Source organism: Musa acuminata, chromosome BXJ1-3, assembly GCF_036884655.1.
Source record: "Musa acuminata AAA Group cultivar baxijiao chromosome BXJ1-3, Cavendish_Baxijiao_AAA, whole genome shotgun sequence".
Taxonomy (NCBI): Eukaryota; Viridiplantae; Streptophyta; class Magnoliopsida; order Zingiberales; family Musaceae; genus Musa; species Musa acuminata.
The window spans coordinates 28,674,295-28,746,383 of NC_088329.1; the positions used below are offsets into that span (position 1 = coordinate 28,674,295).

Sequence of the window (72,089 nt, forward strand, 5' to 3'; positions counted from 1 at the left end):
ATGCCATCTCTCTTGGGTTTTAATCCAACTGAGAGTGAACCTTGCTCTGATACCAATTGCTAGGATCAAGAGCGCACTAAGAGGGGAGGGGGGTGAATTAGTGCAGCAGAAAACTTTCACGATTTCAATAACCTTGTTTCGATTAAAGCCGATTCAACTCAATTCATTTCGAAAGGAATTTGAGCTTGAAGTCTAAAGTAAAAATGTAAGAGATGACTAAGGTGATTTGCAACAGTGTAAATCACAAAAACATAGATTTCGTAAAGTCTTTGTAGAAAGTCGATCTTGGAAGATGCTTTACGTCAAAGCGAATGTAGACGTATTTAAAGCACACTAAGGAGGAGAGGCAGTTTGCTATAAAGGAAAGATACTCAAAGTAAATGCAAACCGAGATTTTAGAGTGGTTCGGTCAACGTGACCTACATCCACTATCGGCTTCCTCCTCCGACGAGATCACCGGCATCCACTAGAGGCCTTCCTTCAATAGGCGAAGGATAACCACCCTTTTACAGCTTTTCTCCTTTTGATGGGCTTAGAAGACAACCCTTACAAGTTTCACTCCTCTCTTGAATGATCTCAACACTTAGAAGAAAGAAGAAGGAGAACTCTAGCTTTTACAACACTTTAAGGCCTCAAGACTCAAGAGTATTTCAAGAATTTCGTTGCCCTTTCATGCAGGAAAGTGTGGGGTTTTTATAGGCCCCAATTAGTTCAAAAATGGAGCCTAAAAGTATCCATTCCCAGATTTTCGAGGTTCTAGCGGTACCACCGCCATTACTGGGCAGTTCTACCGCTTGTCATCGAGCACTGGGTGGTATGACCGCTCAGTCTGGGTAGTACTTGTTGAATCTCGTATTTTGATGATGAAACTACTTGACATATGTTTATGATTTAATCTGCGTTTTGTGTGACGCAGGATGCTTTGATCAGGATGAGACAATTAAAGCAGGAAAATCATATTGTGCCGGAGGAACATGTCAGAAGATTGGACGTCGGGCCGGTAGATCGGTCGACGTATCGACAGAAGGCTTCGGGCAGTGGACTCGGGCATCGGGCCAAGAAGAGCGGTTATTGTGCCAAGGATATCGGAGTTGCGGAGTCAACTGGCCGATTGGGCAATAGGTCACAGGAGAGGACGATGCGCCGAAGAATCAGACGAAGCGTCGAGGGACCAATGACATGCCGGACAACTTGGTTAATTGCTTAGGATTAATTGTCTCGATCGAAGTTTTGTTTTAATTGTGCAGGATTAACTATGATAACGATGAAGACATAAAGCAAAACAAAGTGTCGGAGTCAAGCGCGAAGGATTTGTTGCAAGTTCGAGAGTTCGACGGAAGTCCGAAGGTTCATCGGGAATGCTACCGGAACTAACCGAGAATGAGTTGGGAGCTTGCCGAAGGATTTTCGGAAGCTCGCCGGAAGGTTCGTTGGAAGTTTGCGGAGCTCGCCGAGAAAGATCGGAGCTTGCCGAAGAAGCTTGTTGGAACTCGCTAAGAACAAATCGTGAAGTCTAGGAGCTTGCCGGGAGTCCGCAGAATGGTTTCCGAGAGTTCATCGGAAGACCGCCGGAAGTTTGCCGGAAGCTCGCCAGAAGAAGTCTTGACTTGCGGACTTTGTAATAGCTTAGAAAATGTCTTTAAAATCATAGTTAGCACATTAATTAGGGTTAGGATTAGGTGTTAATCCTATGACCCAAGTAGGGGCCAATTAGGCCCAAGTTCGGACTGGTTTGGGCCAAGTTTGGAGCCAAACCAAGTGAGCTGAAATAGTGAAAGAGGTGGCACCGCCCCAGCCAGGAGGTGGCACCGCCTGGGCTAAGCCTCCCAGCGAGACTGGGCGGTGCAACCTCCCCAGCCAGGAGGTGGCACCGCTTGAGCTCAATCTTCGAGCAAGACTGGGCGGTGCAACCTCCTTGACAGAGTGGTGGCACTGCCTGAGCTCGGTCTTCGAGCTCTGGCAGAGAGGTGCAACCGCCTCAATCAAGAGGTGGCACCGCCTGGGCTCAGTCTTCGAGCTCTGCCAGGCGATGCAACCTCTCCAATCAAGAGGTGCAACCGCCTGATCCCGGAATTCCGGGATTTGATCGTTTTGAGCTCCAAATTTGAATTGGGTTGGGGCCTATAAATACCCCACCCATTCAGCACCAAAAAAAAAAAGAACTTACCCGAAATCTTGATCTTTTCAGTGGTTCTTAGAGCTCAAAACTGCTAGTTTTCCTCCTCCTTTTGTTCTTCAAGTTTGAGTTGTAAAGAGAGGAGAGAAAACATCTGTAAGGGTTGTCTCCTAAGCCCGTCAAAAGGAGTGAATCTGTAAGAGGGTAGTTGGCCTTCGCCTATTGAAGGAAGGCCTCTAGTTGACGTCGGTAACCTCATCGGTGGAGGAAGCCAAAAGTGGAGTAGGTCAAGACTGACCGAACCACTCTAAATCTCTAGTTTGCGTTTATTTTGAGCACTTTATCATTACTGCAAACCTCCTACATAGCTACTGCTCTCTGCGCTTTTACGAACGAGTTCTGTGCAGTTTACGTTCACGTCTTAATTCCATTTACAAACTGCAAACTGCAAACTGCTCTCTGCGCTTTTACGAACGAATTCTGTGCAGTTTACGTTTACGTCTTGATTCCATCTACAAACTGCAAACTATCTCTCTGCGCTTTTACGAATGAGTTCTGTGCAGTTTACGTTTACGTCTTGATTTCACTTACAACTGCAAACTGTCTTCTGCGCTTTTTTACGAACAAGGTTCTGTGCAGTTTACGTTTACGTCTTGATTTCATTTACAACTGCAAACTGTCTTCTGCGCTTTTACGAACAAGGTTCTGTGCAGTTTACGTTTACGTCTTGATTTCATTTAGAACTGCAAACTGTCATCTGCGTTTAGACGCAAACTACGTTTAGACGCAAACTGCGTTTAGACGTAAACTGCGCTTAGATGCAAACTGCGCTTATACGCAAACTGCGTTTAGACGCAAACTGCGTTTAGACGTAAATTGCGTTTAGACGTAAACTGCGCTTAGACGCAAACTGTGTTTAGACGCAAACTGCGCTTAGACGCAAACTGTGTTTAGACGCAAACTGTGTTTAGACGCAAACTGCGCTTAGACGCAATCTGCGCTTAGACGCAAACTGCACTTAGATACAAACTGTGAATCAGCTTTTGCATCATAATAGTTTCTATCGAACGAACGCAGCTTTCGGTTTTAATCGCTGTAAAATTTCCGCTGCACTAATTCACCCCCCCTCTTAGTGCTCTCGATCCTAACAATTGTTATCAGAGCGGGGTATTTCTCATTTCGGATTTACACCAGAGAGAAATGGCTCTTCAAGAGGGCTTTTCGGTCTTTCGTCCACCGTTCTTTAACGAATTGGACTACACTTATTGGAAAACTCGAATGAGAGTTTTCTTGATTTCTCTAAATCTGGATTTATGGAATATCGTTGAAAACGGTTTTCAACTTCCCTCTAAACCGATGAACGAATGGTCGGATTTAGAGAAGAAGTATTTTTCTTTAAACGTAAAGGCTATGAATGCCTTATTTTGCGCTTTGGACAAAAATGAGTTCAATCGGGTTTCTTTGTGCGAAACGGCTTTCGATATTTGGCGCGCTCTTGAAATCACGCACGAGGGAACTAGTAGAGTCAAAGACTCGAAAGTTAATGTTTTACTGCATGATTTCGAGCTTTTTCATATGAAACCAAGCGAAACCGTTGTTGACATGTACACCCATTTTACGGATGTCGTCAATGGTTTAAAATCACTTGGTAAAAGCTTTTCGGATTTTGAACTCGTTAACAAAGTTTTGCGCTCACTTTCTAAAACTTGGGATTCAAAAGTAACTGCTATTCAAGAAGCTAAAAACCTAAACAACTTACCACTTGAAGAACTAATTGGTTCATTGATGACATATGAAATGGTGCACAATGCACATGATGAACATGTTGAACACAATCACCTTCCAAAGAACAGGAAGGATTTGGAACTCTGGACAAATGAATGCCACTTGAGCGATGACTCAAGTGATGAGGACAATGATGAACAAAACAACCTTCCAAAGAAAAGGAAGGATTTGGGACATAGAACATTTGAAGACCACTCGAGCATAAGCTCAAGTGATGGTGAACTTAAACTACAAATGAAACGAAAATTAAAAAGCAAAAAGAATCGAACTACTTGCTTTAAACGCAAGAACAAAAATTGGGATGAATCGAGCTCCTCCGAAGAAGAAAAAGTCAACAAAAGCAAGGCGACAAACTACGCCTTAACAGCCTACAATGATGAGGTAATCGAAATCCCCCTAATTTATTTTGAAATTACTTGATGCTTTCATAATGTATTAGTTTAGAATTAATTTTCTTAAAAATTACATGTTAAAATATATATATATATATATATATATATATATATATATATATATATATATATGATCATGCTTGTAATTTTGAAAATGAAAATGAAAATTGCATGTCTTATGTTAATGCAAGATAGAAATCTAATGATTGTACACCTAGTGAGATTAAATCTTATTTATGTGCTTGAGAAGCAAAATGTATATTTTGATGATTTTCATATTGCTTTTCAGTGACGATACATGGCTTTTGTCTAGAAGGCTTGATATTTTTTATTGTCTTTATTTGTTAAATATGATGTATGATTTTGACATAAGAATAAAGATTTGAGCATTCTATTATAAAGTCAATCATATAAATTAAAACTAAAGAAGTTTTAGGCATTTTTAAGAATCATTCAAAATGATGTTCAATGAAACCTTGCTTAATGTTGCAATGAAAATATTAAAGTTTTGATACTATGATTTGACGATTTTATGCATGAGATTTTAAAGTTATACATGATGATTTTTGTGATTGATGGTTTTATGATCCTAAACGTTGATGCATGTTTTCATTTGACATAAATGAAAAGGCATGCTAACATGAAATCGATCACTTAAGATGAAACACTTAAAAAAAAAGGGGAGAAATATATGAATTGATGCTATAAACACTATGCTATGATTATCCCATGCTTGTATCACCAAGAAATATATGATTGCTATCATTGTTATATGCCCTGTATCAAGATATCAAACAAAAATTTACATCATACGAGCTGATATCTTACCATGTGATGCAATGCTACACTTGCTAAAATATTCGAAATGTGTACATCATGCCCTGTATCAAGATATCAAACAAAATCTTGCTTCACAATTTTACGCATTGATATCTTACCATATGATGAAATGCTACAATTGATGAACACTTGAAATGTAATCCTCTATCTTATTGATTTTTCAATAAATCTATGCTTGTCATACATGAATTTATTGAATGTAATTTTGAGGATGATTTCAGATTTGACAAATGCTTGATTCGTATTTACGACATAAGATACACTTTAAATATGAATCATGCATCAATCATGTTAAATGCTTCGATCATTTTCTATCTCTAGAGTTCTCGATTTTGATGAAATACAAGTGATAAATTCATTTATGATATCTTGTAAATCACTTGAATTATGAATGAGTTTTTTATGATGTGCTAAAAGAATCACTTAAAAAGAAAATGCTTTTCCCATCTTATCGAGATTAATGATTTCATGATATTGTGTGAATCTCGAAATTGATTTTGATGAAATAGTAATAACGTTATTCATGTTATGAATCTTAAAAATGATAATATGCTTCATGTGATAATATGAATACATGAAACACTTATGATATTCCGTGTATTCATAAAATATTTATCTCATCATCCAATAACTCTTCTTGATATTGCTTATGAGATGAAATGAAATAATGCATGAAATACAAATGAGGAGTCAATGATCATGCATAATAGGATGTAATGAATTCTGACATTTAGATACCATCGTTTGAATATCCATGATTATGTTGCCAAAATGATATATCATGAATGCTTGAATATCATGTTTGATATGCTCATGATGATGATTGATTTTTCGGTATCGTGCATAAAAAAAATGAAATGTAATGTTAATGAATTTGTGCATTGAAACTATAATGATGCACAAATAAGAATGATTACTTACCTTTGTCATAATTTAGAAATTGATGTAAAGGGTTTTTCCCTTCTTTTTGACAATGACAAAGGGGGAGATAGATTGCTAGCACAATTCAAGAAAAAGGCAAAAATTACAAAAAAGAAGAAATTGCTATCTTGAACATCACCGATAATTGCTAGCTTGAAATGTCAAGAAAATACAAAAACTTGTTTATTTTCTTGCACATCTAAAGAGAAGATGCAAATGTAACACTTGCCAAATTGTTTGCTTGCCTCATGTAAAACATTATCTCTTGCTAGTTTGGCATTTTGCTAGCTTGCACTTTGCAACGAAAGCAAAAATGACACTTCTCAAAAGAGAAGAAAGAGCTTGTTATCTTGAACATCACAAGCTTGCCAAACAAAAATTGCAAAAGTGCTATCTTGCCTATCTCAAGAAGCAAAACTTGCATATCGTAAAAATTTGCTAGCTTGCATGTTATAAAAGTGCTATCTTGTATGCTGTAAAACTTGCATATCTAAAACTTGATAGCTTGAATGTTTTAAGCATGATGTAACATTTGCTAAATTTTTCGGCTTCAAAACTGCATGATGATAAAACTTGATATTATGTTTTTCATGCAATAAGTTGAACCAATATCACAAACACTTGATTGTGGTACTTCTCCTTTTTGTTGATGACAAAGGGGGAGAAGTATTTGATGACATGACATGCATAAGTTTATGCATAAGATCATGATATCGTGTTGCAAGTATTCATGATGAATATTGCAATGACTTGAATTCAGTTTGAATTCAAGGTTCTATCAATATGGCATATTGATAGGGGGAGTTTGTTTAAACTCTGGGAGTTAAGGTTAACTCCGTTTATGATGACATGTTGCTTAGATTTTTGAATCTAAGAGTTTCTATCAATATGGCATATTGATAGGGGGAGTTTGTTTAAACTCCGGGAGTTAAGTTTAACTCCGTCATCAAGTGGTTGTCATCATCAAAAAGGGGGAGATTGTTGAATCTCGTATTTTGATGATGAAACTACTTGACATATGTTTATGATTTAATCTGTGTTTTGAGTGACGCAGGATGCTTTGATCAGGATGAGACAATTAAAGCAGGAAAATCATGTTGTGCCGGAGGAACATGTCAGAAGATTGGACGTCGGGCCGGTAGATCGGTCGACGTATCGACAGAAGGCTTCGGGCAGTGGACTCGGGCATCGGGCCAAGAAGAGCGGTTATTGTGCCAAGGATATCGGAGTTGCGGAGTCAACTGGCCGATTGGGCAATAGGTCGCAGGAGAGGACGATGCGCCGAAGAATCAGACGAAGCGTCGAGGGACCAATGACATGCCGGACAACTTGGTTAATTGCTTAGGATTAATTGTCTCGATCGAAGTTTTGTTTTAATTGTGCAGGATTAACTATGATAACGATGAAGACATAAAGCAAAACAAAGTGTCAGAGTCAAGCGCGAAGGATTTGTTGCAAGTTCGAGAGTTCGACGGAAGTCCAAAGGTTCATCGGGAATGCTACCGGAACTAGCCGAGAATGAGTTGGGAGCTTGCCGAAGGATTTTCGGAAGCTCGCCGGAAGGTTCGTTGGAAGTTCGCGGAGCTCGCCGAGAAAGATCGGAGCTTGCCGAAGAAGCTTGTTGGAACTCGCTAAGAACAAATCGTGAAGTCTAGGAGCTTGCCGGGAGTCCGCAGAATGGTTTCCAAGAGTTCATCGGAAGACTACCGGAAGTTTGCCGGAAGCTCGCCAGAAGAAGTCTTGACTTGCGGACTTTGTAATAGCTTAGAAAATGTCTTTAAAATCATAGTTAGCACATTAATTAGGGTTAGGATTAGGTGTTAATCCTATGACCCAAGTAGGGGCCAATTAGGCCCAAGTTCTGACTGGTTTGGGCCAAGTTTGGAGCCAAACCAAGTGAGCTGAAATAGTGAAAGAGGTGGCACCGCCCCAGCCAGGAGGTGGCACCGCCTGGGCTAAGCCTCCCAGCGAGACTGGGCGGTGCAACCTCCCCAGCCAGGAGGTGGCACTGCCTGAGCTCAGTCTTCGAGCAAGACTGGGCGGTGCAACCTCCCTGACAGAGAGGTGGCACCGCCTGAGCTCGGTCTTCGAGCTCTGGCAGAGAGGTGCAACCGCCTCAATCAAGAGGTGACACCGCCTGGGCTCAGTCTTCGAGCTCTGCTAGGCGGTGCAACCTCTCCAATCAAGAGGTGCAACCGCCTGATCCCGGAATTCCGGGATTTGATCGTTTTGAGCTCCAAATTTGAATTGGGTTGGAGCCTATAAATACCCCACGCATTCAGCACCAAAAAAAAAAAGAACTTACCCGAAATCTTGATCTTTTCAGTGGTTCTTAGAGCTCAAAACTGCTAGTTTTCCTCCTCCTTCTGTTCTTCAAGTTTGAGTTGTAAAGAGAGGAGAGAAAACATCTGTAAGGGTTGTCTCCTAAGCCCGTCAAAATGAGTGAATATGTAAGAGGGTAGTTGGCCTTCGCCTATTGAAGGAAGGCCTCTAGTTGACGTCGGTAACCTCATCGGTGGAGGAAGCCAAAAGTGGAGTAGGTCAAGACTGACCGAACCACTCTAAATCTCTGGTTTGCGTTTATTTTGAGCACTTTATCATTACTGCAAACCTCCTACATAGCTACTGCTCTCTGCGCTTTTACGAACGAGTTCTGTGCAGTTTACATTCACGTCTTAATTCCATTTACAAACTGCAAACTGCTCTCTGCGCTTTTACGAACGAATTCTGTGCAGTTTACGTTTACGTCTTGATTCCATCTACAAACTGCAAACTATCTCTCTGCGCTTTTACGAATGAGTTCTGTGCAGTTTACGTTTACGTCTTGATTTCACTTACAACTGCAAACTGTCTTCTGCGCTTTTTTACGAACAAGGTTCTGTGCAGTTTACGTTTACGTCTTGATTTCATTTACAACTGCAAACTATCTTCTGCGCTTTTACGAATAAGGTTCTGTGCAGTTTACGTTTACGTCTTGATTTCATTTAGAACTGCAAACTGTCATCTGCGTTTAGACGCAAACTACGTTTAGACGCAAACTGCGTTTAGACGCAAACTACGTTTAGACGCAAACTGCGTTTAGACGTAAACTGCGTTTAGACGTAAACTGCGCTTAGACGCAAACTGTGTTTAGACGCAAACTGCGCTTAGACGCAAACTGTGTTTAGACGCAAACTGTGTTTAGACGCAAACTGCGCTTAGATGCAATCTGCGCTTAGACGCAAACTGCACTTAGATACAAACTGTGAATCAGCTTTTGCATCATAATAGTTTCTATCGAACGAACGCAGCTTTCGGTTTTAATCGCTGTAAAATTTCCGCTGCACTAATTCACCCCCCCTCTTAGTGCTCTCGATCCTAACAGTACTACCGCCTAACAGTGCTCAAAGACCGAGCTTAGGTAGTACCACCACCTAATAGGGGCGATACCACTGCCCAGAAATCCTGGGAGACCGAGTCTCCCGGTGGTGCCACCGTCGGCCCTAGCGGTGCCACCACCGGCCAAGATTTCAAGGGCCGAATGAGCTGTTCCATTCGGCCCAATTTGGGTCTGTTAAGGGCCCAGTTGGCTCCTGATTAAGTTAGTGGGATCACCTCCCAATCCTAACTTAATCTATACTCTAACTATGACAATTAAGACATCATTACTACAATTTGTGTTCCGGTGCGTCAATCGTTTCTTCCGGCGAGCTTCCGGCGAACTTCCGACAAACATCCGATGAACCCTCGGCAATGCTCCGATGGACTCTCGGCAAGCTCCTGGACTTTGCAATGATCTTCTTGGCAAGTTCCGACGAGCTTCTATGGCAAGCTCCTGGACTTCTCGGTCGGTTCCCGCAGAATTCCGATGAACGTTCGGACTTCCGACGAACTCTCGAACTCCCAATGTGATTTTGGTCTTGACTCCAACATAACACCTGCGGCATGTCTTATTGCCATTGTAGTTAATCCTGCACACTTTTCTCAACATATAGATTAGATCAACAAATGACAATTAACTTCATCATCAAAATCCGAGATTCAACAGGAGTGCCCACAAAAATAGGCACTCAATGCTTTAACAACTTCCATCAATCCCCCCAAATCGGACAAGGGCAAGGCTGTCACTCTTAGTTTGAGTAGTTCTGAATCCAGTAGTGATGATGAGTAGTCGCAAGGACCCCAGATGGAAGTAATGTGTTTGTTGAACACTATAAAAATCAGGAAGTGGCGAGCTGATGTACGTAGACATTAAGCTCAATGGCCAAACAACCCATGCAATGGTGGACACAAGCGCTATCCACAATTTTATTACCGATCGAAAAGCAAAGCGACTTGGGCTGATCTTGGAGAAGAGCCCGAGTCGAATGAAGGCGGTGAACTTGGAGGCTAGGCGAATCTCTGGGTTGGCAAAGGGAGTTCCCATCAAGATCGGAACATGGAGCAGGAGCACAAACATGATAGTGGTGCCACTAGATGACTTCCAAGTGATTCTTGGAATGGAATTTATGCATGCGACGAAGTTAGTGTCAATATCGTTCCTTAACTCCCTATGTGTGATGGGAGGTGATGACCCCTCTGTGGTTCTTGTCTCTCGGAGGGGAACCAAGGAACCCCAACATATATCGGCATTACAACTGAAGAAAGGGGTACGAAAAGGTGAACTGACATTCGTGGCTGCTATGAAGCTAGAGCCACTCGACAAGAAGGTCACTCATGAACCTACTATGGTGACGAGTGTCCTAAAAGAGTTCAATGGCGTCATGAACCTACTGTGGTGACGAGTGTCCTAGAAGACTCTTCCGCCATGCAGAGGCGTGGATCACAACATCGAGCTGGAGCCAAGAGTGAAGCCTCCAGTGAGACCACCCTACTATAAGCCCCTACTAGAGTTGGCAGAACTCAAAAAGCAGTTAGGTGAACTACTAAGCAGTGGTCTCATTCGCAGCTCTAAAGCACCATTCGGAGCTCCAGTTCTCTTCCAGAAGAAACAAGATGGGAGCCTCCGACTATGCATTGATTACCGAGCCCTCAACAAAATAACGACAAAGAACAAGTATCCCATCCCACTCATTGCGGACTTGTTCGACCAGTTGGGCAAAGCCAAGTATTTCTTAAAACTCGACCTTCGATCAGGATATTGGCAGGTGCGCATTGCTGAAGGCGACGAAGCGAAGACTACCTGTGTGACCAGGTATGGAGCATTTGAGTTCTTAGTGATGCCTTTCGACTTAACCAATGCTCTAGCCATGTTCTGTACTCTCACAAACCAGCTATTCAAGGAGTATTTCGATAAGTTTGTGGTCGTCTACTTAAACGATATCATCGTCTACAGTCAAACGCTCGAGGAGCATGTCAAGAACCTTCGAACAATCTTCAAGGTTCTCAGGGAGAACACTTTGTTCATGAAATGGGAGAAATGCTACTTTGCTCAAACGAAGATCTTATTCTTGGGGCATCGAATCGGTAATGGCTCCATTCAGATGGACAAATCGAAGGTTCAAGCGGTTGCGGAATGGCGAACTCCAAAGAAGGTGCCAGAGTTGAGATCCTTCCTTGGCTTCGTCAACTACTATCGATGCTTCATAGCGGGGTATTCGAAGCGTGCAACTCCACTGACGGAGTTGCTGAAGAAGGAGCATCCTTAGAGGTGGTCTAATAAATGTGAAATTACATTCCAAGATCTGAAGGCTGTTGTGTTGGAAGTGTTGGGAAATCTGGGGGCGACATCACATGCGTAGAGGAAGTACAAGAAAACAAAATCTTCTATTCCCAAAGAGATGTTCATCGTCGTGCAAAGATTGGTGCGCAAAATCCGTGAAACTTAAAACTGCGTATAGAGTAGATTGTGTTACCTAGGGAGATCGTATATCCTTATTTCCTTACAGATCTTTAGGAGAGGGTGAAGGAGGTTAAGCATCCTCCTCTCTAGCGGTGATCTACACAGTAGGGCTGCGATGACGCTCCTCAAAACTCTAGGCCTGCTCTGAGGTGGAGAGGGGGAGAAGAATAGGAGAGGCAAGCAAAGGCTCTAGCCTATGAGGCTCTGAATCCCTCCTATATATAGAGGCCCCCTGTCAAAACCTAATGGATCCTCCCCTAGTGGGTATTGGATCTGCATCTAATTACCCAAGCCTTTTAGATTAGTGGATCTCTATTTAATAATCTCTCATGGGCTCTTATTGGATCTCATTCATGGGATCCAATAATTCATGAGTTTTTTGGATATCCAATAAGATAGGAGCTCCGGCGGATATCTCATATCCGAACCTCTACTCATCGCAATGCCTACCATATGTGTGTGACCCTCTAGGCCCAATATCGAGCTGACCGTGAGTCATACCTGTCAGAACTCTTTCTAATTTAGTGAATTATTATCTCTATAACAATTCACTCGACTCATCAACTACGGACGTACTAGGCCACTACGCCGTAGTCCCCAAACGAAATAGGAGAATCCAATCCATTATCCAATCCATTAGATATGTCTGTCCTCAGTTACCGTATACCTATAGTCCCTCATCCATTTAATATCCTAGAGATCGTATGTAGAGCATGATGCTGTCAGACCCATATGGTTTCTACTCGAGTCTCGCTCTAATCGGATTCTCTCGGAGAACTCTTTCTCTCTTAACTCGAATGACCCTGGCTAGGGATTTGTTTGAGTAAGAACACATGGGATATTACTTTTATGATGCCAAGAGTGGATGATCCTCTATCGACACTCAATAGCCCTCGTAAGGTCGACTGCCACTCATAATGACCAGCTATACTAGATCTGGGATAGCCAAACCTATAAGTCTGGTATCAAAGAGTGGAGCACTCATACAGGACATCCTTGGTGTCTAAAGTCTAAGGACCAAATACACCACTAGGACTACGAAATTGTTGTCTAACAATAAGGCATCATCAACCATCCAGCATCTCGTAAGTGGATCAATCAGTGAACTCATTCTTCAATGAGCACATGTACTGTATCCCTAGTGTCCCCACACGAGCAGTTATGAGACCAGCTGCATCCATCGTATGGACGGGTATACAGCACACTAGTATGTCCGGTTATCACGATGTCCTTCTCGAGTAACCTATGACCGGAATTATTTATGATCTGTGTTTAAAGGTGAATCGATCTCATTATCGTGATCTCATCACGATCCAAGGACATCACAATATATACATGCATATATGCAATAGTTAATATAAAGTGATAAATACCAAAATATAATAAGCAAAAAAAGATTATGTGTCAAGTCACATATGTCATCACTCACGTGATTGGCTTATTGGGCACCTATGACTAGTAATCTCCCACTTGACCTAAAGTCAATCACCTGTGTGTCTGATCCCCATCAGACCCTTATGATACTCAAAGACAATCTAAGACAATGGCTTTGTTAGTGGATATGCAATGTTATCTTCGGATGGAACTCTTTCCACTGCTACATCTCCTCGGGTTATGATCTCTCTGATAAGGTGAAACCTCCTCAGAACATGCTTAGATTTCTGATGAGACCTAGGTTCCTTCGCTTGAGTAATCGCCTCGTTGTTGTTGCAATATAAGGAGATCGGCTCCTCGCTACCCGGCACGACTCTCAAATCTGTGATGAACTTCTTCAACTAGACTCCCTCCTTTGCTGCATCTGATGCAGAAATGTACTCCGCCACTATGGTCAAGTCAATAGTATTATCTTGTTTGGAACTCTTCCAGCACATTGCTCCTCCATTCAAGGTATACACGTACCCCGAATTCGACTTGCTATCATCGACATCGGATTGAAAACTTAAGTCTGTGTAGCCTTCAACCTTAAGGCTACTATCTCCATATACTAGTAAAAAATTCTTAGTCCTTCTCAAGTACTTAAGGATACACTTTACTACTTTCCAGTGCTCCAAGCCTGGATCCACCTGATACATGCTCGTGACACTCAGAGCATGCGCTATATCAGGCCTAGTACATAGCATGACATACATGATAGACCCTATTACTGAGGCATAAGGTATCATATCCATGTTTGCCCTTACTTCTAGAGTCTTTGGGGACATACTTGTAGAAAGCGATATCCCATGTCTCATCGGTATGAGACCTCTCTTAGAATTTTCCATACCAAACCTTTTGACAATGGTTTCTATGTACCTAGATTGGGACAAGCCAAGCATTCTCTTGGATCTATCTCTATAGATTCTAATCCCCAAGATATAGGATACTTCCCCTAAGTCCTTCATGGAGAAGTGTCTAGATAACCAAGCCTTTACTGTGGATAGCATTCCTACGTCATTCCCAATGATCAGGATGTCATCCACATATAACACCAAAAAGGTGATAGCGCTCCCACCTTCTTGTATACACAATGCTCATCTTCGTTCTTAATGAAGTCATAAGATCTAATTGCCTCATCAAATCTTATATTCAACTTCGGGAAGCTTGCTTTAGTCTATAATGGATCTAAATAACCTGCACACCTTATCTGGGCAGTTCCTAGACACGAATCCCTCAAGTTGTATCATATACACCTCCTCCTTGAGGTTCCCATTGAGGAATACAGTTTTCACATCCATCTGCCAGATCTTATAATCATAGTACGCTACAATAGCTAATAGAATTCAAATGGATTTTAGCATTGCTACGGGTGAGAAGGTTTTGTCATAGTCAACACCTTGCCTTTCACGATACCCCTTAGCCTCTAGCCTTGCTTTATAGGTCTCTATCTTTCCATCTACTCCGATTTTTTTCTTAAAGATCCACTTATAACCGATGGGTACAATACCCTCGGGCGCATCAACTAGGTTTCAAACCTTGTTGAAGTATATGGAATCTATCTCAGAATTCATGGCTTCTTGCCATTTCCCGGAGTCTATACTCATAATAGCCTCCTCGTAGGTTTGAGGATCAATATCCTCAACATCCTCTCCTCTAATATATCCCACATATCTCTCAGGAGGATGGGATACTCTGCCAGACCTATGTAAAGTTGAAACTTGTGTATTAGGTACCTAAACAGACTCGGGCTGTAGAGTGGTGCTTGAGCTTGGTTCTCCAACCTCGCTCAACTCTATCATGCTCCCACTATCTCCGTCAAGAATGTGTTCCTTCTCAAGGAACACTACTCTCCTGGCTATAAAGACCTTTTGGTCCTCGAGATGATAGAAATAATACCCACAAGTTTCCTTGGGGTATCCCACAAATTTGCATCGCTCTGTCTTCGATTATAACTTATCGGGGTTGTGTCTTTTAACATGGGCAGGGTAGCCCCAAATCTTAACAACCTTAAGATTGGGCTTCTTCCCTTTCCATATCTCATATGGTGTAGACACTACCGACTTAGCTGGAACTCTATTCAGAAGGTAAGCTGCGGTCTCTAGGACATATCTCTAGAATGAGATAGGTAGGTCAACGAAACTCATCATGGACCGAACCATATCTAATAGCGTACGATTTCTCCTTTCAAAGACACTATTGAGCTGAGGTGTATAAAGAGGTGTCCATTGGGATAATATCCCATGGTCCTTGAGGAACTAAGTAAACTCTGTACTTAAGTACTCACCTCCTCGATCTGATCGAAGAGTCTTAATACTCTTTCCAGTCTGGTTCTCCACCTCATTCTTATACTCTCTGAATTTCTCAAAGGCCTCGGACTTGTACTTCATTAAGTACATATATCCAGGCCTCGGACTTATACTTAATGAAATAGGAGTAACCCCCAATGGCATGAGTTGACATGGGTCCACATACATCACTATGTATGAGTTCCAACAGCTCAGTGGCTCTCTCTCCAGTTCCACTAAATGGAGAGTTGGTCAGTTTTCCACGAAGGCAAGGCTCACAGTTGCATATGACTCATAGTCGAATGGATCTAGATATCCATCATTTAGCAATTTTTGAATCGTTTCTTCATGGATGTGACCTATAGCCTACAATGCCACAAGTATGCACTGTTCATCTCATCTCGTTTCCTCTTGGACACACTTACATTCATGATATGTGGAGTAGTGTCTAGTATAAATAAATCATTATGCAATATTCCTTTCGTGATGATCTCATCATCTAATAATATCGAACAACCATTGTTCTCAAAAACTAATTTATATCCACTAACTATCAAACATGAAATGGAGATAATATTTTTGATAATAGAAGGAACAAAATAACATGCATCTAATGTAATAAAAGCTCCACCAAGCAGATGTAGGGCGACCTCGCCAACAGCTACTACAGTAACTTTTGCTCCATTGCCTATCTTGAGGTCCATCTCGCCTCTCTCTATCTCCTAGGCCTTGCTAGAACCTACAACGAATTGCATATATGATAAGCACTACCGGTATCCAATACCCATGTGTTATCATAAGATTCTGACAAATGGAGACTGATCATAAATGTACCTAAAGCTTCACCAAACTTTTGTTTCACCCTTTCTACAAGGTACTCTTTGCAATTCCTCTTCTAGTGCCCATCTTTGCCACAATGGAAGCATTGGCCTTTGTCCTTTGTTGGGTCTTTCTTAGCAACCTTTGCTTTACCTGGTCTGCCCTTGTCCTTTCCCTTCTTAAGGGACTTTTCTGCTTTCCTTTTCTTTCTGGTCTCACTAGTGTAGAGAACTGGCTTCTCTTTCTTAATAGTACTCTCTGCCTCCCTCAACATATTGAGGACCTCTAAGAGAGTCGCCTCAAGCTTGTTCATATTAAAATTCATTAGGAACTGTGAAAAAGAATCTGGTAGGGATTGAAGCATAATATCCACACACAAGTTATCCTCTAGGACCATTCCTAGAATTGTGAGTTTCTTTATCCACTTAATCATTTTTAGGACATGGTTCTGAACTAGTGTCCCCTCAGTCAGCCTAGCGCAGAAGAGGCTCTTGGATATCTCATATCGTTGAGTCCTTCCCTGTTCCTCAAACAATTTGCGGACATGTAAGAGAATGGATTTGGCATCAATCTTTTCATGTTGTCTCTGTAACTCAGGAGTCATAGAGCCCAACATATAGCACTGAGCAAGAGTGGAGTCATCAATGTACTTCACGTAACGAGCAATCTCATTCTCCTTACCCCTTTCTTGGGCGTAGGCATCACTGTATCAAGGACGTACACGATTTTCTCCATCGTGAGAACAATTCTCAAGTTGTGGAGCCAATCCATATAATTTGGACCAGTGAGGCGGTTGACATCAAGTATGCCACGTAAGGGATTTAAAAGCGATATTTTCTAAAAATAAAGATGTAGCAAAAATGAATAACATATAGTTTTTACAAGAAATAAACTATCAAGATATGGACTTCTATCTTAATATGCTCCCACTATTTTACTAGCGAGTCACGCGACACCCTCAGCACATGAAACAGAAGTCTCCAGCAGACTTCTAGTGGGGATCAGGATCCAATCAGCGTCTTAGTGTAACCTCGAGGGACTCGACCAATCACACTAAGCCCAAAAGGTAAGCAACTCTTGCCGATCACAACTCCTTGTGATTCCCGTCTTGTTCGACCTCCGAATCATCATAGTCTCGAGGGACTCGACTAACCATGATGCTCAGTTAAGTCAACACCTTCGTTACAAAATGAGTATGATTTGATGATATACCCTCGAGGGACTTGACCAAGCATACCATGTCCTCAGGTCACCGGTGACATCTCTATGTCGTAAGCAAGATAGCGAGTCGCGATATAGGTGAGCCTCGAGGGACTCGACCAACTCAACCTACACCGAAAATCGGTTCCTACCTATAACGATGGAAGGCCATGTGGGTCAATCTAATTATCTCACGTTTACCGACATAATATTATCGAGAGAGATGTTTGTATGATTTGGTCCCCTAATATGACATGTCACACATATATATATTTAATATATATCTACATTGCATGTAAATATATATACATTTCTAGTATGTGTATAAGCAATCACACAAGATGATCATGGACCACAACCTAATGTGATCAAACCCGAGCCAGTAGGCCTGATCACTCACATCAAGATCTATATGCGCAACGATGCATCTTTATGTCCTGTGATCGTCCATCTCATCCTCGTCGATTCCGTCGACATCTCGATGCATCTTCATGCATCGCAATCGCCCGTCTCGTGGGTCCCGCTATCGCATCCACGCTCCCGCTGTGCCTTCTCATATGATTACAACTTAATCATAGGCACGTAGGCCCGACAATAAATGAGAAATATAATGGAGGCTCGCAGACCCCAATAATAATAATCACAAGTACACACATCACACGGTCCATGATCATCCGTCCACACATCATACATCACATGTATAAATAATCATAATCATGTAGGACTACTAGATAATGATAAAAATAATAATCAACTAAACTTTTTAATTAATTAATATTTTCTAAAATCAGGGACATATAGGGAATTTTTGAATTCCTAAGGGTATTTTCATAATTTGGACAAAAGATAGAAACTGGATTTTCTCAAATTCACAGGGGTAAAACTATCTTTTTGCCCAAAACCATAAGCCCCTTTCTCCTTTTCCCTTGTTGCTGTTGCCGCCGCCGTCGCCACCCTACTGGCCGTAGGCTATGCGGCGGAGGGCGGGGCGCTGCCCTCGCCTACGGGTGGCACGCCCGCTAGCGGCGCTACCCCTACAGGTGGGCGCCCCCGCAAGCACCGCCGCCTCTGCGGGCGATTCGGCCCGCGGGGCAGCACCTGCAAGCGGTGCTATCCAGTCGGGCGGCCACCCCTAGGGGGAGTTTCGCCCTCGGGAGCAACGACGGCAAGCGCCGCTGCCCTATGGCGCCTCACCCCGCGGGAGAAGCAACCGCAGGCACAGCATGCTGGAAGCAGGCCGCCGGCCGACTGCTGCAGGCACAGCGCTTGCGCATGCGTCGGCACTATGCTGTCTAGCTACGGCTGCCGTTGTAGGTGGCTGTAGGCATGTAGATCGAGGGGAGCAATTGTTGATGCCCTTCCTTATTTTTGTGTCAATGATTTTTGACATCAAAATTCTTCCTAAACATAACACACGCAGTTTAAAACCAATATTTCGCACGAATAATCTAGCTCTGATACCATTGTTGGGAAATCTGGGGGCGACATCATATGCGCAGCAGAAGTACAAGAAAACAAAATCTCCTATTCTCAAAGAGATGTTTGTTGTCGTGCAAAGATTGGTGCGCAAAATCCGCAAAACTTAAAACTGCGTATAGAGTAGATTGTGTTACCTAGGGAGATTGTATATCCTTGTTTCCTTATAGATCTTTAGGAGAGGGTGAAGGAGATCAAGCGTCCTCCTCTCTAGTGGTGATCCATACATCAGGGCTGCGACGATGCTCCTCCAAACTCCAGGCCTACTGTGAGGTGGAGAGGGGGAGGAGAATAGGAGAGGCAAACAAAATGTCTAGCCTATGAGGCTCTGAATCCCTCCTATTTATAGAGGTCCCTTGTCAAAACCTAATGGATCCTCCCCTAGTAGGTATTGAATATGCATCCAATTACTCAAGCCTTTTAGATTGGTGGATCTCTATCCAATAATCTTTCATGGGATCTTATTAGATCTCGTCCATGGGATCCAATACTTCAAGGGCTTATTGGATATCTAATAAGATAGGGGCTCCGACGGATATCTCATATCCGAACCTCTACTCATCGCAATGCTTACCATATGTGTGTGACCCTCTAGGCCCAATATCGAGCTGTCCATGAGTCATACCTGTTAGAACTCCTTCTAACTTAGTGAATTATTATCTCTATAATAATTCACTCGACTCATCAACTGCGGACGTACTAGGCCACTACGCCATAGTCCCCAAACGATATAGGGGAATCCAATCCATTGGATCTGTTTGTCCTCAGTTACCGTATACCTATAGTCCCTCATCCATTTAATATCCCAGAGACCGTATATTGAGCATGGTGGTGCCAGACCCATACGGTTTCTACTCGAGTCTCGCTCTAATCGAATTCTCCCGAAAAACTCTTTCTCTCTCAACCTGAATGACCCTGGCCAGGGATTTGTCTAAGCAAGAACACATGGGATATTCCTCTTATGATGCCAAGAGTAGATGATCCTCTATCGATACTCAATAGCCCTCGTAAGGTCGACTGTTACTCCCAATGACCAGTTGTACTAGATTTGGGACAGCCAAACCTATAAGTCTGGTATCAAAGAGTGAAGCACTCATATAGAACATCCTTGGTGTCTCAAGTCTAAGGACCAGATACACCACCAGGACTACGGAATTGCTGTCTAACAATAAGGCATCATCAACCATCCAGCATTCCGTAAGCGGATTAATCAGTGAACTCATTCTCAATGAGCACCTGTATTGTATCCCTAGTGTCCCTACACGAGCAGCTATGAGACCAGCTACATCCATCATATGGACGGGTATATAGCACACCAGTCTGTCCGGTTATCACAATGTCCCTCTCGAGTAACCTATGACCGGGATTATTTATGATCTATGTTTAAAGGTGAATCGATCTCATTATCGTGATCTCATCACGATCCAATTCCTATTGCACAGATCCAAGGACATCATAATGTATACATGCATAAATGCAATAGTTAATATAAAGTGATAAATGCCAAAATATAATAAGCAAAAAAAGATTTTGTGTCAAGTCACACGTGCCATCACTCACGTGATTGGCTTGCTGGGCACCTATGACTAGTAGGAAGAACCAGTGCTCAAATTGTCAAACTATGGGGAGCCCTACGAAGTCTATACAGATGCTTCAGACTTCGTTATTAGGGGAATACTCATGTAGGAGGGTCATGAAAATGAGATGACTACGGTGATCCACTATCTACGAGTTTGGCGACACTACCTTCTTAGATCGTGATTTGTACTAAGGACAAATAACATCGCTTTGAGTTATTTCCAAACTCAGAAGAAACTCTCCCCAAAGCAGGCACGATGGCAGGACTTCCTAGCAGAGTTTGATATGGTAATGGAGTATAAGCCCGGAAAGGCGATTGTCGTGGCCGATGCATTGAGTCGGAAAGTGGAGCGCATGAATGTCGTATAATTGGAGGGCAAAGGCCAAGCAAGTCAGTTGCACTCCAACTTCCTTTCCAAGATCAGGGATGGACTATACAGCGATCCCCAAGCAGAAGCCCTGATACAGCTCATTAAAGAAGGCAAGACACGATGGTTTTGGGTCCAAGAGGGACTCGTTTACACCAAAGGGAATAGGGTCTATGTTCCTCGAGTGGACAATCTGAGACGTGAACTCTTAAGAGAGTGTCACGATTCCCTTTCGGCTGAACATCCAGGCATTCATAGAACCTTGGCTCTCGTGGAGAAGGCCTTATATTGACCGAAGATGGGGATTGATGTGGAGGAACATGTTCGAACATGTCTCACTTGCCAACAAGACAAGGTAGAGCAACGAAAGTCGGTGGGACTTTTGAAGTCATTGCCCGTACCAAAAAGGCCGTGGGAGAGTATTTCCTTGGACTTCATATAAAGCTTGCCCGTAGTAGGGAGACTCGGATCGATACTCGTGGTGGTCGATCGATTTTCTAAGTATGCAACTTTCATTGCTGCTCCCCTACACTGTTCAGCAGAAGAGGCGACCAAGCTGATGATGAAGGATGTGGTGAAGTATTGGGGAGTCCCGCACAATATCATCAGTGATCGAGACGCTCGATTCTTGGGACGATTTTGGATCGAGCTATTCAAATTATTGGGGTCGAAGTTATACTTCTCCATAAGTCTCCGCCCCTAGACGAATGACCAAACTGAAGGGATAAACTCGCTCCTAGAGTAATATCTTCGGCACTACGAGAGTGCCAAACAACGAGATTGAGTGAAGTTGTTGGACATTGCCCAATTCTCCTATAACTTGCAGCGGAGCTCTGCGTCCAACAAGAGCCCCTTCGAGATCATTACAGGGCAACAACCGTCAACTCCTCACACCATGGTAATTGGGTATACTAGGAGTAGTCCATCAGCCTACCACTTCGCAAGGGAGTGGCACCAAAATACAGATATTGCGCGGGCTTCCTTGGAGAAGGCGGCAAAAAGAATGAAGAAGTGGGCCGACTTGGGAAGGCGACCGCAAGAGTTCAAGATCGACGATTTGGTGTTGGTCAAGCTCCAACCAGCATCACTCCAATTCGTTAGGAATAAAGTACATAAAGGATTGGTGCGCAAGTATGAAGGGTCCTTCCCAATTATCAGTAGGGTGAGTAATGTCTCCTATAAGTTGCAGCTGCCGGCGTGGTTCAAAATTCATAATGTTCTTCACGCTAGCAACTTGAAAGCCTACCACTCGGATCCGCAAGATGCTTCCCGAAGTGTTTCAACTTTGTTACCCCTCACCACAGCCTCCTACGAGAAGCGAGTTGAAACCATTCTAGCAGACCGCAAGATAAAGCTACCCACTGGAGCTGAGCAAACCGAGTACTTGGTGAAGTGGCGAAAGCTTCCCCAAACTGAAGTCAGTTGGGAGCCTGAAGATGACCTACGACATGAAGAAGCAATCATCAACAACTATCAACAAGCGTCGATGAGGGCGTCGACATTTGATTAGTCCGTCACTCATTTTTCGAACTAATCAACTTTCTCTTTACAGGTCCTTCAGGACCTGCGAGAGGTTGCAAGTGGGCTAATCTTTGCGGATGCAAATCGCAAGGGGGAAGCGCGACTTAGGCAACGTAAGCTAAGTTCGCATCTTTGCTGCACGGGTGCCTCGCGACTTAGGCAATGCAAGCTAAGTTTGTGTCTTGGCCGCAAGGGTGTCTCACGCCTTAGGCAATTCTAGCTAAGGCCATGATAGACTGGGAAGCAGCGACGGCGGTGGAGAAGGAGGTAGTGAGGGTCGCGACAAGGATCGACAGGGGGCTAAGCCAACAAAGGGAGCTATGTTTCTGTCGCATCATAGAAGGAAAGGTTGTTGCAGGGGTTGAGAGGCGATAGTGGTGGTGCGATTGGGAGCAAGGTTATCGAGGGCGAGGAGCAGCAAAGGGGCGCTGTCAGGGGGTGGTCCACTGGCCGAAAATAGCGACGACGACCCTTTCTCGGTTGCCCTATTTTGGTCGCCACAAGGAGGGGAGGTCAAGCGGCTACGGCTGCGACCTAAGGGGAGGTGGGCGATGGTGGAGGAGGCAGCAGTGGTGGCGCGGTTAGGAGCAGTGTCACCAATAATCACCGAGGAGGGGAGGTCGAGCAATTGTGGCTGCGACCCAAGGGGAGGCGAGCAACGGTGGTGGCGCGATTAAGAGTAGCGTCACCAACGATCGCCGAGGAGGGGAGGTCGAGCGACTGCGACCCAAGGGGAGGCGGGCGACGATAGAGAAGGAGATAGTGGTGGTGGCTCGGGTGGGAGGCGACAGGCGGTAGTGGACTCTAGCTGGGAAGCGAGGCAGAGTCGGTCGTTGGCCGAAGAGCAACGGCGGCGAGTGGGCTGGCCGAAAGCAGGGGAAGCAGGGGTGTGTGACTACGACTTCTTCTTCCTCTCTTCGTTTTTTCTTCTTTTTTTTTTCTTTGATGATCACCGCTGCCTCCTTGATCACTTCGAGGGGATCGACCTCCTTGATTACTTCGAGGGGATCGACCTCCTTGATCACTTCGAGGGAATCGACCTCCTAGGGTTTTTTCAAAAGACTAAATAATATTTCCTTCATTGTTTGCCAAGAGAAACGGTTACATCACTATTTATAGAGTTTCACCCAAAGTCTACCAAGATTTGGACTCTAATAAAAATAAATATTAAATAAACCTCTACCTGACTCTAACTGAACTAAACAAACTCAATAAACAACTGAACTAAACAGACAATAAACATTATTCAAAAGCTCAAAAAAATGATCCTAACATGTACCTTCACCAAACAGACAATTTCTCATATATCCATCACGCTTCAACAATGGAACAGACTAAAAAATAAAAGGTCCTTATCGGAAAAAGATCTTACAGCTGGTCATATTACTATTAGGATCAAGAGCACTAAGAGGGGTGGGGGGTGAATTAGTGCAGCGAAAATCTTTCGACGATAAAAAAAAACGTTCGAACAATAAAAACGATTTAGGTGTGAAAGCCGATTCTAAGATTACTTTAACTTAAGATCAAGCGAGATGACGTTAAAGTCAATCTATGAAGGCAGTTTGCAGTTATGATGCAAACCAGAATATAAGCGCAAACTGAAATACAACGTTCGTACGAAGAAACTGATTTACATCTAAATGCTGATTCGTAAAACACTTTGATTAGGCGAGATGCAGCTTAGGCAAGGATATAAAGGCAGTTTGTAGTTAAGATAGAAATCAAAACGTAAACGCAAATTGAAATATGATGATCATATAAAAAAACAGATTTACGTCTAAACGCTGATTCGGAAAGTGCAAAGCTTGAAACCGGATCGTATATGCGCAGAAAGTAGTAAGCTTTAGAGGAGGTTTGAAGTAAAGATAATATGCTCAAAGTAAATGCAAACCGAGATTTAGAGTGGTTCGGTCAATCTTGACCTACTCCACTTTTGGCTTCCTCCACCGACAAGGTCACCGACGTCAACTAGAGGCCTTCCTTCAATAGGCGAAGGCCAACCACCCTTTTACAGTTTCACTCCTTTTGACGGGCTTAGGAGACAACCCTTACAGAATTTTCTCTCCTCTCTTTACAACTCAGAACTTGGAAGAACAGAGGGAGAAGAACTTTTGGCCTTTACAACAATTTTGAGCTCTAAGAATCACAGAAAAAGATCAAGATTTCGGTGTAAGTTCTTGTGCTTTCAATGCTGAATGGGTGGGGTATTTATAGGCCCCAACCCAGTTCAAATTTGGAGCTCAAAACTGTCAATTCCCGGAATTCCAGGATCAGGCGGTTGCACCTCCTGACTGGAGCGGTTGCACCGCCTAGCAGAGCTCAAAGACTGAGCCTCTGGGCGGTGCTACCTCCTGTCAAGGGCGGTTGCACCTCCTGACAGAGCTCGAAGACCGAGCTCAGGCGATTGCACCTCCTGACTGAGGCGGTTGCACCGCTTGGCAGAGCTCGAAGACTGAGCTCAAGCGGTGCCACCTATTGTCAGGGGAGGTTGCACCGCCCAGTCTCGCTCGGAGACTGAGCCCCAAGCGGTGCCACCGCCTGGCTGGAGCGGTTGCACCTCTCAGTCTCGCTCGGAGACTGAGTCCAGGCGGTGCAACCTCCTGCCTTGGGCGGTTCAACCGCTTGGCAAAAATCAGGATCCGAATGGGTTGATCCATTCGACCCAATTTGGGTTTTTCAGGGGCCCAATTGCCCCAAGATTAAGTTAATGGGATCACCTCCCATTTCCAACTTAATCAATGTGCTAACTACGATTTTTCTAAGACATTTACTGCAACTTGCTCCGGTGCGTCAATCGCTTCTTCCGGCGAGCTTCCGGCGAACTTCCGTCGATCATTCGATGAACCCTCGGTGATGCTCCTACGGACTTCCGGCAAACTCCTAGACTTGCGACGATTCACTTGGCGAGTTCCGACGAGCTTCTTTGGCAAGCTTATGGACTTCTTGGATTTGTTCCCGCAGAACTTCCGACGATTGTCCGAACTTCCGTCGAACTCTCGAACTCCCAACGTGATCATTGTCTTGACTCCGGCGCAACTCCTGTTGCATGTCTCACTTTCATCGCAGTTAATCCTGTACACTTATCTCAACATATAGATTAGATAACAAATGACAATTGACTTCATCATCAAAATCCGAGATTCAACAATTACAAGACTACAAAGGCAGCACAAGTGGTGATCACCAATCTATGAAGTGAAGGATGTAGTTAGAAAAACGTTGACGATCGAGTTGCAGACTTTAATTTTCTTTTCTAGGATTGGAAGGACCTCACTCTCTGTATCTAAGCAGGAAACGGGAAATAACTTTTTTGCTTTGCTATCTAACAACACTTGGAAGATTAACTTTGGAAACTCAGAACTGGAGGAGCAGTTGCTGAAATAAATGAGTGGTTGACAAGGATAACCATGAATCCCGAGAGAATAGAATCTTCTGCAAGCTAGGTGCCAGGAAACATCTGTATCAAAGCTCCACCTGCAAAGTCGTGAATGATGCTCAGCAGCTGATTGCCTTGCTGATAAAATTCCTGGTTTTCCAAAGAGACCACAATTTGTTTTTGTGTTTGTTAAGCTGAAAAATACCTAATATGGTGGTTCCATTTCAGATACTCTCTGATAAAACACGTCAATTCAGTTTGCACGAAGAAATTGTCTGCTATCGAGTTGCCACTAGGTTCCCCATGAAACCACCACCAATTTCGTAGTGTTCTGCTTTGGAAAATCCCACTTCCTTTGCCAGCTTCTCTAATTCTTTTCCTGCAGTTATAGAACATTTTGTTTAACCCATGGACGATGATATCAATCAAAGAAGAGTAACAAGTTTGGAACAACATCAATTTCAAGCACGAAGATATGACATGTGATTAGAATTATGAAAACCTCTCAGTGGTTCTAGGATTAATTATGGGAACCAAGCACGGTATTTGTTTCTCCACAAGGCAGTAGTTGCAACGTTATGTTTACCTCTTTCCCTAACAAATGCAGATGACCACCCAGAAACAGTCAAGTTAGAATCATCGAAGGAAAGAAGCCTAGGTTTTCTATCGAATGAGAATCTTGATTACATATAGTACTAGCAATATAATTCATAACAATCCTGAAACAATTAAATTCACCACAACAGACAAATTGCCAGTAACTATGAGATTCATGTGATGGAATTCATTGGCCAACCCATTAAATAAAATGAAGCCTAAGTCACAGATGACCGGTTAACATTAATATTCAACACCAAGTAGGAACCGCTAATGAAAATTTTAGCATGTAATCCATCCAACTTCAAAGCTACCCTAGCATATAAGAATCTTGGATCACTACATGTGTCACAGTTTTTTCTCCAAGGCAGCTCCATAGAAATTCATTCATGGGCGCTTCTTCATGAGAAGATACAATATAAGTAGAAGGAAAAAATATGACATCAAACCTGTTAAGAATTCATCGATTGATGTTTTCAAATATTTGTACTCTTGTGAAAGGCCATATTCACTTGCAGTAGGAACAACAACATTGTCTATTATCCATTCCTATATAACAAAAGCAGAAATCCCAGTATTTATTTGTCATATAAGAATGTAAACAACAATTATGAATGAAAAAGACAGGAAAAACAAATAGAATAAGATTTCAATAATGACAAACTTGAATTCTATAACTTCACATATAAAATCTATCATCTGGTAAGTACCTGCAACATGTTTACAAGAGATGATGTGCTCTTATTAAAATCTAAAATGGATACTTTTGAACCTACAAAAGAAAGTTAAAGTTAAATAAATTCTTATGACCATTGTCAGACTAACAAAAATAGGATAAGATTAAAAAACCTGGTTTCAGAACCCGAAAGATCTCACGCATAGCTTTTTGTCTATCAATCAGATTACGCAATCCATACCCAATGGTAGTAGCATCGAAGTAGCCATCTGAAAAGGGAAGGTCAAGTGCATCACCTTCAATCCACCTGCAAAAAGCACCATGTGTGTGGCACCAGAAGAATAAAAAGGAAAAAGAAGTCAAACGCTACCAAACCAACTAAATATTTTCAACAAAGCATCTATTTGCTGTTGTGTGTCACAAATCGTCTAGAACAAATACACCTAAGACATAATAGATGCCATTGAGTTTCTAATATAGAATTTAGATACAGTAGATTGCCCAAATTATTCATATTGCTGGAGCTAATTAAGGGCCTGAACGAGCAGATTTTATGTCCTTGCACTGGACAAGCACATCATGTTTCTACTTTCTATTTATAAATGCAACTGTTTCTTACTCAATGTTCTTGTAGCAGGCTTTCCAATATAGGTCTTCACGTCTGGAAGCAATGGACAGTTGCTCTCTTGAGAAATCAAGACCATAAACCTGCAAGTTTGTGAGAACATAGGACTCCCAACTGAGCTTACAGGTCAAAAAGTTTGAACTCAGAAAGTGTGGAAAATAAAGTAGGCTTAAACAACTATGATATCTTGATACTTGAAATGCTTAAACTAGTTCTATAAAACCATTTTGAAAAATACAGTGCATGGTTTGCGGATGACTAATTTCTCAGACAACATAGACACTAAAGTTGAGGATAAAATGAATTTCAAGTAAGTTTCTACTAATTTTGGTTCTCTTATTTTTCCTTGTCAACACAACTTCAAAGAATGCAATATGATGAAATAATTAATAGATACTTCACAACTAAGAACAGATGGACCAGTAGTTGAGTTTCCAAATTGTTGTCCAATACATATATAGGCAAACTGAGTTGTTTCTTGTGAATATACAAAGTCTCCACTAATTACTTTCCAGTTTTTGCACCTTCGTAACATATTACTATTACCATGAGAAAAAGTAATCTCAAGATAGCAAAAGAAAAGGAACATAACCAACCAAAAAATCAGAGTTAAAGAATGTCATTACCACCTACCAGGCTTTTTGTCCAGCTAAAGAGACCAGTGGCATCGGGATTGGGCTTAATGATGATGCTAACACGAGTGAGGACCTAATTTGAGAAGATCACCTCAATGTTAAGATGGTTTACTTGCCACAGCGTGTCACCATGCTCCGGTACATGCATGACTTCCCTTGGCACTAGATGACCCATATGGGACATACCCTTGACATGGCACTATGCCCTTGTGCCCCTACCTTATCGGCACAGATTCACCTAGCTGGCACAAGCAAACTCTCATACAATGCAAACCAATTCCATCGCTGTGGGAGTAGTGTACGATCTTACCGTTGTTGTGGTAGTAATGCACAGTCCTAGATTGCTGAATTTTATTTCCATCCAACCATATCAAGAGAAGAAAAGTATTTTCTCAATTTGATCATATAAGATTCCTAATTAACAAGCATTCTATCTAATCTAAATTTCATGATGCATTTTGTAGCTTGTTGTCCTTTTATTTCAAATTTCTACAGGAAATATTGTAGGTGGTTCCATGATGGAAGATCATTTAAAGATGCTAAAATTAAACAACAAAGAGGGTCAAGAATGTTCGATGAACCAACAATGGTTAAATCCTGTTCACAGAAGTTGAAAGGACACAGATAAGATAGATGACTGCTTAAAGGAAGATTCCTTTGAAGAACTAATCAAGGTTTTCAAATGGTCTAGAACTCCTATGCAGAACAAACCCATCAAACATTGTGCATCATCTATGAGAGCCACCTGTATTAACCAGCCTGAAGGAATGCAACCTTTGCATCCTGTCATAAGCTCAATTCAAGTATGCTGGTCGCGTCCTGCAGCAGAATGGATCAAGCTGAACACAGATGGGGCCTTTGAGGCCCATTCAAAGATGGGAGGTGCGGGTTTTGTGCTTAGGAACAGTGCTGCCAGATGTCTTCTTGCTGGTTGCAGATTTCTACTTGCAGGCAGCTCTTGGGCGAATGAATTTTTGGCAGTCAAAGAAGAAATCTCGGCTGCAATCCAGCTGGGTGTAAATAAGCTACTCATTGAAACTGATGCGGGATGGATTGTAAAAGTTTTGAACAAGGAGGAGGAATCTCCTCCTTGGTTCCTTCTTAATTTTCTTCGTGAGATTTTTGCTCTACTCAACTTGATCATCGAGTGGAGGGTGATAAACACCTTTGGAGAAGGCACCAGTGTGCCCACTGCTTGCTTCTTTTGCTAAAAGGTCCAAATCAGATCACATTTGGATGCAGGATTGACATCCTGACTTTCACTGTATTTTGCGCTTGGATGAGCAAGCTGTAACTTGTAATCGGCTTTTGAGTTAGTATAGTTCTTCTCTTTTTGGAAAAAAAAAAAAAATTGTGTATCATCATATCAAATCCAAATGATAAGGAATGGAAAAAATGGTTTGAACAGAAGAAAATTAGTACGGTATACAAAATTAATGTAGTTTAGGACTAAGAATCACGGCACCTTTCTCAGAGAGGGTAATCCTTTCATGAAATGCAACACCAAAACTTTGCACAATATTCCATCAATTACTCTCTTAAGTAGCGTATTGGCACAAATTGTCAATGAGCAAGCAAATCTGTTAACTGTACGAGTTATTTTCCTAACGATTTTCCCTTTAGTGGTGTTCATGTTCAACCTGAAGCTTATAGATTCAGTTTCTGTTCGTCCTCTTCTCTGGATATGATCAAAGAATATAAACTCAGGACGATTGAGCAAAAGCAGTTCCAAAGGCGCGTCCCCAACATGAACACCCAATATAAAAATCTAAATGAAGTAGAAATGAACAAACGAATGAAGAGGGAAAGCAAGAGACAGAGGAAGGATGGAATCGATGGACAAACGTACCTCTCCTTCGGTTCCGACTTTCTGGGAGAGAAAAAATACCAGATCGCCGCTCCCGCAGCACAAATCAAGAACCCGATTCCCTCGTTTCGCCCTACTTGAATGCGGTAATTGTGAAGAAGAAGAAGAAGAAGAAGAAGAAGAAGAAGGAAAAGAAAGCGAGAAAGGAAACAAAGGCTATGAGAAGAGAGAGAGTAAAGCAAGAGAAAAAGCCAAGAAAAGAAATCCACCCGCTCCAGGAGACGCACATCCTTTTCCAGGAGCGATGCTGTCCCAGGCTCAGCATGTCATTGAGCTGCCAAATTCCTTCCGTTATCATAGCTAAAAAGAAAGAAAGGAAGGAAGAGAGAGAGGCAGAGACAGAGGTGAAGGGTCGAGGAGATGAGGAGCTCGATGGCTTACGTTGTCGTAGACGGGAGCGATGCGGTTAAAGAGAGCATGGCGTTCAGCGGTGCAGCGGACCCGATTGTTCCCCAGCCGCCGCGGCGGCGGAGGAGGAGAGCGAAGAAGGAAGAGGAAGGGTCGTCGTGGAAGCCCTAAAGAGGAGCAACGAATAGGGAGCGACGACGGAGACCAGGAGGCGGAGTGGAGGTGGCGGACGGCAGACGGAGGCGGTGCAGGACCGTTAACAGCACCCATGCCGACGAAAATGCGAAGGAATGGAGTGGATGGGCGATCTCTCGCATGTGTGGCCGGGCGCAGATGATGGCGTATTATTATTATTATTATTATTATTATTATTATTATTATTATTATTATTATTATTATTATTATTATTATTATTATTATTTATTACTATTTTTTATTTTCATTATTATCATTATTATTATTATCATTATTATTATTATTATCATCATCATCATCATCATCATCATCATCATCATCATTATTATTAAAACCAAGATCCGGTTTTATTTTTAACTAAACTTTGTTTAATCCATTGGGAGTGAGAAGTCCGATAAGTTCTTACCTCATTACCGATATTGTGAGTTGAGATATTTAGCTACCAATTTACATGAATCAACTCTAAGACAATTAACCTCTTTGGTCGACCTAAAAATGTCTTTATCAAGATTTTGAGACAGCAAGGAATAACCCTTCATTTACAAAGATAAAATTCAATCTTTCCTAATCATTATGAAAAGATTGAGATTGATCAAAAAATAATACCGGCGCTTGTGTGGCACCAAATCGAACTAACAACACTTTAATCTAGTAAATCATATATCGCACCTACTTATCAAACATTAAGCGTTCAAAATCTAATCTAAACTATTTTGAATGTACTTATTAACTTAGCTAATAAAGTGGATAGAGAGAGTCAGGTCTCCACGATTCATGATCATCGTCTCTTCATGCTGCCAAATAGACAAAACCTGTGGTTCTACCTCCCAGTGAAACTCGCTAGGAAAATGAATCAATTATGACAAAGAAAAGCTCCTTCATGATTCTCCATGTCATCTACATTATTACTATTCACGAGCAGTTCTCGTAATATTATATATATATATATATATATATATATATATATATATATATATATATATATATATATATATAAATCAATCTTACTCTAGAAGAAGAAGAAGAAGAAGAAGAAGAAGTGGATTTGCTCAGTTATCTTCTCCAGGATCCTTTGCCAACTATAAGCAGAGAAGCATAGAGAAGCTCGTTCCATGAATCAGGTATTCCAGGCAAACACCAGTGGCTGCAGTCCTGAGACTTCTCGGCAGCAATTTGCTCTTCCACTGACATATATTTCTTTCTGTATATAGATGGGTGCCCATCCTTCCTATAATCTGTCAGCCTACTGATGTTAAGATATATAACTGGAGTCCTCGTCTGTTTTAGAATTTGCTCCACAACTCTCATCTTCGATGGGTACTTGGAGAGATAAGATTGGTTAAAGATTGGCTCAGTTTCTTTATGACACTGCCCTCCGGAATTCCATTGACCTCCCCTGCAAAGAATCAAAAGGTTCCAGTATGTACACCCAAAAGAGAAAGATCAACATGATAAAAAACATATGCCCAAAATAATCTGCTTATGTATGAAAATGATCAATATGTACACACAAAATAGACTTTACATGCAAATCTAATGTTCATGTCTTTGTATATCCATATGGGCCCACTCAAATACAGGGCCTTTGTCAACCAGGCAAGCTGTTTATCTTGTGAGAAGAACATACACTCTACAAAAAATGTACTCAAAGACGGTGCATTTGTCGAGCAGGCAGCCCATCGATATTATGAGAAGAACATGCATTCTCTTAATATGTAACATATCCGAGAAGTGTCTGTCTAATATATATACATGCAGATCATTTACCAAGAGTTGGCCGATAATCTTTAAAATTTAAGTTCCTGTTAATTAAGATAATGATATCCTGTCTCATTTACAGATCTGAGTAACACAAAGCGGGTATCCAATTGATTTACAGGCTTGTCTCAATAGTTTGTGATCTTTTTGTTGTATCATTAATCAGTCACTACAGGACCACCGAGTTGGTCCTCTGGTGCACCTAATAGCATTCATTTGTAAAGTTATTGATCAATTAACAGAGAGATTGCCGATCTGGGCATTTACTTGATGTTCCAAATTGATTTACTAAAAAAAATTGACCATATTACAATAAAAATGACTACTGAGGGACTTGTAAAATGTGTATCATTTAGTAAAAGCAACCATCATTCAGCAGCATACATAGATATATGAACGAGTATATTGCAATCCTCGGTATGACTCCGGAAGATATCCATTCAGCAACCTAGTTCTTTCAAGTAACAAAGTCATCTCTCAACCACATTGATGAAGGTTATCAACTAATAATCACCACATTTTGTTAACTTTTACCAATACATGATTCACCAAGTTTATCTTTTATTAAAGCATCATGAAGGAGAAAGCTTGTCAATTATAGATAAAGGAAGTAGAATAAGACTAATATCCCCGTTTTTTAGGAAAAATAAAACTTTTGCAAACTTATTCTATTCAAAGTAATAATAATCTTGTAATCGAGCACGTAAAAATGAATTTTTTTCTTCTTCTTCTTTCTCTTCTGAAGCAAAGTTGATTTCTTTTCCCTCTTCTAATTTAAGCATCTTTTAATAGAATTTTGTAGAACTGTTAGATAAATGAGAAGGTAATATTCACAACATTATTTTGACTTCTATGTGATGTAACAAGTCGGAGCTTCAAAAAGGCTCTAAGCACCCAATGCGATGCATATGTAAGCACATATAGATGAGATGATCCTACAACTGAGAATATACAAGAATGGAGGACCAGATATTGGGATCAAGAAGGTTAAAGAGGGCAGAAATATTATGATAACTTGCAGGTTCTGCAGTTCAACTAGCAAAAAAGAAAGCAGATGTGTTTTTAAGTCTAGGTTCAGGAATGTATTCAAAATGTCATGTCCGATGCAAAGTCCAAGTGGAGAAAAATGTGGAGACATCAAAAATATTTTTATTAATTTGAATGTGTTAAGATCTATTCATCAAGCATTAATGAATAGGAAAGTGATATGCCTATCATAAAATAATTCAGGCTACTTTGTGCACAGCATCTAGTACCTAAGAGTTGTATGCCATTTCCAAATCAGGCATAAAAAAACCTTCAAAGCACGAGGCAGGGAAATCTTCTCAACTTGATTGCATCCTGATAATTCTGTTCAGGGTAAGTTCTCTTCCGTTTGATTTGGACATGTCAAACTACATTTACAAGATTATAGCATGACTATAGTTTTTGAAGGACTTCCATCTTCCATATTTTGATACGGGAGAAACTCTTGAAGTTGATTATGGACATGTAAATTAAATGAGCTTATTTGAAAAGCTCTACTGACTTTTTCCTGTGTCCTCACTCCATCTCCCATTCCCCTGCCACTTTTTGAATTTTTATCAATTTCTACAAGGCCTGCCTAATATGTAGTGTTTAGTTTACCTTGACCTAGTTTAGCATAAAACATTTAAGAAGAGTCAAACAATAAAAAGAGAACTCCATAACAGAAAGTCTTTAAACCATAAGCTCTACTGCCCTTTTCTCTTCTATTTTGTTCTATAGTTGTTTCTAATGCAATATTATTGTCCCTAATAACAGTTCAGAAAAACATGATTCAAGTTCTGCATTCTTCTCTTATTCACTAGTAAGAAGTCATGCAACAAAAAATTATTAATGTTCAGAATTGGCAATGTTATATTTGTAGACTAGAGGCAGATTTCTAGCTTTTCCAATTCAGAATTTGCCACCAATCATAAAGATAAACATTGCACATAGTTCAAATTTTAGCACTACCTGAAATGGGTGAGAGAATATCCTCTGAAAACAACTTGAGTTTTACTGGAATCAATGTTCATGTCAATCCATCTAGACCAAGTGGTAAGAGCCTTCTTGTAGGCTTCCATGACTTTCAGAACTGGATATACATGATTTCCTTCTTGATAATAGTTTCTTCTGTCAGTTACATAAATTAGAGTCAAAAACATATATAAGAATTATTGTTCACAACTAAAAATGATATGGTAATCAATTTTTAATTATGTGATATCTTAAACATAAAGGAAAATGCATATAGACCAGCAATGATTTCTCATAATTATAAAATATCCCCTCCTCCATCAGTATTGCAAGATGTTTTTCCTTTAATCAAGATAAGATCACTCTTGTTTATAACTGTTTCATACTAATGTGGCAAAATATTTGTCCAAAGCTCCACTAATCATATATGTTGCATTATGATAAATGTTCCAAATAGTACGATACCCTCATTCTCTTCCTCTCTCCTCTTTTCATCCTGCAAATTCTTTGTAGTGAATGGTTATGGAGGATGAGGTGGTTCAAAATAGTGGCATGGAGAAGGCAAGATGGCGTTAGTGTCAGAGGCGGATAAAGAGAGTCAATAAAGCATTACCTACTATTATGGAGTAATTAAAGGCAGTGGTGGAGGTGGATCTAGGTCTTGGATGAGGTGTAGCAACTCTGTCAGAAATGGCAGAAGTGACTGTAGGACAAGGTAGAAGAGTCAAATTGGTGGTGGCAGTGGACTTCCATCATGGAACTGGTGGAGGAAAAAAATGAAAATAGAAGCATGAGGAACAATACAAAATGCATGACCATCAAATCAGTAACCCATTGTTCCTTCATATGAAAGTGATAATGTTCGTTTTTTATTGCTTAAAAATATCAACAAGGAGAGGGAACATAAATATGAGAAATCATGGGATTTTTATGCAAGTTTCTTTTTAATCAATGACAATTATTGCAGTCACCATAACATTAGTAACAAAAATATTGGTTTTACTACAACATATGCAAGAAAACGAACCGTAGGCCACATTTTCTGAGTACTCACCCTCTAGACGTTTGCTCATGAGTCCACCAGTGACCTGTGTTGAAAACTATAACATCTGCTTCACGGTACGCTAAAGTTGTTTCATCCAAAATATCCAATCTTAGCCTCTCATCCTCGGACCCATGTACATTCTTATACTGCATCTCTCTTACTAGAAATGGTGATCGTACAAAATCAACAGAGCACTGATAATCCTATAATGAGGTTCAAAGCAATAAGATGGAACTAAAAATATTTGGAAACCAAGAAGACTTAGCAACAAATAGAAAGTTCAATTACCTCAAATCTGAAGGAATAGTAGCCTTTGTATTTGAAATGGTTTCTTCTGCCTTTGACTTTAAATTGGCTTCTCCCAGAAACTTCATATACTCTTTTTTTGTTACTAATACTGTGTCGAAGAATGCAAACTAGAGACTCCCACATATTTCGATTGAGTGAATCACCAACAAAAACTAACCTTTTGCCTCTCAATCTTCCTAGAAAATCACTTGCATTCAATCTGTTAGAAGATCTAAAGAAGTGATGACTACATTTTATAATTTTTTGGGGGGTTGCAAGTATAATAAACTGAAAGCGAGCATAGAGAAATCAGTTGCTAACTCTCACAATTTTCCCTAGATTGAGATTCTCATGTGATGCTAAATATTTTCACATGTTGCGTGCATGTATCTGGACACAATGAAGGATTGGCTGCCAGAGTGTCAAATGTGCCAAGGAGATAAAAAAGATAAACCAGGAAAAGGAATAGAAAATAACTAAGTATTTGTTAATTATTTAAATTTTGCAAGGCAAATGTATGAAACCAAGGAACATTGTCAACAGTGCCAAAGAATATATTAGTATTATTACACCTTTTCTTTAATAACAGAGGGGTCAACACCCATCTATTACCTAGAGAAGCACCAAGGATTGGAACTCAGACTCTTTTCTAAATGAAGGGATGAACCAGTAGGATAAGGGCTGGTTGGGTAGGAAATATGTTCCACAGATCAAAAAATTTTCTAAAGTTGATTTAATTCAATTTATGATCACTATACCATGTAATAGTGTATCTGCATGAGGATAAAATTTAGCATAAGATTCTCATAATCACTGATAGGGAGGATATTATTGATTAACCATCATTCGACACGTATCCTCTGCATGGCGTCTAAGTTGGAAGAAGGAGACAAAAACTGCCTCTCATCGTCTGCCCACGTGGGAATGGGTCAAAGGCAGATAGTTATGGGCTATCTCTAACCTTGTTGTCTACGTGGAAAAGATGTCAAATTAAGGTTGTTAAAGGCGGTCAAAAATTATCCCCCAAAAAATATTCCACAGAAAATGTTATCCCTTCACTACTAAGTATAAAAGCTCACTTTTAACTTAGTCAATGGGTCACTTTTTACCATTGGCAACTGCACTCATCTACCTCGGGTTACTAATTTGGGCACCTCGCTCTTTGTGCAGGTGGCACCTCAAACAATCTCCTCAGGAGCTCAACGTTTTCACCTCGGAGGCACCTCGGACAATTCTGTGCACACAGGTTTGAACCACATCGGGCTAACTCGGATGTCAACAACATCGTCTGATAACATATTTGGCATTAGAAGAAGAGCCTAATGTCGCAAGAACGCCCGACCGCTGATCCTCTCAATGAACACTCGAGCGAAAAGGTTCTACCCATGAACCATAGTACTTTCACCCAGGGATTGTTGTACCGCCTGAAACGATATGGTTTTGGTAGTACCTATCAGTTCGAGCATGGACCGATACACGGACCACCTCGTTTCGGGTGGTCTGTATTAAAATAATAAAAAATCAAAAAGTGGTGGGCCTCGTCCATTTCAGCATTAAAAAATACATATATTAGGCTCTTCTCGCGTACGAAGTCGTGGCACTGCCTCTTCGCCACTGCAGTGCTGTAGCGGCACTATCTCTTCGCTGATTCATCATTGCGATGCTGCAAGGGTGCTGCCTCTTCACCGCATGCAGTGGCGCCGCCTCTTCGTCACTTCGTCATTGCAATGTTGCAATGGCATCGCCTCTTCACCGTTGTGATGCTACTGCTTCCCTTAGTGCTGCTTCCCAAGTATTGTTACTCTTCTTCTCCTCCTTTTCTTTCGTTTTCTTCTTCATTCTTCCTTTCTCCTTCTTCCTCCTCTGTTCCTCCACCGGACCTTCTTCTTCAACCTCTTTTTCTTCCTCATCGAAACATTAGTACACACCAATGTTTTGTGTGTCAATACACCGGTATGGAGTGGCACGTGCCATGCCATCAGCCAGCCGGCACACTGGCTCGGACCGGTAGGTCAAACCTTGCTTTCACCCAAGGGGGGCAAAAGCCACCCTTTCCACATATTGGTGCATCCACCTCGATGTAGACTCCAATATGATACTAGCACCTATTCAACGACCCGGGTCTCTCATCCGAGGGACAGCCTCAAGCCACCTCCTCGAACGAGCTACCAACCCCTTTTTTGGGTGTGCCCAAGGTACATTGGTCAGGCATCCTTACTCCCCCTCAAATAAGTGATCAAAGGGGCATAAGATCGACGTGTCATATGGGTCGGATGTCATGCTTCAAGACCCTCACTAAAGAACCCCCGAAGCACGCCCTCGGAGGGGGACAAATGATAGGGAGGATATTATCGACCAACCACCATCCTACCATGTCCTCCGCATTGTCACGAACGGTCGTCGCGAACTCGCAACAACTTCGTTCAACAAACCGTTCGTCGCTTTTGCATACTTGAACAGAGACATGGTAGCCTGTTTTGCCTTGGTTTTGTACGTTTTTGCTTGTAAAAATACATGTTCGAACAGGTTGTAGTGCACAGTGCAACCGCTCACCGCGCCGGGCCAAAAAGCCCCAAAATGGCTCCGTTTTCGCGTACCACGAGCTGTTTTCTGCAGCTCGCTGCAACGTGCGAAATGTCAGCCATCTCAGCACCCTGGAACCCTCCGGGTGGCACGGGGCTGGATGGGGCTTCGGTATATTGTCAGGCGTTAAATAATCTTCACAAGTTCGCACGTTTTCTTGACAGGAACTTGCCTTCGCGCCCGGCACCCGGTGAGCAGCTATTTGTGGACTTGCAGTTATTCGTTCAACCTTCTAAAGTCCTTGTTTTCCTCCTTTCTCTGTTTTCTCTCATGCACGCAAGGTGCTCGCTGAATTGCTTGTAAAGCTTCCCTCTTCGCGAGACGTCGGGACTTGTCCGTTGCTCGTTCTTCGAACTAATCAACTTTCTCTTTTACAGGTCCTTCGGGACCTGAGTGAGGTTGCAAATTGGCTGACCTTTGCGGACGCATATCGCAAGGGCGCGTCAAGACTTAGGCAATCCCAGATAAGTCCGAGAAGTTGGCGCAAGGTGCTTCGCGACTTAGGCAACTCAAGCTAAGTTTGCGTCTTGACCGCAAGGGTGCCTCATGACTTAGGTAATTCCAGCTAAATTCATGACATTGTGGTATCAGAGCGGGCAAGCAATTCGAGCAAGTAATGAAGGAACTTCGCAATTTCGCCATGGCAAAGCATCGTGGCGAATCAAGCAAGGCGAGGCAAGCCGGACCTTTGCCCCAAGCAACCGCAGGTGGGCTACAAGTGCAAACTCGCTCTCATGTCGTTGGAGCCACTTTGGAGGATCGTGGAAGCGAACATGATGAGCGAGAAATCGGCTACTCTTCGCGAGCGAAGGAGGCGCAATCTGGAGTGCCAACCGAGAAGAAGAGCCAAAAGGAGAGACTCATAACGGCAAAAACCCGCTTGGATGTTCTTAAAGCGAGCTTGGAGGAACTCTACCAAGGCCAGCGAAGGCTTCTTGGGGTAGAGAGCTCGCAAGAAGAAGCTGAATCCAGAATCGACAAAATCGAGGCCCTAGTCAATCGACTGTCAGACGACATCAAAGACTCCGTGCAACATCTGCAGGAAGTCATGGCAGAACTCACTTCCAGAGTGACCATGCTCACAAGGGCACTGAATGCGGGAGGAAGCAACACCCGCGTTGCACCGCCACAAAACTTAAGGGCACCCGAGCCGCATTGTTATGGAGGTGCCCGAGATACTAAAGAGCTCGAGAATTTCCTTTCGAGCTACGAGGCCTGATTTTAAAGAAACCAAAGTTTCAATAGCAACCATGTATTTGAATAGGGATGCAAAACTTTGGTGGCGAACCCGTTGGGAGGAGATCCAACAAGGTCGGTGTCGGGTGGACACATGGGAGGACTTAAAGCGAGAGTTGAGAACTCAGTTTCTACCTGAGAACACAGAGTTCGTCGCAAGGAGAAAGTTGAGACAACTCCGCTAAAATACTTCCATCCGTGACTACGCAAAGTAATTTTCTACGCTAATGCTGAACATACAGGACATGTCCAAGAAGGATAAGCTATTCAGCTTCCTCGATAGTTTGAAGTCATGGGCGCAACAAGAACTGCATCGAAGGAATGTCACTGATGTGATCCGGGCAATTGCTACCGCAGAAAGGCTCACTGACTTTGTTTCCTCTGAGGACCCAGGAAAAAGGAAATAATCTTTAGGAAATCGCCCTCCAAAATATTCTCGAGAGAAGGAGCTCGGGGGCGAACAAAGGAAGAAGAGTTCCCACAAAGGGTCAAGCTCAAACGGCAAGGCCCCGAAAACTAGTGGATGCTTCTTGTGCAGAGGGTCGTATATGGTGAGGGAGTGCCCACAGAAACAGGCACTCAATGCTTTAACAGCTTCCATCCATCCCCCCAAATCAGACAAGGGCAAAGCCGTCGCCCTAAGTCCAAGCAGTTCAGAATCTAGCAACGATGATGAGGAGTCGTAAGGTCCCCGAATGGGAGCAATGCGTTTATTAAATGCATTGCGGGGTCAAGTGGGGGAGCACATGAAGGCAAAGCCATTGAAAGAAGGGAGTAGCGAGCTGATGTATGTGGACATTAAGCTCAATGGCCAAACAACCCGTGCAATGGTGGACACAGGCGCTACCCATAACTTTATTGTCGATCGAGAAGCAAAGCGACTTGGGCTGATCTTGGAGAAGAACCCAAGTCGAATGAAGGCGGTGAACTCGGAGGCCAAGCGAATCTCCGGGTTGGCAAAGGGAGTTTCCATTAAGATCGGAACGTGGAACGGGAGTACTAACATGATGGTGGTGCCACTGGACGACTTCCAAATGATTCTTGGAATGGAATTCATACACGTAGCGAAGTTAGTACCAATGTCGTTCCTAAACTCCCTATGTATGATGGGAGGTGACGACCCCTGTGTGGTTCCTGTCTCTCGGAGGGGAACCAGGGAACCCCAACAGATATCGGCATTACAACTAAAGAAAGGGGTACGAAAAGGCGAATTAACATTTGTGACTGCTATGAAGCTAGAGTCACTCGACGAGAAGGCCATTCATGAACCTGCTGTGGTGGCTAACGTGCTGAGGGAGTTCACAGACGTTATGCCACCTGAGTTACCGAAGACTCTACCGCCACGCAGAGGCGTGGATCATCATATCGAGCTAGAGCCAAGAGTGAAGCCTCCAGCAAGAACACCATACCGCATGCCCCCTCCTGAGTTGGCAGAACTCATAAAGCAGTTAGATGAACTGCTAAGCAGTGGTCTCATCCGCAGTTCTAAAGCACCATTCGGAGCTCCAGTTCTCTTCCAAAAGAAACAAGATGGGAGCCTCCGACTATGCGTCGATTATCGAGCCCTCAATAAAGTGACGGTGAAGAACAAGTATCCAATCCCACTCATCGCGGACTTGTTTGACCAATTGGGCAAGGCCAAGTATTTCTCCAAACTCGACCTCCGGTCGGGATACTGGCAAGTGCGCATTACCGAAGGCGACGAAGCAAAGACTACTTGTGTGACCAGGTATGAAGCGTTTGAGTTCTTGGTGATGCCTTTCGGTTTAACCAACGCTTCGGCCACGTTCTGCACTCTTATGAACCAATTATTCAAATAGTATTTGGGTAAGTTTGTGGTCATCTACTTGGACGATATCGTCGTCTACAGCCAAACGCTCGAGGAGCATATCGAGCACCTTCGAACAATTTTCAAGGTTCTCGGGGAGAACACTTTGTTCGTGAAGAAGGAGAAGTGCTACTTTGCTCAAACGGAGATCTTGTTTTTGGGGCATCGAATCGGTGATGGCTTTATTCGGAATGACCAATCAAAGGTGCAAGCTGTTGCGGAATGGTGAACTCCAAAAAAGGTGCCAGAGTTGAGATCCTTCCTTGGTTTCGTCAACTACCATCGACGCTTCATAGCGGGGTATTCGAAGCGTGCAACTCCACTGACAGAGTTACTGAAGGAGTAGCCTTGGAGGTGGTCTGACAAATGTGAAGATGCATTCCTAGATCTTAAGGTTGTTGTGTTGGAAGAACCGATGCTCAAATTGTCGGACTATGGGGAGCCCTTCGAAGTCTATACAGATGCTTCAGACTTTGCTATTGGGGGAGTACTCATGCAGGAGGGTCATCCGGTGGCCTACGAGAGCCACAAGCTTAACGAGACCGAGTGGCGGTATCCGGTGCACGAGAAGGAGATGACAGCGGTGGTCCACTATCTACGAGTTTGGCGACACTACCTTCTTGGATCGCGATTTGTGCTGAGGATAGACAACATCGCTTTGAGCTATTTCCAAACTCAGAAGAAACTCTCCCCAAAGCAAGCACGATGGTAAGACTTCCTAGCTGAGTTTGATATGGCAATAGAGTACAAGCCCGGAAAAGCAAATGTCGTGGCCGATGCATTGAGCCGGAAGGTGGAGCAAGTGAACGCCATACAGTTGGAGGGCAGAGGCCAAGCAAGTCAGTTGCACTCCAACATCCTTTCCAAGATCAGGGATGGACTGTATAGTGATCCCCAGGTAGCAATCCTGATGCAGCTCATCAAATAAGGCAAGGCACGACGATTTTGGGTCCAAGAGGGACTCGTTTACACAAAAGGGAATAGGGTTTATGTTCCTCGAGTGGACAATTTGAGACGTGAACTCTTAAGTGAGTGTCACGATTCCCTTTGGGCTGGACATCTGGGCATTTACAGAACCTTGACTCTCATTGAGAGGGCCTTCTACTGGCCGAAGATGGGGACTGATGTGGAGGAATATGTTCGAACGTGCCTCACTTGCCAACAAGACAAGATAGAGCATTGGAAGCCGGTGGGGCTTTTGGAGTCGTTGCTCGTACCAGGAAGACCGTGGGAGAGCATTTCCTTGGACTTCATATCAAGCTTGCCGATAGTAGAGGAACTAGGATCGATACCCATAGTGGTCGATCGATTTTCAAAGTTTGCAACTTTCATTGATGCGCCCCTACACTGTTCAGCAGAGGAGGCGGCCAAGCTGATAATGAAGAATGTGGTGAAGTATTAGGGAGTCCTACACAATATTATCAGTGATCGAGACGCTCGGTTCCTGGGACGATTCTGGACCGAGCTATTCAAATTGTTGGGGTCTAAGTTATACTTCTCCATAAGCCTCCACCCCTAGACAGATGGCCAAACCGAAAGGATAAACTCGCTCCTGGAGCAATACCTTCGGCACTACGTGAGTGCCAACCAAGAGATTGGGTGAAGCTACTGGACATAGCCCAATTCTCCTACAACTTGCAGCGGAGCTCTGCGTCCAACAAGAGACCCTTCGAGATCATTACAAGATAACAACCGTCGACTCCTCACACCTTGGCTATCAGAGACACTAGGAGTAGTCCGTCAGCATATCACTTTGCCAAAGAATGGCATCGAAATGCAAATATTGCGCGGGCTTACTTGAAGAAGGCGACCAAAAAGATGAAGAAGTAGACTGACTTGGGAAGGCGACCGCAAGAGTTCAAAGTACACAAAGGATTGGTGCGGAAGTATGAAGGGCCCTTCCCAATTATCAATAGGGTGGGCAACGTCTCCTACAGGTTACAACTGCCGACGTGGCTCAAAATTCACAATGTTTTCACGCCAGCAACTTGAAAGCCTACCACTCAGATCCGCAAGATGCTTCCCGAAGTGTTCCAATTCGGCTACCCCCCACCAGAGCCTCCTACGAGAAGCGAGTTAAAACCATTCTGGCGGATCGCAAGATAAAGCTACCCAATGGAGCTGAGCAGACCGAGTACTTGGTGAAGTGGCGAAAGCTTCCCCGAACTGAAGCCAGTTGGGATCCCAAAGATGCCCTACGACATGAAGAAGCAATCATCAACAACTACCAACAAGCGTCGACGAGGGCGTCGACAGTTTAAGTGGGGGAGAATGTCACGAACGGTCGTCGCGAACTCACAACTTCGTTCAACGAACCGTTCATCGCTTTTGCATGCTTGAACAGGGACATGGCAGCCTGTTTTACCTTGGTTTTGTGTGTTTTTGCTTGTAAAAATACATGTTCGAACAAGTTGCAGTGCACAGTGCGACCGCTCACCGCACCGGCCCAAAAAGCCCCAAAATGGCTCCTTTTTAAGTGTCGCGAGCTGTTTTTTGCAGCCCGCTGCAGCGAGCGAAATGTCAGCCATCTCAACACCCTAGAACCCTCCGGGTGGCACGAGGCTGGATGGGGCTTCAGTATATTGTCGAGCGTTGAACAATCTTCACAAGTTCGCACGTTTTCTTAAAGGGAACTTGCCTTCGCGCCAGGCACCCGGTGAGCAGATGTTTGTGGACTTGCAGTTGTTCGTTCAACCTTCTAAAGTCCTTGTTTTCCTCCTTTCTCTGTTTTCTCTCATGCACGCAAGGTGCTCGCTAAATTGCTTGTAAAGCTTCCCTCTTCGCAAGACGTCGGGACTTGTCCGTCGCTCGTTCTTCGAACTAATCTACTTTCTCTTTTACAGGTCCATCGAGACCTGAGTGAGGTTGCAAATTGGCTGACCTTTACGGACGCATATCGCAAGGGCGCGTCAAGACTTAGGCAATCCCAGTTAAGTTCGAGAAGTTAGCATAAGGGTGCTTCGCGACTTAGGCAACTCAAGCTAAGTTCGCGTCTTGGCCGCAAGGGTGCCTCACGACTTAAGCAATTCCAACTAAGTCCGTGACAACATGGCGTCCAGACTATAAGAAGGAGACAAAAGTTGCCCCTGACTGGTCTACTAGTGTGGACACGGGCCCAAGGCAGATAGTTATGGGCTATCTCCGCCCTTGTTGCCTATATGGAAAAGAGACCAAATTAAGATTGTTAAAAGCGATTAAAAGCTATCCCCCTGAAGGATATTCCATAGAATATGTCATTCCTTCACTACCAAGTATAAAAGCTCACTTTTAACATAGTCAATGGGTCACTTTTTACTACTGGTGACTACACATCTTTTTTTGGTAAGTTTTTTTTTTTTGGTAAGTACTACACTCATCTACTTCGGGTTACTAATTTGAACGTCTGAGAGATCGAATCGGAAAACCACTCCCAACCTCGATCTTCGTGCAGGTGACACCTCGGACAACCTCTTTGGGAGCTCAACGTTTCCACCTCAAAGACACCTTGGACAATCCTACACACATGGGTATGAACCACATTGGGCTGACTCAAACATAAACGACATCATCCCGTAACAATCACCATAATAAGATAACAATTCCTATGCCCCTGTTATTTCCTAACAGGGACAATTATAAGTCAGCTTGTCTGGATCTCTATTTGCAGCCAAACATTTTGCTTGAAACATTTGAGAAATGCATTAGTGCGTGACCTTAATTGGTTTTGAGTGACACTTCAAGTTTGCAATTTCTGCACAAGCACCTCCTCTCTAGGCAGAACAAATAACACTTCTTATAAAGATGCTTGTAAGCAAACAAATGGAAGCAAGGTCATCTTGATCAAAGGCATGGAAACAAGAGAAGAGAAGCTTCTATTGAAAGACAAGTGAGTGATCAAGTAAGCAATTCCACGATTAAGCCAAAAAGTAGACAGAAGAACTGGTTACAGTAGTTAGAGGGTAGATCGGGAGCAACCAAGACTTAACCAAAGCAGAAGGAAATGAAATGAAAGGCTCACTTGCCTTGGGATGTCGCAGTCGTAAGGTTGCCATCTCCATTTGAGGAAATCTGAATCAGGCCTGCCATTCTTATGACAGTTAAAATCGTCATCGAGGTAAGGACAAGAGCCTGCAGGATAGTAGGGTTGGTTCTTTTCAGCCCTCACCCATCTTCCATGGAATATATCACACTGTTCAGAGGAACCGCCTGTAGCCTTCACCGCAACCGTCGGCCGGGAATCATTCCTTTTCCCTGCAGCAGCAGCAGGAGCAGCTTCCTCGACTGGGTCGATGAGCTTCCCTCCTCCTACTGCTACTCCTCCTTGATTCATTTCTCCATGTTGTTGTTTCATTTGGTGATCTTCGCCCATAGCTCCACTCTTTTTCTCAGAAATCTGACCCTTAAAACAAACATCTTTAATTGTGCTATTTCTTACCAGAATTTGCTTTTCCGCTCCTACGCAGCTACTTGTCATGTCAGGGTGTTGGCTCTCGGAAGCAAACGATTTGGCGATGACGGCTTCTCCAGAGGTTTCGTTGCCACTGCTTTTGGTCGCCGTACTACTTGTCATGTCAGGGGTTTTACTCTCGGAAGCAAAGGATTTGCCAATGACGACTTCTCCAGAGATTTCCTTGTCACTGCTTTTGGGCGCCACAATACTTGTACCGTTAGGGGGTTTGCTCTCGGAAGCAAAGGATTTCCCGGTGACTTCACCAGATGCTTCCCCACCAGTGCTTCTGTCGGTGGCGCTCGCCAAGGTGTTGTTCTTGGTGAAATTCTCGGCGTGCGCAGGGAAGGCGCTCTTCCAGCCCCGCTGATCTGATTCTTTTCCGGAAAGAGGACCCTGCATTGAAGAAGAATCCGCACCACCATCGCCATTACCGCCATAAGTACTCTCAGAAACCGCTCCGCTCCGATTCACCAACAAAGGATCCACCACAACATCATCCTGCTTCTTCTCCTTTTCTCGTGGTGGTGGCGGTGGCGTAGAATTAGACGAATTGTTGGAAGAAGAGGGAGAGAAGTAAAACCAAGAGAGCAGATTGGTGGAAGAAGGCGAGACGGTGGAACTGCTGCTGAGAGGGAGGAGGTGAGAGATGGCAAAGAGAGAGGCAGCCACCACGAGGAGGAAAAGAAGGAAGGCAGAGAGCACCGTGAGCCTAGACTTGGAGGAGGAGAAGAAGTGATGTCTCAAAAAGGCGAGGCTTCCTCCTCCAGCAACCCATCGACAAAACTCAACAATGGTGAGTCTGGTGACCATCATACATACCCAAAATACAAATATCCTTGCTAAATTCGTCTTAAAGGAGTAAATTAAGCAAGAAAAGGATAGACTGTGAGATCATGCGCCGGCCGAGAGAGGAAGAGAAGAAAGCACTCGATGACAGATGTGTCGGTGGCTCCTTCGTTCTTCTTCGCAACTCTCTCTCGGTCTGTCTTGGGGAATAAGAAAGCAGTGACCGGTCGTACGCAGCGTGAGAGAGAGTGTGTGTGTTAAAAGACTTGCTTGCTAGATCCGTCAAACGGGAGTGCAAACGACATGCGTGACCGCCTCACTCGTTATTCACCGTTTAAATCTTGAATGCCCCTTATAAAATGTCTTAAAACGATTTATGATGGCCACGTTCTGGAAATTCCTCTTATAAGGAATTTTTGAAATAAACAAATATATATATGACATTTAAAAAAAATTTAAATTATAATGATATATAGAGAGAGAGAGATATATATATATTAGATATTATCCTTAGATATTTGGCTAGGGAGCCTTCAACGTGTGGACACGGGAGATAACTTGTGGATAATGTGTCTTATTATAAATGTATACATTTTTTTTTAATTTTCGAACAAAATTGTCATAAGTAATTGTATCTAGTTAATGACATGTAACATTAAATTATAAGTAATCGTATCGGGTCAGATTGATCTTCTTTGTACCGAGTTATAATCAGATCTTTTGGTTCACATATATAATATATTAAAATAAGATATATTAGGGGGGAAATATTATTATCTTAGTCGGTACAATATTGTTTGAACCTAGATTTATAGGATTATCTGATATATCTCCGAGATAATAATATCAAGCTTTCGAGGTGCTATCTACATAAAGATCGAGGTCAGGTTTTCTGTCCTAGGCCCTTCAATGTTTAAATTAGTAAAATATGAGTGTGGACGTTAATAATTCAAAAAAAAAAATCTCTTCTTTCTATCTAGTTTTTATACTAGGTTTCTATCTAATTGTCTTTATCAGAAAAGAAACTTATAATTGTTTTTCTTACTATAAATGATGAGAATAAAGTTATTTTTTCTTTCCTTTTTGGGTGCTTTGAAACGGTGACGTGTTGGATGACAATATAACCTTTATCATTTGTCCGCTCCCCCCCCCCCCCCCCCTCCCTCCCAATTTAAAGCTCTTTTGAGAAGGGTTCGAAGTGTAATGTTTAGTTCATTCAACACATGTGCATTCGAAATTTGCCTTTACGAGTTAAGTTGTCTCCTTTGTTATGGTAGATTTATCTTTATGCAAGTTGATTTTTCTTTTACTCATGTGCCTTCGGTATATTTTGCATTATGCTACCATTGTAGTAGACATCTTTTCATGTGGATTGAGTTTTCTTGACTAACGTATCTCCAGCACATTTGATATATGCATTTATCATTACATCTCTTTTTACGCGGGTCGGGTTTTTCCGACTCACACATCTCGGGTATATTTGACCTTTTACCTCCACTATGGTGGATTTTTTTTTTGTGTGAGCCAGGTTTTCCTAACTCATGCGTCTCAGGCACATTTGGTCTTAAGCCTCCATCGTGACAAATTTCTTTTCATGCGAGTTAGATTTTGTGAGTCATATGTCTTAGGCACATTTGACATTTCGCCTTTGTCATGGTAGATTTTTTTTTTATGTGAGTTGGATTTTTTCGACTGACATATCTCGGATGCATCTAGCTCTATGCCTCTACTATGATAGATTTCATTTTACTTCTCAACTCCTTCATTTGGTGCGTTTCAAATCCTTCATTTGATATGTTTTGAGTTTGTTATCTAGCGCTTTTCAAATCCTTTATATGACATTTTTAAGTCCTTAATTTATTGGCGTCTCTTGGGAAGGGTCTTGAAGGGACACTTATCTCAATCATTAAAGAGAGAGATTAGCTTCCTCCCTATAAATCCATGTCCATCTTAAGAGGAGGTTCATTCCTCCATTTGAGCCTCCTTAGAAACCTTCTATGCTTTATACTAGTTTCCTGAAGGGAAAGTTAGTTCTTATGTCTCTTATAATCTCAACGTTAGTTCAACAACAAATTAGTCTTCTATTATTTGGGTTCTTCATCTCCTTAGGTCAGGATGTCTCTCTTTTCTTGTATAAGTTCTCTCAATCTATCAATTATCAGACGATCGAGGTTCATGCTTCGTCTTTAGACAACCCAAGGGGCGGAGGAAGTCCCGACCTTCCCTTTGTTTGAGGAGGTAGTTCCCGTGAACCTAAAAGTTTTTTAGGATTTAGAATCTATGAAAAGTTATTAGGACTATAGCTAAGAGAGTCATAATTGAGTTTCATTAAAAAGGGCATTCATGTAAAACCTACCTAACCGACCCCTATTAAAGAAGTAAAGAGGTCGGCTAGGGTTAGGGTTAGTTTGGAGGTTGCTTCTTAGAGTAGGAGTCTTATTATGAGTTGGTTAGAAGTAGGAGTCTTGAGTATGAGTCCTATTATGAGTTGGGGTTTAGAAGCCCTATAAATAGTCATGTATTCATCCTCTTTTGATAAACAATAGATGAATCTTCTCGACAGCCTTTGAGCAGGAACCTGGAGGAAGGAACCCCTATAGAGTTCCAAGGAGGCCGATCTACTAAAGAGATTAGCCCCAAGCTTAGAATCTGCAAGGGTTCCATCAGCCCTCCACAGTCGCCCAAAGCAATTCCCATAATTGCTTAAAAGATCATCATTGAATTCCGTCATGATCTCCACCACCGCGGATCTTCCTTTAATCTCCTCGTGAATTACAACAGATTCTGGTTTCCTACCTTACTGTTGCCACAATTTACTTATCCTTATTCAAAAATCTAGCTATCCATCAGCCCTCCATAGCTGCCCAAAGCAATTCCCACAATTGCTTAAAAGATCGTCGTCGAATTCCGTCGTGATCTCCACCACTATGGATCATCCTTTGATCTTCTCATGAATTGCAATAGGTTCTGGGTTCCTACCTTACTATTGCTGTAATTTAGTTATCCTTATTAAAAAATCCAACCATCCATCAGCCCTCCACAGCCGCCCAAAGCAATTCCCACAATTGCTTAAAAGATCGTCATCAAATTTCGCCATCATCTCGACCACCGCGGATCACCCTTTGATCTCCACGTGAATTGCAATAGGTTATGGTTTCCTACCTTACTATTGCTGCAATTTAGTTACCTTTATTCAAAAATCTAAAAAAATCTTTCCTATATTGCTGCATAAACTTTTCGCCACAAAATTTTTATCTCTACGACGAAAGATGCGCTGTAGAATTTCATCAACATAACACAGTTTTTTTTATCTTACTACTATGTTTTTTCTATCCAAATCGCTACGAAATTTTTATGAAAGCTTTGACACTTCCTAACAATGGATTTTTCTTTAGTTTTGTTAAAAAATTCTTAATATAAATTACTGACCTTTTAGTCCAAACTACTACACTTTAGACGTAAAAATCTACTACAGTACCTTTCTGTGATCCTTAATTTTTCCGAACCTTCTACCTGTTGAATCTCGTATTTTGATGATGAAACTACTTGATATATGATTTAATCTGCGTTTTGAGTGACGCAGGATGCTTTGATCAGGATGAGATAATTAGAGCAGGAAAATCATGTTGTGCCGGAGAAACATGTCAGAAGATTGGACGTCGGGCCGATAGATCGGTCGACGTATCGACAGAAGGCTTCGGGCCGTGGACTCGAGCATCGGGCCAAGAAGAGCGAGTATTCTGCCAAGGATATCGGAGTTGCGGAGTCAACAGGCCGATTGGGCAATAGGCTGCAAGAAAGGACGATGCGCCGAAGAATCGGACGAAGCGTCGAGGGACCAATGACATGCCGGATAACTTGGTAAATTGCTTAGGATTAATTGTCTCGATCGAAGTTTTGCTTTAATTGTGCAGGATTAACTATGATAACGATGAAGACATAAAGTGAAACAAAGTGTCGGAGTCAAGCGCGAAGGATTTGTTGCAAGTTCGAGAGTTCGACGGAAGTCCGAAGGTTCATCGGGAATGCTACCGGAACTAGCTGAGAATGAGTTGGGAGCTTGCCGAAGGATTTTCGGAAGCTCGCCGGAAGGTTCGTTGGAAGTTCGCGGAGCTCGCCGAGAAAGATCGGAGCTTGCCGAAGAAGCTCGTTGGAACTCGCTAAGATCAAATCGTGAAGTCTAGGAGCTTGCCGGGAGTCCGCAGAATGGTTTCCGAGAGTTCATCGGAAGACCGCCGGAAGTTTGCCGGAAGCTCGCCAGAAGAAGTCTTGACTTGCGGACTTTGTAATAGCTTAGAAAATGTCTTTAAAATCATAGTTAGCACGTTAATTAGGGTTAGGATTAGGTGTTAATCCTATAACCCAAGTAGGGGCCAATTAGGCCCAAGTTCGGACTGGTTTGGGCCAAGTTTGGAGCCAAACCAAGTGAGCTGAAATAGTGAAAGAGGTGGCACCGCCAGGGTCAGAGGTGGCACCGCCCAGGAGAGGTTCTCCCAACGAACTGGGAGGTGCAACCGCCCCAGCCAGGAGGTGCAACCGCCCAGGCTCAGTCTCCGAGCAAGACTGGGCGGTGCAACCTCTTCTGTCAAGAGGTAGCACCGCCAGAGCTCAAGTTTCGAGCTCTGCCAGGCGGTGCAACCTCTCCAGTCAGGCGGTGCAACCGCCTGAGCTCGGTCTTCGAGCTTTGGCAGAGAGGTGCAATCGCCCCTGACAGAGGTGGCACCGCCCAGAGGCTCAGTCTTCGAGCTCTGCCAAGCGGTGCAACCTCTCCAGTCAGGAGGTGCAACCGCCTGATCCCGGAATTCCGGGATTTGACCATTTTGAGCTCCAAATTTGAACTGGGTTGGGGCCTATAAATACCCCACCCATTCAGCACTGAAAGAATAGAACACACACTCGAAATCTTGCTATCTTTCTGTGTTTCTTAGAGCTCAAAACTGCTAGTTCTCCTCTTTCTATTCTTCAAGTTTGAGTTGTAAAGAGAGGAGAGAAAACTTCTGTAAGGGTTGTCTCCTAAGCCCGTCAAAAGGAGTGAATCTGTAAAAGGGTAGTTGGCCTTCGCCTATTGAAGGAAGGCCTCTAGTTGACGTCGGTGACCTCGTCGGTGGAGGAAGCCAAAAGTGGAGTAGGTCAAGACTGACCGAACCACTCTAAATCTCTGGTTTGCGTTTATTTTGAGCACTTTATCATTACTGCAAACCTCCTACATAGCTACTGCTCTCTGCGCCTTTACGAACAAGTTTCTAAGTTCTATTCTTTTCAAATCTGCATTCAGACGTAAATCGGTGTTTTCGTACGATCTCTACATTGCGGTTTACACTTACGTTTTGATTCTATTTATAACTGTAAACTGTCTTCTGCGCTTTTACGAACGAGTTTCTTTGTAGTTTACGTTTACGTCTTGATTCTGTTTATAACTGTAAACTGATTTCTGCGAACGAGTTTCTTTGCAGTTTACGTTTACGTCTTGATTCTGTTTAGACGTAAAACTGTGTTTTAGACGTAAACTACTTTTAAACGTAAAACTACGTTTAGACGTAAAACTGCGTTTAGACGCAAACTGCGTTTAGACGTAAAACTACGTTTAGACGTAAAACTGCGTTTAGACGCAAACTGCGTTTAGACGCAAACTGCGTTTAGACGTAAAACTGTGTTTAGACGTAAAACTGCGTTTAGACGCAAACTGCACTGCGCTCAGACGCAATCTGATCTTAGACGTAAACTGCGCTTAGACGCAAACTGCGCTTAAACGCAATCTGCGCTTAGACGCAAACTGCGCTTAGACGCAAACTGCGCTTAGACGCAATCTGAGTTTAGACGTAAACTGCGTTTAAACGCAAACTACAAACTGCATAAATTGCGCTTAGACGCAAACTATATTTAGACATAAACTGCACTTAATCATAAGTAATCTTAGAATTGGCTTTTGCATCAAAATAGTTTTTATCGAACGAACGCAGCTTTCGTTTTTAATCGCTGAAAGATTTCCGCTGCACTAATTCACCCCCCCCCCCCCCCCCTCTTAGTGCTCTCGATCCTAACAATTGGTATCAGAGCGGGGTATTTCTCATTTCGGATTTACACCCGAGAGAAATGGCTCTTCAAGAGGGCTTTTCGGTCTTTCGTCCACCGTTCTTTAACGGATTGGACTATACTTATTGGAAAACTCGAATGAGAGTTTTCTTGATTTCTCTAAATCTGGATTTATGGAATATCGTTGAAAATAGTTTTCAACTTCCCTCTAAACCGACGAACGAATGGTCAGATTTAGAGAAGAAGTATTTTTCTTTAAACGTAAAGGCTGTGAATGCCTTATTTTGCGTTTTGGACAAAAATGAGTTCAATCGGGTTTCTTTGTGCGAAACGGCTTTCGATATTTGGCGCACTCTTGAAATCACGCACGAGGGAACTAGTATAGTCAAAGACTCGAAAGTTAATATTTTACTGCATGATTTCGAGCTTTTTCATATGAAACCAACCGAAACCGTTGTTGACATGTACACCCGTTTTACGGATGTCGTCAATGGTTTAAAATCACTTGGTAAAAGCTTTTCGGATTTTGAACTCGTTAACAAAGTTTTGCGCTCACTTTCTAAAACTTGGGATTCAAAAGTAACTGCAATACAAGAAGCTAAAAACCTAAACAACTTACCACTTGAAGAACTAATTGGTTCATTGATGAATTATGAAATGGTGCACAATGCACATGATGAACATATTGAACATAATCACCTTCCAAAGAACAAGAAGGATTTGGAACTCTGGACAAATGAATGCCACTTGAGCGATGACTCAAGTGATGAGGACAATGATGAACAAAACAACCTTCCAAAGAACAGGAAGGATTTGGGACATAGAACATTTGAAGACCACTCGAGCATAAGCTCAAGTGATGGTGAACTTAAACTACAAATGAAACGAAAATTAAAAAGCAAAAAGAATCAAACTACTTGCTTTAAACGCAAGAAGAAGAACAAAAATTAGGATGAATTGAGCTCCTCCGAAGAAGAGAAAGTCAACAAAAGCAAGGCGGCAAACTACGCCTTAACAGCCTACAATGATGAGGTAATCGAAATCCCCCTAATTTATTTTGAAATTACTTGATGCTTTCATGATGTATTTTTCTCTTTTAGTTTAGAATTAATTTTCTTAAAAATTACATGTTAAAAAAAAAAATTATTATGATCATACTAAGTAATTTCGAAAATGATAATATTGCAAACAAATAAAATGATCTTGATTGAAAATATGAAATCATGGTTAAGAAGTAATAATGTGTATTACGTTGATTTCCATTGTTATTTCTCGATTTTGATTAAAGATCATGTTTGATTTGAAGAAATGCATAATGATGAAATTAAATATTTTGATTAACAATTTTATGCATGAGATTTTAAGCCAACGATAAGCATGTGTTATTCTCATGAGTATATTTGAAAAACTATGGCAAAAATGTGCTCGAATGCATGAATGTGTTAAGATTATTTTTCGGACATTCTTGATTCAATGTTCAAAACACTTAATTGCCATGATGATTTTACACTATAACATGTTGGAAATTATATGTTTTGGATACATAAATTTTTATGATCATGAGCATGTTTTATCTTCATAATTAAACTTGAAAATCTATAGCAAAATCTTATCCGAATGCATGAAAGTACTAATTTCATTTTCGGATTCACTTAACAATTGGTATCCTAACAATCGGATTTTCTCATACACTTATGAAAAATATTTTTCTAAAATGGATTTGATGAAATGATTCATGCTTATAAATTCCATCTTGAAATATGAATGATAGTGTCTTTGCTTGCAAAGATTTGTTTCACATACATATCTCCTATGATTCATGTGCAGAAAAAGAATTTATAAATCATAATACAATGAGATTTCTTATGCAAAAATAAAGTGCTTTTGTGATTCTTTGCTAAAGAGAATAATTATTAAAATCATGATCTTGATAATTATAACATGAAGCTCTTTATAAATCAAGATCGTTCATTATGCTCCCTACATTTATCAAAAAGGAGTTCTTCAGATGAAATGCAACTTGTCTTTTGATTTCATGATATTTTATGAATTTCGAAATTAATTTTAATGACTTGATTATGAGTTTCAAGTTGACGATTTGATTTGAATAAGTTATGTCTAAATCATAATCATGATCTTGCAAAATTGAAATCACAAATAATATCTTTTGGTATTCATGAATTGATACTCACAATATGAAAGTATTGGTATTCATGACTTGATTTTGATTGAAACATTACATGCTTAAATTAATCATTCTTCTATGTTTCAAAAATTCTTTAAATGCCTTATGTGATGACTGAAAATTAATTTGCTTTATGATGAATCACGAATCATGACTTGATCTATGATATTGAAATATTTTAATCATGATTCTTGGTTATATAATTTCTTTGCCCTATTAAAAGGATTTGTTGAATGGATCATGTCCTTCTTGAACTTTCTTGATATCATGACAAGATTTTGTAATATGGCCTGTATAATAATTAAAAATTTTTGGCCATTGATTTCTCCCTTCTTTTCGACAAAAACAAAGGGGAGAAAGCTTTTGCTAGTTAGAACATGCAAAGAAAAGCAAGTGCAATCTTGCACATGAAGCAAGTGTTGAATTGCCATGATTGAACCTAAGAATCTTGCTATGCTTTTGTGCTTATATGTTGTGATGAAAATATAGCTTCATGTTATAAAAACTTGCATATATTTTAAAATAGCTAGAGCTACTTCTCCTTTTGTTGATGTTAAAGGGGGAGAAATATATGAATTGATACTATAAGTGTCATATTTGAATTTTCATCATGTTAAGATATCAAGAACTTGCATCGTAATTCTACTTGATGATATCTTGCCATGTGATGAAATGCTACGATTTGTTGCTAAAATGATGCATGCAATACTTATGCTTTCTACGTAATGTATTGCATATGATATGAACCTTGATTAAAATTGCCTTGATTTGAATTCAAGGTTTATCTCAATTATGGAATTTTGAAATAAAAATGATTACTCACCTTTGTCATGATTTAGAAATTGACGGAAAGGGTTTTCCCTTCTTTTTGACAATGACTAAGGAGGAGATAACTTGCATGCACAATTCAAGAAGAAAGCAAATTTTCACTTCTCAAAAGAGAAGAAATTGCTATCTTGAACATCTTAAGAAACAAAAAGAATAAAGGTGCTATCTTGCCTATCTCAAGAAGCAAAACATGCTAACTTGCGCATCTAGCAAAGTGGACAAAATTTTCATATTTCAAGAAGCAAGAGTTGCCTTCTTGAACATCTCTAATTTGCTAGCTTGCATGATGTAGAACTTGCTATCTTGAACATCTCTAATTTTCATACCAAGTGCTATCTTGTATGCTATAAAACTTGCATATCTAAAACTTGATAGCTTGAATATTCTAAGCATGATTCAACACTTGCTATATTTTCTAGCAAAATTGCATGATGATAAAACTTGATATTATGTTTTTCATGCAATGAGTTGAACCAAAGGGGGGAGAAGTATTTGATGACATGACATGCATAAGTTTATGCATAAGTTCATGATAACGTGTTGCAAGTATTCATGATGAATATTGCAATGACTTGAATTCAGTTTGAATTCAAGGTTCTATCAATATGGCATATTGATAGGGGGAGTTTGTTTAAACTCTGGGAGTTAAGGTTAACTCCGTTTATGATGACATGTTGCTTAGATTTTTTAATCTAAGAGTTTCTATCAATATGGCATATTGATAGGGGGAGTTTGTTTAAACTCCGGGAGTTAAGTTTAACTCCGTCATCAAGTGGTTGTCATCATCAAAAAGGGGGAGATTGTTGAATCTCGTATTTTGATGATGAAACTACTTGATATATGATTTAATCTGCGTTTTGAGTGACGCAGGATGCTTTGATCAGGATGAGACAATTAGAGCAGGAAAATCATGTTGTGCCGGAGAAACATGTCAGAAGATTGGACGTCGGGCCGGTAGATCGGTCGACGTATCGACAGAAGGCTTCGGGCCGTGGACTCGAGCATCGGGCCAAGAAGAGCGGGTATTGTGCCAAGGATATCGGAGTTGCGGAGTCAACAGGCCGATTGGGCAATAGGCTGCAGGAAAGGACGATGCGCCGAAGAATCAGACGAAGCGTCGAGGGACCAATGACATGCCGGACAACTTGGTAAATTGCTTATGATTAATTGTCTCGATCAAAGTTTTGCTTTAATTGTGCAGGATTAACTATGATAACGATGAAGACATAAAGTGAAACAAAGTGTCGGAGTCAAGCGCGAAGGATTTGTTGCAAGTTCGAGAGTTCGACGGAAGTCCGAAGGTTCATCGGGAATGCTACCGGAACTAGCTGAGAATGAGTTGGGAGCTTGCCGAAGGATTTTCGGAAGCTCGCCGGAAGGTTCGTTGGAAGTTCGCGGAGCTCGCCGAGAAAGATCGGAGCTTGCCGAAGAAGCTCGTTGGAACTCGCTAAGATCAAATCGTGAAGTCTAGGAGCTTGCCGGGAGTCCGTAGAATGGTTTCCGAGAGTTCATCGGAAGACCGCCGGAAGTTTGCCGGAAGCTCGCTAGAAGAAGTCTTGACTTGCGGACTTTGTAATAGCTTAGAAAATGTCTTTAAAATCATAGTTAGCACGTTAATTAGGGTTAGGATTAGGTGTTAATCCTATAACCCAAGTAGGGGCCAATTAGGCCCAAGTTCGGACTGGTTTGGGCCAAGTTTGGAGCCAAACCAAGTGAGCTGAAATAGTGAAAGAGGTGGCACCGCCAGGGTCAGAGGTGGCACCGCCCAGGAGAGGTTCTCCCAACAAAAGCTGGGAGGTGCAACCGCCCCAGCCAAGAGGTGCAACCGCCCAGGCTCAGTCTCCGAGCAAGACTGGGCGGTGCAACCTCTTCTATCAAGAGGTAGCACCGCCAGAGCTCAAGTTTCGAGCTCTGCCAGGCGGTGCAACCTCTCCAGTCAGGCGGTGCAACCGCCTGAGCTCGGTCTTCGAGCTCTGGCAGAGAGGTGCAACCGCCCCTGACAGAGGTGGCACCGCCCAGAGGCTCAGTCTTCGAGCTCTGCCAGGCGGTGCAACCTCTCCAGTCAGGAGGTGCAACCGCCTGATCCCGGAATTCCGGGATTTGACCGTTTTGAGCTCCAAATTTGAACTGGGTTGGGGCCTATAAATACCCCACCCATTCAGCACTGAAAGAATAGAACACACACTCGAAATCTTGCTATCTTTCTGTGTTTCTTAGAGCTCAAAACTGCTAGTTCTCCTCTTTCTATTCTTCAAGTTTGAGTTGTAAAGAGAGGAGAGAAAACTTCTGTAAGGGTTGTCTCCTAAGCCCGTCAAAAGGAGTGAATTTGTAAAAGGGTAGTTGGCCTTCGCCTATTGAAGGAAGGCCTCTAGTTGACGTCGGTGACCTCGTCGGTGGAGGAAGCCAAAAGTGGAGTAGGTCAAGACTGACCGAACCACTCTAAATCTCTGGTTTGCATTTATTTTGAGCACTTTATCATTACTGCAAACCTCCTACATAGCTACTGCTCTCTGCGCCTTTACGAACAAGTTTCTAAGTTCTGTTCTTTTCAAATATGCATTCAGACGTAAATCGGTGTTTTCGTACGATCTCTACATTGCGGTTTACACTTACGTTTTGATTCTATTTATAACTGTAAACTGTCTTCTGCACTTTTACAAACGAGTTTCTTTGCAGTTTACGTTTACGTCTTGATTCTGTTTATAATTGCAAACTGATTTCTGCGAACGAGTTTCTTTGCAGTTTACGTTTACGTCTTGATTCTGTTTAGACGTAAAACTGTGTTTTAGACGTAAACTACTTTTAAACGTAAAACTACGTTTAGACGTAAAACTGTGTTTAGACGCAAACTGCGTTTAGATGTAAAACTACGTTTAGACGTAAAACTGCGTTTAGACGCAAACTGCGTTTAGACGTAAAACTACGTTTAGACGTAAAACTGTGTTTAGACGTAAAACTGCGTTTAGACGCAAACTGCACTGCGCTCAGACGCAATCTGATCTTAGACGTAAACTGCGTTTAGACGCAAACTGCGCTTAAACGCAATCTACGCTTAGACGCAAACTGCGCTTAGACGCAAACTGCGCTTAGACGCAATCTGAGTTTAGACGTAAACTACGTTTAGACACAAACTGCAAACTGCATAAATTGCGCTTAGACGCAAACTGTGTTTAGACATAAACTGCACTTAATCATAAGTAATCTTAGAATTGGCTTTTGCATCAAAATAGTTTTTATCGAACGAACGCAGCTTTCGTTTTTAATCGCTGAAAGATTTCTGCTGCACTAATTCACCCCCCCCCCCCCTTAGTGCTCTCGATCCTAACACTACCACCTCATGCCATTAACCCATCAATAAAAAAAAGACATAGACATCTCTAATCTACAGGCATATGCTATGGCTTCTCAAGATCCAATTAATGCCAAATTTGAAGCATTGGAATCTCGGATTGAATCGCGGCTTGAATCACGCTTGGAAGACAAATTACGCGCTTTGTTTGCAGAATTCAGAATTGGACAACCATCGAGTCCAACCAAATTTCAATGAGGAGAGAGTTTATAGAGGCTTCTAGAGAAGAAGGGGCAACCCTTGGACATGTTTCAGCCACGTATAAGGGTGGACTTCCCGCGATGGGAAGAAGGAGACCCAGCGAGGTGGATTTCATACATCGAACGTTACTTTTGCTACTACCTAACATTGGATGATGCTATGGTGGAAATTATTGTCATCCACCTTGAAGGAGATGCTATTCAATGGTATAATTGGCTGAAAAATAATCATGGGGCTCTAACATGAAATCAATTTAAGAATGCACTGTTGAATCATTTCGGACCTACGAAGTATGAAAATATTGATGGTCAACTCACAAAGATTTGACAAACCTCTACAATTCAAGAGTACCAAACCAGATTTGAGAAGCTATCCTACCTTGCTTTTGATTGGACTGACCGTCGATTGTTAAGAATATTCATTGAAGGACTCAAACTCAAAGATAAAAGGGCAAGTTAAGGCGTGGTAGCCTCGTACCGTGACAACTGTGATTTCTTTCGCCCGAATACAAGAAGAACAACTCAACTAAGATGCTCAGAGGATGAGAACCTCTCTTAGGCTTATGCATATAAACATCCTTCTGCTCCCAGCTATCCTTCACTGCCAAAAAAATTGACAAGAGAAGAACTATATGACCGATCGGCAAAGGGTCTTTGTTGGCATTGTGACGAGCCATGGAACCATAATCATCACTGCAAAAGGGGCCATCTCCTACTGATTAAACCACTTGAAGATATGGAGGAGGAGGTCCAAGAGCATGAGGAAGAGGTCACGGATGAAGAACAGCAGGCAGTCGATATTATGATGCATGCCCTAGTCGATTATGCGAACCCGCAAACGATGAAAGTGGGAGGACTTCTGAAGCAACAACCAATCACCATTCTTATTGACACCATGAGCACTAATAATTTTATGAATAACAAGGTCGCTATTCGAATGACCTTACCTATCGAGAATTGCAGTAGGTTTGATGTTAAGGTCATCGACGGACGAATTTTGAAGTATGATCATAGGTGCCCATGGGGGAAACTGTTGTTGCAGGACTAAGAGATAATTGCAAATTTCTTCCTCCTCCCTCTGGATGATTATGAGGCCGTGCTTGGCATCGAATGGCTGATGATATTAGGTGATGTTTCCTAAAATTTTATGAAACTAATTATGAAATTTTACAATAAGGGGAAACACGTGATAATGTACGGGAAACGTGGGGGGCGACGTAATGATGATTTACACACAACGAATGGAGAAGGTTTTGCACAAAGCATACAGTGGATTTTTTGTATAACTTGTGTAGTAAACTAAGGGAGAGCAAACAGAATTTGAAGATCCAAACCTACTTCCTTTGCTTATTGAATTTTTAGATATATTTGATGAACCACACAACCTACCTCCTACCCGTCGACGTAATCATTATATACCGATTCTTCCAGACAAACCTCCAGCAAATGCTCAGCTATATCGGTATCTACATATCTAGAAGGATGAAATAGAAATGATTATAAAAGAGATGCTTGAAATAGGAATTATTCGACCAAGTTGTAGCCCTTACTATTCACCAGTGCTCCTCGTATGAAAGAAAGACGGAACATGATAAATATGCATTGATTACCGAGCTCTCAATGGCATAACCATCAAGGACAAATACCATAATCCAGTAATATATAAATTGCTTGATGAATTAAATGGAGCATAAGTCTTCACAAAGCTGGACCTTCGATCCGGGTATTATCAAATATGAGTGTGCGAAGAAGACATACTGAAGATTGCCTTTTGAATACACAACGATCACTACGAATTTTTTGTAATGCCCTTTGGTCTCACTAATGCTCCCTTCACCTTCCAGAGCCTTATGAATGATATTTTCTGGAATTATCTTCATAAGTTTATGCTGGTTTTTTTCGACAATATCCTTATTTACAACCCTTCTCTTGAAAGTCATTTTTAACACTTCCGACTTATTTTGACGATTTTACAAGAATATTTTCTTTTTGTCAAAAAATCAAAGTATAGCTTTTTTTTAACATAAGGTAGAATATCTTGGGCATATCATATCAGAGGAAGGTGCATCGGTGGACCGCTCCAAAATTGAAGTAATGCAGAACTGGCCGACCCCGAGGAACATAAAATCACTACGCGGCTTTCTCGGTTTAACAGGCTACTATTGCAAGTTCATGAAAAACTATGGAAAGATCAGTGCACCCCTTACTTCCTTGCTAAAAAAAGATACTTTCCAATGGTCAGACAAAGCCACCATCGCCTTTGACGAACTTAAAGTCGCAATGATGACAACACTCATACTAGCGTTACCCGACTTCGGCAAGACTTTTGTTATTGAAGTCGATGCCTCCGGAGTTAGAATTGGTGTTATACTAATGCAAGATGGTTGCCCCCTCACTTATACCAGTAAGGCAATATCTCATTCCCATCTCAAGATGACTATTTACGATAAGGAGATGCTTACGATTGTGCATGTGGTGACCAAATGAAGACCGTACTTGATTGGGCGACGCTTTCAAATCAAGACCGACCATAAAAGCCTAAAATATTTCTTAGATAGAAGATATCTTCCCCCAAGCAGCAAAAATGGGTAACAAAGCTTCTTGGATATGATTATGAAATAACTTATAAGAAAGGGAAAGAGAATGTTGTTGCAAATGCGCTTTTATGACTACCCGAGCAAGCTGAATTTTCGATCGTTTCACTTCCAATAAGCGACTTCCTTGAGGATATTAAGAGGGAATGACAAAAAGATCCGGAGACCAGTAAGATCATAAAAATTTAGAGGAAGTATCAAACTTCATGGCTCATTATAAATGAGACTCAAAAGAATTGTGCTATAAGGGATGCATTGTGCTTATGCCAAATTATACTTGCATAAAAATCATCTTTCAAGAGATGCATTCCACACCTGCGGCCGGGCACTCCGGGTTCCTTAGAACTTATAAGAGAATTAAATAAAATTTTTATTGGGTAAGGATGAAAAATATTATTGCTAAATTTGTGGCACAATATGATGTATATCAAAGACATAAAGGCAAGACAGTGGCAAGTCCCGGAAAGCTGCAACCCTTACCTGTCTCAGACTCAATATGGACTGATATATCAATGGACTTTATCGAAGAGCTTCCCTCATCACAAGGAAAAGCTCAAGCAAGGATGAAACAATAATATGGTCAACACAAAGGCGAAAGAGAATTTTCAGTAGGAGATTGGGTTTTCCTATGACTCCAGCCATACAAGCAAACATCAATCTAGACCAAAGCATCTATGAAGCTTTCACCTTGGTTCTAAGGACCCTACCAAATTTTGGAGTACATCGGAGCGTTAGCATACAAATTGGACTTACTCGCTAGTTCCCGAATCCATCTAGTCTTCCATGTATCGTGTTTAAAGCTCAAGTTGGGACAAAATGAGATAGCCCAAAGTCATCTATCAAATATGACTACCCAAGGAGAACTCCAAACCCAGCCGAGTGTCATTATTGATCGACAGATCGTAACTCGATGATAACGACCCACTACTGAAGTGCTAATATAGTGGGCGAACCTACTAGCAGAAGATGCCACTTGGGAGAAGATGCCACTTGGGAGAACTATGACGACTTGAAGATCAAATTTTCAGAATTCATGGATCGTCAGTCTCGAGGACAAGGCTAATTTGAAGACGACGGGTCTGTTAGGACTCTAGCTCGGAGAGTCCTAATTAAGTTTCATTGAAAGGGGCATTCATGTAAAACTACCTAGTTGACCCCTATTAAAGAGGTGAAGAGGCCGACTAGGGTTAGGGTTAGTTGGGAGGTTGCTTCTTAGAGTAGGAGTCTTATTATGAGTTGGTTAGAAGTAGGAGTCTTGAGTAGGAGCCCTATTAGGAGTTGAGGTTTAAAAGCCATATAAATAATCATGTATTTATCCTATTTTAATAAGCAATAGATGAATCTTCTTAGCAGCTTTTGAGCAACAACATAGAGGAAGGAACCCCTATAGAGTTCCGAGGAGGCCGATCCCCTAAAGAGATCAACCCCAAGCTTAGAATCCGCAAGGGTTCTAACAAAAGCTCACATGATTGCGATTCAATAATGAGTGCATCACTTTTGGATCACTTATGAGTTAAGTATTCCATCCCGACTGAGTTTAACTTGTAATTTTTTCCCTTATTGGGAAACCTTGGGGAGCATAACATGTGTAGTAGAAAAATAAAACAAAAACTAGTTTTCCAAAAGAATCATATATGATCTTCGTAAAATTGAGAACTGCATAACACATGTGAGACATTCGCATTTATGGGAGATTGTATATCTCCGATCTGTAGATTTTAGTCCATAAATGAAGGAGCTATTGTAAACTCCTCTCTAACGGTGATCCACACACTAGATAAAGTGGCAACGCACCTCCTCTCACGATGCATTCTTTCCTCGCCTTCGCACACCATCACGTAGTAGCAAAAATAAGAAGGGGGTCGACCCTTCTTACTGTTCTCATGCCCCAAATAAGACTGATGGTAGAGGAGAAAAGGAAGGGAAGGAGAATAGGAGATGGGCGGCCAATGGAGTCTAGCCTATGACCCTTTGGCCCCTCTTCTATTTATAGAAAGCCCTCTCAACTTAACCCTAATGAATTTTGCCCTATTAGATATTATATCTTCATCTAATTACCCTGACATATTGGATATTATATCTCCATTCAATAACCACTCTACGCTCTATTGGGTCTCACCAAAAGAATCTAGTAAAACAGGGGCTTATTGGATATCACATGTCTAATCCTTTATTCGTCGCGTCATCCATCATATATATGTGACCGTCTAAGCTCAATACTGAGTTGGCCATTACTTGCACCTATTAAAACTTCTTTTGATATCGAGAATGGATAATTTTTTTTATATTTAATTATATTTTTAAGGTTGGCTACCACTCTTGATGATCGACTGTACTAGATTTGAAACTTCTAAACATATAAGTCTGATATCAAAGAGTGGAGTACTCATACAGGGTATCCTTAGGGTCTCAAGTCTAAAAACCAAACATACAACTAGGACTACAGAATCGTTGTTTGATGATGAGGTATCATTAACTAACCAGTATTTCATAAGCGGATCATTCAGTGAACTCATTCTCCAATGAACACCTACATGATTTCCCTAGTGTCCCCACACAAGTAGATATGAGATCGTGCTACGATTTGAGGAGCGTCATCAACCCATCTATTGTGTGGATCATTGCTAGAGATGATGACAGTAGACCTCCTTCATTCTCTCATATGGATCTGAGATTTTTTAGCGATATACATTCTCCCTAGGTAATACATCTTACATAATACGTGCAATTTTTTAATTTTACAATTTTTCGCACTCCAATCTTTCGCTATGTATATGATGCTACCTAATGTTTCCTAATAGTCCTTGACATATATCGGATGTCAAACTCTTCTAGTTATATTAACCATTTTAATAATCATCCTAAGATATTAAATCGAGAAATGACCTATCTAAGTGGTTAGTCGATAATTACAATATAGAGTGCATTTGAAAATAGTCGGAGTTTCCTTGCTGCTAGTATCAGTGCAAATATTAGCCTCTCGATAGGAGAGAATCGTTCTTCAGGCTCACTTACAACATGACTAACATAATAGATGTGCTTTTGAATTCTTGAGTAATCCCGAACCAGCATCGAATTGACAGTTGAGTTGGTGGTGACTATAGGTATAAGTAGAGACTTAGAGTTTAACCCGAGATAGAAGAGGGGAGTTGTGGTAATTAGGAGATGGTGCTTCAACTTTTCAAAAACCTCTTTACACTCTTAGTCCATAGGAAGCATTTTAAGTTTTTTAATGCCCAAAAGAAAGCTAGACACTTATCACTTAATTGGGATAGAAATAGATTGGGCGATACTATTCATCTTATTAACGGTTGGATTTCCTTTATTAACCGAGGTGGGCGCATCTCCAATATCACTCGAATTTTTTCAGGGTTTGCATCAATTCCCTTTTAGTGAATAATGAATCCGAGTAACTTTCTCGAACTGACTCCGAAAATATATTTGGTTGGATTGAGGTGCATGTTGAATTTTTTTATAACTTCAAATATCTCGACTAAATTTGTTAAATGTGAATCAGCCGTTTTGCTTTTGACTATCATATTTTCTATATATAAGTCAATGTTCTTTCTAATCTAGTGCTTGAGTATCTTTTTTGCCATCTTTTAGCATGTTGCTCTTATATTTTTCAACTCGAATAACACGACTCAATAGCAATACTTGCCTTAGCCAATGATAAAGGAATTGTATTATCAGATCTATATGCTTGGAATCATCAATAGCAATACTTCTTAGGAAAGGGAGGAGGAGACGCTCTCGGACTTCCTCGCTCAATTTACTAACCAGATCTGAGTAGTGCAAGATGTACACCTATCACTTATCATATAGACATTCATGATAGGACTCAAGTCCTTTGTCTTTTTTGGTCGTTGGTAGAGAGGTTACCGATGACGGTATCTGAAATACTCTAGTAGGTCATTCAATACATAGCAACAAAGACAATGATTTTAAGTAAATACAAAGAGATACACAAAAAGCTAAAATAGGATCAGCTACAATCTTCGTCGATCCCAAGGTTAATGCTATGGTATCATCTTTATTTGGTTATATCCTAATAATGCATCCATAAAAGTGAGTAGCTCATAACCCGAGATAGTATCGACCAATTGTTCAATACGAGAAAGAGGATAACTATCCTTTAGACATATTTTATTGATGTCGATATAATCAACACACATTCTTAAAACTTTCTTTAGATTTTTTAACAAGTACAATATTAGCGAGCCCATTGTGGATACTATACCTTTGTGATAAATCTTGCTCATAATAATTTATCTACCTCAATAGAGTAAACTTATAAAGTTTTTGTTTTATTGATTGTACCATATAAGAAAAATATTATTTTTTGTTTGAAAGACTAATTTTTATATCTGATTTTAAAGGGTAGGCTGTGATTATCCATCTCATCAATAAAAAAAAAAATAATTATCTTTTTTATCATAAATAATGAAAAAAACTTTTATTTTCTCTCTCATATTTGAAGAGAGTGCAAGGTGACAGTAATATCCCCTATCAAGATGCTGAGTCTTGATAGTCACATCACAACTAAATTTCTGACATTAAATCTTAATTTCTAATGTATTATGTCTGCAAATCAAAGTCCTTCAATTTTGTTGTCATGGCGATGTCGTCAATTCAGCATTGATTTCAGGCACGTGGGTAGAGTAGTCAATCTCTTATAGGACATGAAGTTGGTGCTGGTTAATTTTCCATCCCAGCGGCCCATTAATCGACGTCGACACTATTAAACCTGTTCTCACTGCACTAGAAATTTGAGAGCTCGAACGGTCGTCCCTCACGGACCGTCCCAAGTGTTCGGCCGCCCCCGACGAAGCAGGCTAAAAGCCCACAACATCCTCACGGACCGACCCAACCCGACCCTGCGAGCCGCACTCAACTGATCAATTAGGGTTTTTCCTGGTATTCATCTTCACCGTCGAAGCTTAACAATGAAATATCTCAGCCGTCGATGTGACTCGGAGGTCGTCTTCCTGCCTATAAATAAGTGGGACTCGGTGTCAGTTTCACCAGCGTTGCCCGTTCGCTGATACACATACCGCCGTCGTCTCTTCTACTCGGCCATCTCTGGTTAAATCCTCTCTCTAATATTCCTCGTGTCTCCCCCTCCAATCTTCCTTCTAAATCTGCAGATGGAGAGAAGCAGAACTGGGGTTTCTTTTACGGCGACATCGTCGTCTAAGAGAACGTTCGAAGAGTCACCAGTTACGACGTCAACGAGTTGGTTGTCGAAAGCCTCGCTAGCAAGTTAATAACCTGCAACTCCCTGACGCTTCTTTATGATCTTTACCTTTTATATTTGATGATTTTTCCGAACTAACGGAAGCATTTAGTTCGAATTTTTTTTTCATCTGATACCCATTTTGAATATCTTTTAATGAGATCTTATCTTTCTTTTTTCCTGGCTATGCTTCTTAATCTGGTCGATGAGCTTTCTCCTCTTTGCTCTTTGGCTCGTTCCCTTGAAGCGACATTAAGATCATTCATTCGATCTGTCCTTTTTGTATTTTATTCCTGTGGATTGTTTCAGCCTATCTTCGGGGTTGGGGAGATCGATTGACACGTTGTAAGTCTAACTATCTTTCGTCGTTTACTTTCGCGAACTGTTTGTTTTCCCTTTTGTTTTGATCTGAATTACTATTTAATATCAGATGTTTAATGTCTGCTCGTCTGGCAGATAAGACAACAGTGATGATCCTACAGACCTGTAATGATTCTGCGGATATGATCGCAGATATAATGCTGAATAACATCTAAGGGACTGAGTATTTTTATTCTATGCTATCATTTTCTGTGGTAGTCTGATGACTACCTTTTACGAGTTTCATCCTCGATTGTTTTTCTGGATCATTCTTTTACTTGTTTTGATGGACTGGTTTCGTACTCTGGCTATGCTTCTTAATCTGGTCGATGAGCTTTCTCCTTTATGCTCTTTGGCTCGTTCCCTTGAAGCTACATTAAGATCTTTCATTCGATCTGTCCTTTTGTATTCCATTCCTGTGGATTGTTTCAGCCTATCTTCGGGGTTGGGGAGATCGATTGACACGTTCTATGTCTGATATCAAGAGGTAATTATGATCAATATTTATTTGTCTCATTTTGTTTTGATAATGGGCACAAGTATTGTAGTGTTTGATGGCTCCTGCTGTTGATGATAGAATTACGTTTTGAGTGACCAGCCATAAGTTTTTTAGTTGTTTACATTTTGATGTTCTAAACATGAATAACATTGGAGGAAAGCAGCTAGTGAAATGTGACATCGTCTTTCGCGATTGTTTTTTGTGTGTGTTTGTGTAATTTAAGTGCCTTTGGGCTTCATCACTTTAATCAAGACCTTTATATTGCTCGTCTATTTAGAGGTCTGTTGTGTTTGAAGCGAGAAAAAATGGCTGCCTCGCTATCCGCTGCAAACTCTTCTGTTTTGCATTTGGACGTTGGTGAGCTACATTATTGAATGATCGTATTTGCTTTGTCCCTCGATGCAAATTTTATATATGTTAATTCTTGCAATTTTAGGTATTTGCTACGTTTGTTGTTTTCTCCCAACTTTGAGCCTAAGCTACGACGATAGTGAACTCTCTGAGCAGTTGACATACATCATGAAACGTGGTTGGGAGGGACGCGCTGAGAACCAAAGATGTGGTGTATTGGCAAATTCATCATCAATCTCTATATTACCCCTTGCTTACCTCCCGACAACTCATCATATTATGATATAATGCAAACCAGAAACAAAGCAGAGCCATTATTATTATCTCTTAATTGAAACAAGTTTTTCTAGTGTATGTACCATGATGATTGATTTTAGCCATTTATTTTTAATATGTACCAATTGAACTTGGTCACTTTTTCTCTTAAACGTCAGGCAAGCATCATGGGCTTCCGAAACAACCCTCATCCTTTTGCAGTATATGTTTGATAGATAAAATATCGAATTTCCTTTCGGATAGTTTTTGGGATGTCAGAAGGCATTCTAGATGACCAAGAATATATATATATATATGAATGATGACAGCAACAAAGTTACAGTACGCCATGTTATTAATTTAGATAATGTCGTTTTCTTCCCTGATGAGAACAAAACATCATATCTGATATCTTATGGCCTTATTGGAAGATGATAAAAGACAAGCCGGGGAACAAAGAATATGTATGAGGTGCAATGCCTTGTATCAAAGTCACCCATACGGATTAACGATAACAAAAAATAAGTTTTAAAATAAATGATTACGAATGCCACAATCCATAAAGAATAAGTAAAAAGTAAAATTTTATATTAACAAATACCTTGTTAGGAATAAATAAAACAAAGTTTATTAAAATGATGTTATTAATCAACATTATAAACCCGATTATGATAATTTCTCAAAGAAAATTATAATATCCGAAGCTTAAAAGATAAAATGTAACCTTCTTTTGATAGATCTGTTTGTAGGAGTTGATGGTATTGATAAATCAAAATAAATTAGGAAAGAACTTTTAATATTTAATGATATCTAATGTTTAGGTAATTTTTTTAAAAATAAAAGAATTATAATAATTTATTATGATTGATTAAATAATAATTAACACTAAAATATTATCCGTTTTTGAAAGGAGTTTAGTTATTGAATTGTTGAACTATTCAAAAAGATTGTAAAATAAAAACTCACTACAGTTCTTTTCAAAATGTCCTATCGATTTAGCCCTAACACGATTTTATTTTTATGACGATACTATCCGAGTTTTTTTGATCTTTTTATAAATTCAATGGAACATTTTTGGGAAAAAAAACACTATAAAATTTAAGAGGTTTTTAATTATTTATTTTTTTCAAAGGACAAATCACAAAAGCCAAATTAGAACCTATTTTCAACAACTGTGATTCACTCTGTTTCAATAAAAATAGATAAATCATAATACGATCCACTCGATCGAACATCTGAATTAGATTATGTGGGATGCTTTAATCTTTTTTGTAAAATATAACAATAATTTAAATTAAGCTGAAAGTTGTTCATGTCTGTCGTACTACTGATACAACAGATTCCAAAAGTCAGCACCTGAGATTTGAATGTTCAAAGTTAAACTCCGAAGCAAATAACTATTTAAGCTTCGACTTGGCAGAACTCTTCAACGGTTTAGCAATGGCTGCAGCAGCCTGACCTCTCATCACCGCCTTGTTCGCCTTGTAATTGATGGATGAGAAAGCACAAACTAGTGCTACCAGAATCGTCGGGTAGACATAGAGATCTGCATTTGCTACTTTTCCAAGCACACCTTCTTTCACAAGGCCCCAAACAATGAGAAGTGTTCCGAATAAGGTCATCCTGCCGGGATTTATCAGACCAACTAGTGCCCCTGCTACGGAGAAGTAGCTACCTGCAAGAACCTGGATACACACGCCAACCCAAATCAGGTTAAATTCAAGAATGAATATTAACTGCATTTCTCTGATGGACCTCTAGACGCTGGAGATCCACATTTGGCGCTGCATTTTTCGCTTCTGTCAGGTTATACATGTCGAGCAAACCGCTCCAGCTTGGCAAGGCCATGTTGGTAATGAGACCCTGGACGACGGCTCCAGGGTACAGGAGAGCCTTCACGACAGATGGAGGGAATATTTCATTTGCGATCAATTGTGAAGATGTTACTTGTATCGGTGTCGTACACATCCCCGATCTGCATGGGATCCTAAAAGTGCCAAATAATAAACAGATAAATCTCACTAATAGTTAGAGCAAAATATTTTAAAATCTTAGTTCTTTCTAATAGAATATAATGGGTGCAGATAATCTTTGTTCAAAAGAAAAAAAAAAAACAACTAAATGATATTCCTTTCCATCTAGTAACTAGCACTAGAAGGAAATGCCCAACTTAAACATAGATTTTCACAATTTGACATAATAGTTTCTTGTATAGTTAATCGCCATTTGGGTCTCGTTAACAAATTCATGATCAATTAACGACGGCATCAAAGACGAGTAAAATGAAATTTGCCATGATATGGGGACGATAACATGTGGACACACTTCATCAACATATGGCTAACATGTCATCATCTCTTAGCCAGCACATCGTCACCACCTGACCGATACATCGCCGCTATTTGGTCAACATCTTATCATCACTTTGTCGACACCTCAACTGTTTTGGTTGATGTGTCATAAGATACCTGAACCCATGAGACGAATTGCGTGGCACCAATGGAGGCCTACTCGATGTAGTCGTTACTCCGTGATCCCCAAATTTGATGCACAATCTCATGACCTCATCTCATTTATGGTCGGACAATGTCTGTAACCCGTTCGCAACATAAACTACAACCCTAAGCTCAATAGTAGTTTACCACCCTATATAAGGGACCCAAGGTGCACCTTGATCTCTCTCTCATAAACACAAATTGCACTATGTTGATTCGCCATTTAACTAAATCCCCTGAACCCCCATATGAAGTTATGCTTTCAAGGGGTTTTTATCGGGTAGAGTCTCCAACGTAGTTTTGCATGACTTGGCTTGGACATTTTGCTTGCTTGACACCAAATCCTCATGGAACGAATATGAATCCTTTACATTGGACAACCATAATATGAATTAACACCACTCTTTTTTCATCCATGTAAAGCGCACTTAGCATGAACATTAGTAATATATGCTTGTCTTGTCAACATTTGGAATGTACCTTATTTTCTTATTTGGTCTAACATAACTGCCTATTGCCCAAAGCGGATGTCAACTATCATATATCTAATCTCTGGATGGCTCTCAAGAACAAAATTTTATATTTTTTTGCTTGGTTATTGTCACTCACTGAGGTAAGCAACCATAGCACGAGATAAGTGACTCGTTAAGTCAATAATACCAAAAAGAAATTGTGAGTATTAGATATAGGCTTAGTTCCTCATACAGCAAAAAGAAATAAAGAAAAGCTCATTTTGTATTTTTCAAATATTAAAAAAAATGTAATAGAGTATTCACCTTAAATAAAACAGGAAAAATGCTTCGAAAATCTACTAATGAAATTTTATTTGCATAAATGTTAAAGGAAAAGCAGGTTCCATCACATAAGCATTTTAAGTATTATCAAATTCCTAAATCATGTATATGACAGGATGT

General features: G+C 41.3%; 3 protein-coding genes, 1 long non-coding RNA gene and 2 other non-coding genes across 9 annotated transcripts in view; 3 read left to right on the plus strand and 3 right to left on the minus strand.

The window, feature by feature from the left end:
• Positions 1–25,729: 25,729 nt before the first annotated feature.
• Positions 25,730–30,989, minus strand: LOC135624320 (2-phytyl-1,4-beta-naphthoquinone methyltransferase, chloroplastic-like). Of its 4 annotated transcripts, none has more exons than XM_065127805.1 (9): positions 30,696–30,989; positions 30,524–30,588; positions 30,297–30,387; positions 27,807–27,895; positions 27,361–27,494; positions 27,222–27,283; positions 26,961–27,060; positions 26,120–26,293; positions 25,730–26,012 (listed from the first exon to the last, which is right to left on the minus strand). In XM_065127805.1, exons 1-8 carry the CDS (start codon positions 30,930–30,932, stop codon positions 26,193–26,195), a joined length of 879 nt encoding a protein of 292 aa, XP_064983877.1. In that variant the 5' UTR covers positions 30,933–30,989; the 3' UTR covers positions 25,730–26,012; positions 26,120–26,192. The 4 variants fall into 4 exon arrangements, with proteins under 4 accessions (XP_064983877.1, XP_064983895.1, XP_064983885.1 ...); XM_065127813.1 differs by lacking the exon at positions 25,730–26,012 and adding an exon at positions 26,417–26,508 and having other exon boundaries at positions 26,156–26,293; XM_065127821.1 differs by lacking the exons at positions 25,730–26,012; positions 26,120–26,293 and adding an exon at positions 26,416–26,508.
• Positions 30,990–31,672: 683 nt separating this feature from the next.
• LOC135624334 (protein trichome birefringence-like 2) lies at positions 31,673–47,032 on the minus strand. Its single transcript, XM_065127831.1, has 5 exons — positions 45,577–47,032; positions 35,929–36,148; positions 35,650–35,843; positions 34,593–34,751; positions 31,673–32,253 (listed from the first exon to the last, which is right to left on the minus strand). Exons 1-5 carry the CDS (start codon positions 46,815–46,817, stop codon positions 31,911–31,913), a joined length of 2,157 nt encoding a protein of 718 aa, XP_064983903.1. The 5' UTR covers positions 46,818–47,032; the 3' UTR covers positions 31,673–31,910.
• A 19,979-nt stretch (positions 47,033–67,011) lies between these two features.
• LOC135624340 (uncharacterized) lies at positions 67,012–68,853 on the plus strand. The gene is made up of 2 exons (XR_010491649.1): positions 67,012–68,431; positions 68,511–68,853. It is a non-coding gene; the product is annotated as an uncharacterized LOC135624340 (long non-coding RNA).
• On the plus strand, positions 67,676–67,765 carry LOC135639456 (small nucleolar RNA SNORD25). Its single transcript, XR_010496953.1, has one exon. It is a non-coding gene; the product is annotated as a small nucleolar RNA SNORD25 (small nucleolar RNA).
• Positions 68,304–68,444, plus strand: LOC135639293 (small nucleolar RNA snoR136). Its single transcript, XR_010496898.1, has one exon. It is a non-coding gene; the product is annotated as a small nucleolar RNA snoR136 (small nucleolar RNA).
• A 1,037-nt stretch (positions 68,854–69,890) lies between the features above and the next one.
• Positions 69,891–72,089, minus strand: part of LOC103978196 (uncharacterized) — a 4,170-nt gene continuing 1,971 nt past the window's right edge. The window contains exons 2-3 of the mRNA XM_009393909.3: positions 70,436–70,667; positions 69,891–70,365 (exon numbers count right to left, since the gene is read on the minus strand). Coding sequence (XP_009392184.1) covers positions 70,078–70,365; positions 70,436–70,667 — 520 coding nt within the window. The 3' untranslated portion in view covers positions 69,891–70,077. The remainder of the gene's footprint in view (positions 70,366–70,435; positions 70,668–72,089) is intronic.

Excerpts from the sequence above, each read along its gene's own strand:
- LOC135624334 (XM_065127831.1), bottom strand. The coding sequence starts at position 46,817 with ATGATGGTCACCAGACTCACCATTGTTGAGTTTTGTCGATGGGTTGCT. Across the intron at positions 36,149-45,576 it reads TACGACTGCGACATCCCAAG|ATTGAATGCAAGTGATTTTC; the intron begins GCAAGTGAGCCT and ends ATCTTCTAACAG. Across the intron at positions 35,844-35,928 it reads ACTATTCCTTCAGATTTGAG|GATTATCAGTGCTCTGTTGA; the intron begins GTAATTGAACTT and ends ACCTCATTATAG.
- LOC135624320 (XM_065127805.1), bottom strand. The coding sequence starts at position 30,932 with ATGGGTGCTGTTAACGGTCCTGCACCGCCTCCGTCTGCCGTCCGCCAC. Across the intron at positions 30,388-30,523 it reads ATGTGCGTCTCCTGGAGCGG|GGCGAAACGAGGGAATCGGG; the intron begins GTGGATTTCTTT and ends GCATTCAAGTAG. Across the intron at positions 26,294-26,960 it reads AATCGATGAATTCTTAACAG|GAAAAGAATTAGAGAAGCTG; the intron begins GTTTGATGTCAT and ends CTATAACTGCAG.